Genomic DNA, 72,089 nt, shown 5'->3' with positions numbered 1-72,089 from the left:
TGATTTTTGGATTTTGCAGCAAAGATTTTGGTGGAATGAATGGTGGGTGCTATGTTGCATTACCAATACAGTGGAACCCCCCCACAAGTCACCCCATTTTGCAAACTACACCCCTCAGGGAATTCATCTAGGGGTATAGTGTACATTTCAAACCCCCAGGGGTTTCATCAATTTTGGTACAACTGGGCAGTGAAAATGAAAAAAATACATTTTTTTACACAAAAATGTACTTCTGGCTCAAAATTTTTCATTTTCACAAGGAATGAAGGAGACAAAGCACCCCAAAATCTGTGCCCCCATTTCTCCAGAGTACGGCAATGCCTCACATGTGACCAAAAAATACCAGTTGGGTGCATGGCAGGACTCAGAAGGGAAGGAGTGATTTTTGGATTTTGCAGCTCAGATTCTGGTGGAATGAATGGTGGGTGCTATGTGGCATTAGCAAGACCCCCGAAGCACGGTGAAATGATGAACCTAATAATCCATAGATGTGTGGTATATTTTAAAGCACTCCTTTATACATAGGCCGGGTTTGTCGGGGCAAGTTTCACAGTGGAAAATAGTTTCCTTTCTTATTCCCTTTTTATAACAAACTTTGCACCTTTTTTGTGTCCTGCCCTTTCTTGCAGTGGAGGGGATTTCGTTGGGAAAATGCTGCCCTGGTACAATACGGGGGCCAGTACTAGAAGTACTGGGGCCCTCTGCCTGCTGATTCCCAAATGTTAGGCTCTTTATGACTTCCTCTTGAAAGTGCATAAATGTCCCCCTCTGGCCGGTAGAACGGAATAGCACGTAAGCGTTATACAGTGCCATCTGGATGATATACACGGCCAGCTTCTTGTACCAGATATTTGTTTTCCGCAGGGCACTGTACGGCTTTAGTACCTGATCTGAAAGATCCACTCCGCCCATGTACTTATTGTAATCTAGGATACAATTTGGTTTGGAGGTGTGGGTACTGGTACCTCGTACAGGGATGGAGGTGGTACTGTCTCCATGAATTGTTGTCAGTATAAGGACATCCCTCTTGTCCTTATATTTGACCAACAACATATTTTCGGTGCATATTCCCCTGCTTTCACCCCTTCTCATTACTTGGGCAATGTGCGTTTTGGGGAGGCCTCTTTGGTTCTTGCGCACAGTACCGCAAGCTGCTGTACCTCTTGAACCAAGGGCCTTAAACAGGGGGATGCTGGTGTAAAAGTTATCCACATAGAGGTGATAACCCTTATCCAGGAAGGGGTGCATTAAATCCCAGACAATTTTTCCACTAACACCTACGAGGGAGGGGGGGCATTCTGGTGGTTCAATTCTTGAATCCTTCCCTTCATATACCCTAAACTTGTGGGTGTACCCTGTGGTGCTTTCACACAGCTTATACATTTTTATGCCATACCTTGCCCTCTTACTGGGAAGGTACTGGCGGAATTTAACCCTTCCTTTAAAATGTATAAGGGACTCGTCGATACTAATACATTTATCAGGGATGTATAGCTCTGCAAATTTGGCACTGAAATGATCAATGACCGGCCTGACTTTGAATAGCCTGTCAAAGGTGGGATCATCTCTGGGTGGGCACTGTGCATTATCGGTGTAATGTATAAATTTATGGATTGCCTCAAAACGAGCCCGGGGCATGGCCATACGGTGAAATGGGGTGCTGTACAGAACATCTGTACTCCAATATTGCCTAATTTGTGGCTTTTTTACTATGCCCATATGTAACACCAGACCCCAAAACGTCATCATCTCTACTGCATCTACAGGGGTCCACCTAGCAAATGATGACGTGGGGTTTTGAGCAATAAACTGCTGGGCATATAAATTAGTTTGGTCCACCATTAAATTTATAAAATCATCAGAGAAAAATAATTTGAAAAAGTCAATTTCTCTGAGACCTGTTGAATCAAATTGGATTCCTGGGATGGCCAAAAACTCAGGAACCTGGGGCTCAAAATTGTCTGGTGGTGGGGTCCATACGAGATCAATTATTGGGGGGGGGGTCTCAGCTGCTCTACGGGGGCGTCTTTGAGGGGGTCCCTCATCATCAGAGGAGGAAGAGGAGCTTAAGACAAATCCTTCAAATTCCCCGCTTGCCTCACTGGCTGTGTCAGAGTCAGATGCAAGCATGGCATATGCCTCCTCCACCGAATACATTCTCCTGGATGACTGGGACGACATTTGGGATGACATTTGGGATGCCATTTATATTTTTGTGTTACTGGTAGTGAAATGTTTCAACACGTGTATAGTGTAGGGGGGGGTACAAACTTTATTTCAACCCAGGGGGTATGTAGTGTGTATTGTGTATGTAGTGCAGAAAAAAAAAATACAAAAAAAAAAAAATTGAAGGGTTCAAAAAAAAAAAAATGGAAGGGGTTAAAAAAAAAAAAATGGAAGGGGTTAAAAAAAAAAAAATGGAAGGGGTTAAAAAAAAAAAAAAAGGTCCTGCGCCAAAAATTGAGCACAGATGTTGGTCAGTAACGTCCGTCACTGAACAGCGCTCAAAGGCAACAGGAATTTGATCAAAAAAAAAAAAAAATAGATCAACCCTGTGCCGAAAAAGCTGATCAGTGATGTACGTCACTGATCAGTGCACAGTGGCCACAGGACACACACAAAATCACAGTGTGTGTAAAAAAAAAATGTAAAAAAGACCCCACAGCACTCACAAAAAATAAAAAAAGGTGATCAGTGATGCGACACTGATTACCAGTGAGGGGCAGCAGGTGCACAACCTTTGGTGGTACTGACAGGTATATATAAAAAAAAAAAACCTCTGTACCCCCAAAAAGTTGCTGATCACCTCAGATATAGTGATCAGCACAAAAAGGCGGGGGCAGCCGACACAAAATTTAGCACTCTATCACTATCTCTCTCTATCTCTCACTATCTATCACTCTATGACACTGCAGCAGTTATATAAAAAATATATAGCACAATCTGTCACTATCTCTCTATCTCTCTCTCTCTATCTCTCTCTATCTATCTATAGCTCTATCACACTGCAGCAGCACAAAATATAGCACTAGGCCTCTCTATCTCTCTCTATCTCTCTCTATCTCTTTCAGTTATATAAAAAATATATAGCACAATCTGTCACTATCTCTCTCTCTATCTCTCTCTCTCTATCTCTCTCTATCACACTGCAGCAGCACAAAATATAGCACTAGGCCTCTCTATCTCTCTCTATCTCTCTCTATCTCTTTCAGTTATATAAAAAATATATAGCACAATCTGTCACTATCTCTCTCTCTATCTCTCTCTCTCTATCTCTCTCTATCTATAGCTCTATCACACTGCAGCAGCACAAAATATAGCACTAGGCCTCTCTATCTCTCTCTATCTCTCTCTATCTCTCTCTCTCTAACTCTCTTTAACTCTCTATCTATCTAATAAATCGCAGCAGCACAAGATGCAGCACAAGATGCAGCACAGGATGTCACAAAATGTCACAATATCAATGATCAATGATCAGGTAAGGGTTCTGGTCAGTATAGGCGGCAGGTGGGGCACGGTGACCGCACTGCACGCTTTTCCAGACCGGAATGGCGTCTGCAGTGCAGTCACCGTTAGTTTAAACCCCCCTCCACGGCTGTGATTGGTCCGTCGGTCCGACGGACCAATCACGGCCTTTGGGGGCGGGCGGGGTGAGGTGGGGTGACACCAGTGTCACCCTTACACCCCGCGGTGATTGGTGCTGTACTTTACAGCACCAATCACCTCCGATCCCGTGTCACCGGCGAACGTTATTCGCCGGTGACACAGGAAAACGCTGTGAATGGCTGTTCACACTGAACAGCCAATCACAGCGATCGGCGACGGGGGGGCGGCATCGCAGCCCCCCCTGGGCATGCAGGGACATGTCTGCTGTCAGGGACAGCAGACATCGTCCCTCTGTCACTGCGTCTCTAGACGCAGTGACAGTTTTAAGCCATGACGTATATATACGTCAACGGTCGGGAAGTACTTCCCGGCCATGACGTATATATACGTCAATTGTCGTGAAGGGGTTAAGCTGCGTACACACGGTGCAATGTATTGCTCAGTGTCCCGTTTTCATCAGCGACCAGAGATTTATCACCCACAACACACACAAATCACTGGCAATATGGTCGCTCAGCGACCATATTGCCAGTGATATGTGCTTAATATCGCTGCATGTGTACACAGCTAAAGTCTACAGTTCATATTTTGTTTGTTGTCATTTGTATTCTTATGACAGTGAATGGCTATGTACCTATTTGTGTGGGAAAATGTGTGACCGTGTACGTATAATTTACTAAGTAGTTGTATTTGTGTAATTCAGAATTCTTAGTACTTGTGTATTATCACGGGTCCCATCGGGTCCCATCGTATACCACTAATTTAGGTATACGATGGGATGCGATGGGACCCGATTTTAGGGTTTTAAGAGCAGACTGTACAATTTTAATATCGCGTCGCATCGCATGCCATTACAATGGCATGCGATGCGATGCAACGCGATCAGACCCGATTTTACATTGTACAGCCACCCTGAAGGGTGATTACTATGTTAAATGCACCCCCAGACCCGATTTTTAATTGTACAGCCACCCTGATGGGTGATAACTATGTTAAATGCACCCCCATTGTTAACGCCACCCTCACTATCAACGCCAACCCAAAGAGTGGTGAGCGCAGCGAGCCCGCGAGGGGTGGCGGTACACGTCCTCCGACTTTTTCATACCCTCACGATCCACGTCAGTGAGGAGTTGATTTTAGATAGTGTGGCGAGCACAGCGAGCCACCGAGCCCGAAGCGTGGCGAGTGCACGCGGATTACTTCACATGTATTCCGCTTCACATGTATTCCGCGTCCCCTCGCGGGGCTCGCTGCACTTGCAACGCTTCGGGTTCAGTGGCTCGCTGCGCTCACCACACTATCTAAAACCAACTCCACGCCAACGTGGATAGTGGGGGTATGAAAAGGTCGGAGGACGCGTACTGCCGCCCCTTATGGTGTGTGGTGTAATGGCATCACAGTGTGAGGTGTAATGGGCAGCACGGTCTGAGGTGTGAGGGGTAATGGGCATCACAGTGTGAGGTGCAACATGTAATGGACATTACGGTGTGTGGCGTAATGTGTATTGAACATTACGGTGTGTGGCATAATGTGTAGTGGGCATTACGGTGTGAGGCAAAACATGTAATAGGCATTATAGCATGTGGTATACTATGTAAAGGGTGTGTGGCATGTAAAAGGCATTACGGTGTAAATGTTTTAAGATTGTGTCATATTCTGTAATGGTCATTACGGTGTGTTCCATAATGTGTAACGGGTATTACGGTGTGATCCATAGGCCCTTATTCAGATCTGATTGCAGTACAAATTTGTTCTCAAAATGTGAAAAACCATGGGCCTTATTCTAGTCTGTGCGGACGGAGCCGAATATGCGGCCAGGACCGTGCGTCCTAAACCCCGCCTTTCGTACGGATCGCTCACTCCGTCCGAATGAGGTAAGAAGCTGTCCGAACGGACCGCAAGTGTATTTCTCATGAATACACCTCCTCCATCTCAGGGAACCTCCCCCATCATTCGAAGGTCGCAGAGTGGTCAGGCAGCTCCCGCAACCTCAGACCACACGGGCATTTCTCAGTGCAAAAGCAGGGATCTGGGCGGGCAGCTGACATCCGGCAATGTCATATGTCCGCCCCCTACACGTGCGTCGCGACTGCATTACCATACAGACGCCCAGCGTTTTCATGGGAACGCCCATGAAAAGCGGGGTGTAAACATATGGTAATGAGCCCAAACAGCCCTTCACGCCCCTCTCCACCCCCTGTTCGTAGTGTACACATTTCATGCGGAATTTGGACGTGCGTCCCGTTCGCACATGCGCAGAGACGCCTCTGCACATGCGCAGACACAAAACATCGGCGGACCGACCGCACGCGGACATTACCGCACCAACCAGAATAAGGGCCTATGTGCACTGCAGGTGGGCATATGTAACATGTATAGAGAGCGTTAGATTTGTGTGAGTTATTTTGTTTCTGTGCAGGGTAAATACTCGCTGCATTATTTTTACACTGCAATTTAGATTTCAGTTTCAACGCACTCCATCCAAATTGAACTCTCTCTGCACATGTTACATCTTCCCCACCTTTTTATTAGCTCATTACTAATTGGTTTTATTTAGAAAGCAAACAGATAGGAGGAAGGGACAGCATATGACAGACAGGTAAAAGTGGTTACCAAAGGCAAAAATTATCTAGATGTGCTATGAATCCCACCACAGAAATAACAGAAGTGATGCCTATTAGGTTCATAGGAATCATGAAAAAAAAGTATTTCCTATATCAGATCATTGTGAGAAACAAATGCAGAGGTAAAAAAACTGGAGAGAGGGGAGGGTGTGAGGTCATCGTAACTGTGGGCAGGGCCTCCTTATTACACGCATACTGATAGGCCACAAGGTAATGAAACTAATCAGAAGGTTTTATTGTTGTTTACCATTTATTACACTTCTAAACTGGTGTGATCAAGTTGTGGTTGTAAAGTTATAATACACGAGTGTGATGTCATCAGTTTGGTGTTTTATATGGATATTTGCATATTGAAAGAAAGAATGTGCACCCATTTGTAATTATAATACATATTAGTCCTCACCTTATCATATTATGTAACCTGATAAAACTTTGGGCTTTTATATGGTCAAATGATTTCATGGTGGCTTTTAAGGAGTTAATTTACTAAGTGGCAGGTTCCGACCGTGTTTAGGGAGGGGTTTAGCTTTACTTGGGGGGGGAGCAGAAAATCCGTAGCCACACCACATCCATTATTCAATGCAGTGGCCAAATCCGGATGCTGATTGATGCTCACCCAGCCGGTGTGGGGACCTGGTGAGCCCAGTGGCGGGAGGCAGCCTGAGCCACGGGAGCTGCTCCTAACTGGCCTGGCAGCGGGACAGGTGAGCGCAGCGGGTGGAGGCGGCGGAAGGGAACGGGAGGCAGCAAGAGGAAGCGGACAGGAGGATGGCGCCGTGTAAGCTGCTGCTGCCCACCCGGCACTATCCTCCCTGCCTCAATCCAACATCTTTTCATGTTGGATTGAGATTGCAAGAAACATGGCTTGTTTCTGTCAAAAGCAGGTGGATTTACGGCTCTTCCGACAATCCACCTGTTTTTCGGCAGGTCAGAACATTCTGACCTGCCCCCCCCCCCCCCCCCCCCCCAAAAAAAAACCAGGATACGGCACATATTGTCTACAGCAACTAGGTCGACAAGCATTAGGTCAATATGGGTCTAGGTCGACATGGGTCAGTGTCGACATAGATCTAGGTCGACATGGGTTTATGTCGACATGACATTTGGTCGACACAAGCATTAGGTCCACATGGGCAAGGTCGACAGTCAAAATGTCGACATGGGGTTTTTCACTGTTTTTTGAGCCGACATGTGCCAACAGGCTGTATTTCATGCCCTACCATCCACTAGGGTGTGGTGGGAGAATAAAACAGTGTACCTGAAGCATTGCGAGCACAGCAAGCAACGCGGACCATTTTACAATGTGTCGACATTCGGGTAATACAAAAAAGTTAAAAAAACCATGTCGACACATTGACTGTCGACCTTGCCCATGTCGACTTATTGCTTTTGTCGACCTAATGACCTGTCTAAACCCATGTCGACCTAGACCCATGTCGGCCTTGCTGCATGTCTACCTAGTGGTGTCAACCTAATGCTTGTCGACCTAGTTGCTGTACAAAGTATGATCCACACCCAAAAAAACAGCTAGTACTGAATAGGTCGGAACCCCTTCCAAAGGATGCCGGCCTGACTTCGCCGTATAACCGGCATGAAGATGTCTCAGATGGCCCTCGATGTGGGAGAACATCAATGGCAAAGCCTAGTTTTTTAAGGTGAGGGGACACAGAGCATAACTCCGCCACCGCAGACCGACACCTGGAAGCACCGCCCCCGAGTTCGGATAGGCTCACGGGCAATTCAGTAAAAAATAATAGATGACTATAGCTAAAACTAACGATGGTTAGCCATCAAATAGTTTAATAGTATCTGGTTGCAAAATCGCAATCGAAGGCAACGATCGATGGCGACTGCAACGCTGGCCATACCTCAGCCATTGGCTGCTCACAGGGCGGATCCCGGAGTGCACCTACTGCAATTGGCTCATCCACACGTCCGTTCCGTGTGAGAGAGACCGGCCCCACGCGCGTCATCTGCCACTGTTCCAACTTTCTTCCCCCGGCCCCAACCTTCCTGTCAATGGCAGGGCAGCGTCACAGCGTATCTCCACATGGTGCACGCTCACGTCATTCCGCCTCCTGGTCCCGCTCACCGCGCCACTTTATTAGACGGAAGGAGTAGGAGCAGTTCCACGGTTTGAGCGGCTTTTTAAGCTGTAGCTACGCGTGTCACCCAGTCTCTGCCGCGTGGTAGCAGGCAGGTTAGGTGTCTTGACTCTTCTGTGAAGAGCACATGGCTGCCCCTGGATACGATGAGCTGTAAGTTGGTGGTGGACCTGAGCGGGCGACTGTCACCGGGGAGGAGGGAACCGTGGGGACCCCGTTAAAAGGCGGGGCGGCGGCTGCACATCTCGGTGTACAAGAGTACAAGCATGCAGTGTAATGGCGGTGGCAGGCGGGTGTATCAGACATTTTTCCATGGCACCCCAAAGACCAAAAGTTTCTTCTTGAGAAATTTAGAAAAAAAATATAAAATTAAGTAATTTTGTGTTTGTGTCACCCTAAGTTAAATTTTATGGTGAGGGACAGGATTCACTTCTATTTGTCCACGTATTTAATAATTGAAAGCCACAAGCACTGGTTTTGCCTATTTCACTGTACAAAAATAATTTGAATTGGTCCTGAACTACCACCCCCAGGGCACCCCTGCAAGCACTCTGCGGCACCCCAAGGTGCCACAGCGCACAGTTTAGGAACCACGGGTATAAATCATTCTAAATGCTATTCACCCTAACATATCCTGTATAGGAAACTGTTCCACATCTTTTATGAAGCCTTCGTAAATGGATTTCTATGGTACCACTCAGACACCTGTCTGTAACCTGTACTGCTGCCATGTCGGACATGTTTATGGTGTCTTTACCAAATTAACTATGAAAGCAATGACTGCATGAGATTTGGATAATATACACTGTAAAGTAAAGGTTCTGCAGTAACGGAAAAGCTTCAGGTAATAGAACTACTTTTTACTTTTGACTATTCCCACCATTTACTAAGGCAAATAGACACACTTCTCTCCCTCTGCCAGTGGTGTGTTAGTAGCAAGAACACAGTGCGATTATAACCACATGCGATTGCGTCTTGAACTTTAAAGCGCATGCGATAATCGCAATGTGTATGGGCACCTTAAGTTGATTTATGTTTAGATCTTAATCAGGCTCTTATTTGCACTTGACTGCTGTCAGCTGGAGCACTGATAGTCTTAAGGCCTCCATACACTAGGGCGACTTGTCGCCCCCGACTTCCCCCTGAGCTTCCCCGGCTGCTCCCCGGGGGAGTTTGATTAGATTGGCACTTGATGTGCCATTTTTTACATGTGATAAATCGTCTCGATTTATCACATGTAAAAAACCCGGGGGGGGGGGGGGGGGCTACAGAGGTGGGAGCAGGGGGGGCTGGGGACGCTGCGGGGGACACGTCTGTGTCCCCCGCTGCGGGGGACACAGACGCTGCGGGGGACACAGGCGGCATAGAGCCGGGCAGGGGGAGCCGGCGGGAGCTGTCAGTGCTAGAAAAAAAAAAGCTTATACAATGAATGGGCAGCCTGTGATTGGCTGAGCGCTCTCTCAGCCAATTGCTGACTGGCTGAGAGAGCACTTAGCCAATCACAGGCCGCCCATGCATTGTATGGGCTTTTTTTTTTTTATTCAAAACTGACAGCTCCCGCCGGCTCCCCCTGCCCGGCTCTATGCCGCCTGTGTCCCCCGCAGCGTCCCCAGCCCCCCCTGCTCCCTCTACCGCCTCGCCGCCCCACTAGGTCCCAAGTCAGGTGGTCGGACGTGCAGCAGGTCTGACCACCCGACGCAGATCCGATGCGCACGGGACCGCGCATCGGATCTGAGGGGACATCAAAACTAGCCGATTTTGGTCCGATTTCGGCCAGATCCGACTGATCTGGCTGAAATCTGACCAAAATCGGCTAGTGTATGGGGGCCTTTACATGCCCTGATGTTTGGTAAAGTTTGAGCACACTACAGAACAATGACTAATGTTACAATGCGTAATGATGAGATTAACCTGAAAATAGCTGGAATTACCGGCAGACTGCAAGTGGTGAGAAAGGTCTATCTGAGCGCTGATGTATATAAATTATTATGCTATACATATGTTCTGTAATGTACTAACTGATTTATGTTTACATTTTTTTTCAGGCCTACATGTCCCGGCAAGGAATGGACTTAAAATAAACACGCTATGGTAATTCTTATTTATTTACATGTCTAAGGCCCTTAGTACATCTTGCGTTCCTATGAGGGATTTTTAGTTCAACCCTGCAAAGTTATCTTTAATGTCTTGCATGCATTGATGGAATCTCACCAGGAAACAAGTCTTCCTATATGTAATGACCTTGGAAAACTGAATTGTAACTACTGATTATTTCAGACAAAGGGGCCCATCGATTATTTGCGTCTAAACACCCATTTTCAGGGATTAGCTGCAAATCGCCCCCCCCCCCCCCCCCCCCCCCCGCCCAGATTGCATTGCAAATGCCATTGTATGGTAAATGGGGTCCCAAAAACCTGGTGCCTACCTTTAAACACACCTAGACCAATGAAATGATGTGAAGTCTGGAAATTAAAAACCATAGATTTAGCGTTATTTAGGCATGCAAAACAAGTTGTGGTTTATAGGCCTATATAATGGCCTGATTTATAAAACTGTTTAAAATAAGTGTGGTTTGGCATTAGAATGCTACTCTTAAAATGGATTTTCTGTTCATGCCAGTGTTCACCTGGAACTTTCAGAATACCATTCTCTACTGACTAGAAACATCTAGCTGTAATCTACCTTTTTGAGACATTGACTTGCGCAGTGATGAGAGTAACCTGAAAATAGCTGGAATTACCGTCAGACTGCAAGTGGTGATTTGGTCTATCTGAGCGCACTCAGGAATCTTCTCCTTTCCTCCTATCTCACTGGTCCTATACTAGGGCAAAGGTCTAATATATGGCAGTGTAGTGAGCTGGGGAACACTTAATGAAATGTGATGTCTAAATGTGTTTTTTGACTGTTTCCTTAGGTCTGACACCATATTTTTTTTGTTTTTAATCAAAATTGTGCTTTGTGAAACAAGTTTATATGGCTTCTATTCTAGGACTACCTTAAGAGCAATGCCCCATACACTACACAATATGTAGCACTGTCTATATCAATAATGGTATCTGCAGTGCCTCAAACACTGAACGATATTGTTCAGTGTTGTCACTGGGACCCTGGTCAAACACTGCATAATATCCTCATATTTGGCTGAATGTTTACTGACAGTAGTGGTTAACAATCCATGGGAGGGTGCATAGTTAATGATATAGTGGGTACACACTTAAGGATATTCGCGATGACCTTGTTGATAATATAATCATGTATGCAAATTGTATAGTGTGTACAGGGCTTAATATATCTTTCTATGTCATATATTGCCCCTTGCTGTCTGCATGACTACATGCACATAATGGGCCTTATTCTAGTTCACTTTCTGACAAAATGCTTCTTAGATGGACAAAACCATGTGCACTGCTGGTGGGGCAGATGTTACTTGTGCAGAGAGAATTAGATTTGGGTGGGGTTTTACTTCAAAGTGAGATCTATATTGCAGTGTAAAAATAAAGCAGCCAGTATTTACCCTGCACAGAAACAAAATAACTCACCCAAATCTAATTCTCTCTGCACATTTTACATCTAAGCAGGATTTTGTCAAAGAGTGGACTAGAATAAGGCCCAATGTCCCTCATGGCCGCCTTCAGATAAAACATGTGCTTCACAATGTAAAGGTGCCAGGGGCTTATGATTCCATCATATTGTGCGTTTCAGGGGGGCACTGCTGTATGTATGTATGTAAAGCTATCTAGATACGGCATTGACTATTGGATACAAGCTCTGGAAAGTTTCAGTTTCCTCCTAATGCTTACATTTTCAAAGGGTTGTCCATGTATTAGTGTTTGTACCTCCTAATATAGATTGTAAGCTCCACTGAGGCAGGGACAGATGTGAATGTTCAACTATACTCTACAACACTGCCGAATATGTGTGCGCTATATAAATAACTGGTAATCAATGGATATCACCTCCCTCAAGTTAGCTGCTCTTAATATACGATTAAGGTGTGTACTCGCTTGTACAATTTAGACTATGTATACAATTTAGACTATATAGTGCAGATCTGCACTATATAGTCTATGCTGCCAAGACTTTCTGGCTGCGATATGGGAGCGCAAGGGTTAAAACCCATACAATCTGCATGCGATCCAGATGATATTTTGACTATGGTCAAAATCTCATGCACATTGTACAAGTGTGTACACACCATAAGTCTTGCAGTATTTGCTGTTTCATGAGGAGATTCAGGATATAGGAAGTGCCGTCAGGTGCGAGAACTGACGAAAAGGCTTTCCTCCTGTCACCACTACCTCACACCCCTGCAGCATGTTCTGTGCTAGACCCTTTACTCAATACCTGATTTTTTTTTTTTTTTTTTTAGATGTTGAGAATCACCAAGAGACCATGTAGATGGTGGCTATTCGGGTAAGCATGCTCAACGGGAAGTTGTGTTTGGAGTGCCCATGATGCTTTGTTATCCCTGTCTGACATGTCATTCATGAGGACACATTCAATAACTGAGGCCGCAAATATTGATATTCTGCTCTACAGGAGCAAAACTTCTATATGTCGACAGTGCCTGGGTCACCCGCTATTGGCCAATAGGCAGTAGGCCAACCAATGAAAAAAGGTCGACATGAGTTAATTTATTACTTCACAATCTAATAGGCATAGGGGTAAAATAGAAGTGTGCCGAGCTCCGCAAAGTATCGCGCCGAAGGCATGGCTAGCACAGCCGTACATTAAAACGGTTTCCATAGAGACCAATAAGGGGAAAAAAAACCTTTGAAATTGTTTTAATGTCTACCTTTTTTTGTTTGTCGACCAAAACCATGTCGGCCTATTGACTGTCTACCACTAGTGGATGACCTATTGGCTGTCTATCTAATTATCCACACCCTTTCCTTTACAGGCACAGCCACATCCCAATAACAGCAGGCGGGACATAGCGGCTACGTTGACCGGTGTTTATGCCTAGGACAATCATTCCTGCTGAGACTATGGTGGCTGTTGTATGCTTGGCAATCCTCTGTAGCTGCTGGCTACCCGCAATGGGGGACTGAGTGGAGAGGGTAAGCTGCATGCTAGGTTTCCTTTTCTACCTGTGTGTGGGGGGTTATGTCTCTGTACATATCGCACATGGTGGTTTACACAAGTAGCATGCAGTATGATGGCGGCAGCAGGAGAGAGCCCTAGGTACAGTTCAGTCAAAGGATGGTATCTGTGTAAAACATTCTAAATGCAATTAACCCTGATATAGCCTGTATAGGAAATTGTTCACATCTTCTTATATGAAGGCTATGTAAATTGACTCCTATAGTAAGCTTTGGTAGTGCTCAGCCATCTGTCCTACTTGCATTGTAACTAGTGTGGAAATATCTGACATTTTTATGGTGTCTTTACCATGACTCAAGTAACTATGCAGGTGGCTACAGAAGCCATGACTACATGTCAGACTCTGATATCCACTTAAGCTGATATAAGTTCACAATCACTGCACGTTTCCTGATGCTTGAGTGGTCTGCACACTGCGGAACAATGCGGAGTGATGAGATTAACCTGAACATAGCTGGAATTACCAGCAGACTGCAGGTGGCGAGAATGGTCTGTCTGAACGCTGATTATATAGTTTGTTATGCTATGGAGGTTCTGTAATGTACTAACTGATTTCTGTTCATTTCTTTTTTTTCCCAAGCCAACATGTGAAGGAATGGGCTTAAAATAAACAAGCTATGGTAATTCTTTATTTTCATGTTTTAGGCCTTTAGTACATCTTGCATTCTTTCAAGGGATTTTTAGTTCAACACTGAGTTATCTGTAATGTTTTGCATGCACTGTTGGAATCTCACCTGGAAACAAGTGTTTCAACATGAGATAACGGAATTGTAACAACTTATTTCCGACAAATTCTGTTGCCACTTTTGAGCTCTAGACCTATGAAATGATGAAGTCTGGAATTTTAAAACCACAGCTTTAGCAGTATTTACCCTTTGAGTGCCAACGTTGCAGCGAGATGTGCAAAATATCCGCTTAAAAATGCCAGTGACAGTCGAGGAATATGAATCACTTTAGTTATTGCTGGCAATTGATCTGATGTTAATTAATTGACGCTTAGTTCAATATTTTGACCTCCCCAAAAAGTTGCTGTGAGCAATGCTGCTATTTATAGTGGATATTTTGCACCTCACAAATGTTCACACTCAAAGGTTTAAGGCATGAAAAACAAGTATTTAGGCCTGATTCATAGTGCTCCAAAATAAGTGATTTGCCATTAGACTGCTACTGTTAAAATGGACTTTCTATTCATGCCAGTGTTAACCTGGATCTTTCAGAATACCGTTCTCTACTGGCTAGTAACTAGCTGTAATCTACCTGTTTGAGATAACGACTTGCGCAGTGATGAGAGTAACCTGAAAAATAGCTGGAATTACCGTCAGACGCCAAGTGGTGATTTGGTCTATCTGAGCGCACTCAGGAATCTTCTCCTTTCCTCCTATCTCACTGGTCCTATACTGTAATGTCATTTAGGACTATAAGGCTTTGAACATCAAGGGCAATGCCCCATACACTATATATGTGGTACTACAGATATCGTTGATACCGACAGTGCTTCAAACACTGAACAGTGTCTTTCAGTAGCATCTCTAGGACCACCGCCAAACATGCAGTCATTGAGCGATAGTCAGATTTAACTGCATGTTAAAACAATATGGGTAATTGTTAACAATACATGGGAGCGTGCATAGTTAATGATATAGTGGGTACACACTACACACTAAACAATATGCACAATGACATCAACTATATCCTTATGCATATAGTTTTTTTTCGCAAATCGTATGGGGCTTAAAGCTGGCCATACACTTAAGAGATTTCTCAAAGGGAGAAGTCTACTGCTCTCCAGGCAGCAGGATCGCTTGTGATCCAGTAAGTGCTGTCCGATGCTCTCTGATCCAGCAGATTCTTTGTGCAGCACCGTGCAATCTAGGGGCTCCGATTTAAGCACATGGAACGTGGGATCTAAAACACGTGCATTTGCCCGATATCACAAGACTTCTCAGAACAATGCGTCAGAGGACAAAATCATATACTTGTATGGCTAGCTCCTAGATGTATCACATTCTGATACATCCTGCCCCTTGCACATCTGCATTTATTAATGCTGTATGCATGATCACTTGGGTATAATGTCATTCATAGCCGCTATCAGCCCCCCTCAGTTCTCGCATCTGTCACCACTACCCCGCCCCCTGCAGCATGTTCTGTACTAGATCTTTTACTTAATACCTGCCTCTGTTTTACAGGTGTTGAGAATTGGGTGGGTTGTGCTGTCCTGAAAATCAGTGTCCAAGTAGATGGTGGCTTGTCAGGTAAGCATGCTCAACAGTAAGTTGTGTTTGGAGTGCCCATGATGCTTTGTTATCCCTGTCTGACATGTCATTCATGAGGACATATTCAATAACTGAGGCCTCCAACACTGATATTATTATTATTATATATATATATATATATATATATTTATGTGTATGTAACAGAGTAAAGGTGCTCACACACTTTTGGTTAGAATCGCGTCTAGTTCAAATCGCACAGTGTTTATTTTGCCTTGCGATGCATGCTCCTGTGTAGTCCATATCTCCATGCTAAATAGTATGTATAGATGGGTATTTTCGTACTACATCACATCGCACCCCGTGTAGGGAATGGCATGCTGTACTGTATGTACTTTACATATTGTAGTCTAGTTTAAATCTTATGTATTAAATAGCACTGTGTATAAAAGGCAAATAGCACCTAGAACTACCTCACGGAGTGAGGGCAGCATGGTCTCTGTAGTAAATGGAACTTTTCCCTATTTAACAAATGAATAGCACCGGAGTATAAAACTTACCCAGCGCTTGCATAGAATCCCAAGTCTACCTGACATGGTTGAGCATGTGTTTACTGTCCTGTTTCGGTAACATTCTCTATCACCTTTTAGATGAGCTGCCCCTGTCCTGGACTGGACATGCCGTTTTGCATGGAATGTGAAGACTTCACTACAATTCCTCCCTTTTCCTGCATCACTGTTACCAACTTATTCTCAGAATCATTCACAGCAGAAATCGTTTTAATGCAGAGTGACAAATATTGACATATAGTTGTAATTAAATAACTTTTATATTAAATTACTGTTTTGTTTTCTGACAGACATTCTACACAAATCTTTACGCACTGCAAAAATGTTTCAGAACCAACCTACTATCACTTTAAACTGGTCACATAAATTACATATCTTTTGTGGCCAGTTATAACCGGTTCAAATTGAAGATTGAAGGCAGCCACAGAACCTTTTGTTTCATAGGTGTCCCAATGTTATGGGATAGAAGGGCAAGCCTAGTCACTAATAGTGCTTTCAGATATGTGATTTGGGTATTGGCTAGGTGTAGTAAGCTGGCAGATTCCTGTGTGTTTTGAGCAGTTTCATGGACCTAGGGCTTAGTCCCACTCAGGTACTTTGCATCCAAACATAGAGGTCTCCGGTTGATGCATGTTCAGGGGCAGAACCCCAGGATTTCCATGTAGGTGTCATATGGCGAGAGAGAACCGTTGCTCACATTAACCCCTGGTGCCCAGTGGTGCATTGCTGGCTGGAAAATGTATTTTTTATTTATAATAAATTTGTTAAGCAAATGGATTTTACCAGATTGCGCCCAAACATTGGAAAAACAATGATGATTTAGGAAATGGTTTAATCTCAATTTGCTCCCATACTTTTCTGCATTTTTGTCCCCACCGGAGAGATCGGACAGAAATCTTTAGGTGTGTGTGTCTATACTAGACTATATCCACAATAATATTGTTAAAGATATTTTTGTGCATATTAAAAAAACCTCATATACGGTGTATGCACCTTAATGCTGGATACACTGGGCGATATTTACTTAATGATCTGGAGGATATTGCATACAGATCATCTAGTGTGTAAATTCAATATAATTAATGATGAGCACGGCTGTGGGTGGTTAACACCTGTCTGCACCTGTACTGGAGCTTACTCTGGAGATCTTGTCAGTGACTGCATGTACAGGGCAGGTGATGTATCTGACCAATATCATGAACATCTCATGTATAATCTGTCAATGTAAGCACACTTAAAAAAATGTCCCCAAAGGTGAATGAAGTTAATCAGCATCCTAAGTAGTAGTACAACTACATAAAGTTGTGACGTTAGATGAGCCGCTATCTAATAACATAAGGAACATTAAATAATCTACCAGCAGGTAGATGATGCGATTCATGCTGAATTATTATTTTTCAGTTATTTATATAGGGCACACATATTCTGCAGCGCTTTGCAGAAAATATTCAGTCCCTGCCCCAGCGGAGCTTACAATCTATATTTCCTACCACATGTACATGCACACACAGACATTCTAGGCTTAATTTTGCTTGTAGCCAATTAACTTACCAGTATACTTTTTGATTGTGGTAGGAACCCACACAAGGACAGGGAGAAAATACAAACTCCGCAGTTAGGGTTGTGGTGGGGATTGTACACTTGACCTCAGTGCTGCGAGGCGCTAATGCTAACATTACGCTTTCTGAATTGCGTCATCGTGTTCCTACCACCAATTGCACAATGCCTGTAATATTGGTAGTGGGGACATGACCACAATGACGCAGTCGTAAGTGCCATACCACCTGTACAGTCTCCTATAATGAGTCCCTCTCCCTATCCACATCATGCTCACTGGCCCCACCCCCTGCATGCAGGGACTTTGAGAATCACAAGTCCCAGAATGCAGGTCATTATTAGGTTTTCTGGGCCTTTATTTACAGTTTCTTATTGTCCCATATATCTTGTAGTCCTACAACAAAAACAATACCCAAATAGAAACAAACACAAATAAAGTAGAACTTTATTACCTTTTATTGAGCACGTAGGATTGGTCCTCTTCTCCAGTAGAAATTCAATGGCTTCCTAAAATCAATGTAGATTGCATCCTCTTCAATCCAAATTAGGCAACCATGGGGTTAAAAATAATTAGATAGTGCAGCGAGCCACCGTGCCTGAAGCGTGGCGAGCGGACGTGTATTACTTTACATGTATTCTGCATCCCCTCGCGGGGCTTGCTGCGCTCGCCACGCGTCGTGCTTGCCACATTATCTAAAAATCAACCATACGCCTACGTGGATAGTGGGGGGTATGAAAAGGTCGGAGGACGCGTACCCCGGGCTCGCCGTGCTTCGGGTTGGCGTTGATCCTGGGGGTGGCGTTGACTATGGGGGGCCATTTAACATTGTAAGGACCCATCAGGGTGCTTGTACAATCAAAAATCGTATACGATCGCATCGATATGCGATGTGATATTTTATTGTACAATATTGCATACCTTATTTAGCACAATGGTATACAATGCGATGGGCGCAGTGCTAGGAAACAAGTACCAAAAAGTGCAAAATAACCCGAACCAGCAGACAGAGGAGCTGCTTGTTTGCACAAGCAGCACCTCCCCAACAATGAGGGGAGTACCACTGACGTTGGTCAATGGAACTCTCCTCAGGCTATCAAAAAGGTAGCTCCACACCTAATAGGCTGTTCCGTGTCTCCATAGGTGTGCATGTTAAGAATTTAACAGGTGCTTCTATGGCTGGTTCCCACAATATGGGGGAAGTCTTAACACAGGTGTCTATGGTGGGAACAGGAAAATCAGGCTGACTGCAAAATCATTTGGGGTCAACCACAAAGGTGTCCCCAATTGACTGCGGTCAGCCTGATTTGCCCCCCCAGGGACCCAGTTGACCTACCAGGATGTTAATATGACAGCCATAGGAGCTTGTATAAAAAGCTGTGGCACTCCAACGCTGGCTGTTGGAGCCGGTGCTGATTATAAAAATCCGGGGGACCTTTACACCTTTTTTTTTTTTTTTTTTGTGTGTGTCTCATTGTATTTTTATAAACAGGACCTGCCATAGCCCAGTGCTGGTTTATGAAATACAGAGGGACCCTATACATTTTTCCCCCTGTATTTTTAGAATCAGCACTGACTTATAGAGCCCAGGTCCAGTTATGCTTAGTAGGGGGGACCTCACGCCGTTTAAAAAAAATAAATGATACCTGTTTCTTTATTTTGCATATGACTGATCCGTACAATGCTTCATTGGCTGGCCATGTTTGGCTGCCAGCAGCAAAATTTGAATATCACCCTCGGAAAATGCAAATTACTGATCAGTCGAAACAGCCAATCTTAGTAAATTTCCTTCTTAGAATTCACACTGAGCTGAATTAGAGAAGTAGGATTAGTGACTGAGGGAATGCATGATGAGTGAGATGCCCAGCAATGTGGGAATGATGCACAAGGGCCAGCTACAAAATTTTGGGGCCCATTTATAATGTAATATTTGCAGCTTATTCCTCGAAAACACCTTTTTTCTGGCTTTAGCAAATATTAAGTATTCCCCAAAAGGAAGAGGGAGGGACTGCAGCAGGAGTCTCTGATCCCTTCTGCCTGCAGCTGCATTCCCATTGTTTTTATGGGGCATGCAATGCTGACAATGTATCACTATCAGGCAGCGCCGGAGCTACCGCCCTCTTAAGGGCCCTACATACGCAGAGATGTGTGCCAGAGATACATAACAGGAGATTCAGCACAAGAGATTTCACTTGTGTGGCTCATTTCAGACAATGAGCCGCATACAGGCCCTTATTCTGATTCGGTCGGTACGGCCCGCGTGCGGCCGTACCGCCGATGTTTGGACTCTGCACATGCGCAGAGGTCAATCTGCGCATGTGCAGCCCCCTTCGCCGCAGACGTATTTCGTCCGCCGCAAAGGGGGCGTATAGGGGCGTGAGAGGCTTCATGCCCTCATTTCCCTATGTGTACGCCCCGCGTTTCATGGGCGTTCCCATGCAAACGCGGGGCGTATGCATGGTAATGAGGGCATGACGCCCTCATTACCATGACATGGGGGCGGAAAGCTGACGTCGCCGGATGTCAGCTTTCAGCCCCCATACAAGCTACCACACGGACGATTGTCCGTGTGGTCTCAGCTTGCGGGAGCTGCCGCGGCGTGCGGCCCTGCCTTCGATGGTCGACGACCATCGAATGCAGGGGGCAGCTCCCACCATGGTGGAGGCGTACGCCTCCACCATTTTTGTGCGGATCGCCAGCCGTCCGTGTACGGACGGCCGTGGCGATCCGTCTGGTGGGCGGCCCTTGGTTTGTGCGGCCGGAGCCCCGTGTGCGGCTCTGACCGCACCAACCAGAATAAGGGCCACAGAGAGATTTGTGACAGATTCAAATTGGGAGATTCAGCATGGGAGATTTCAAATCTGTCACGACTGTCACAGCCGCACATGCCATCAAACTGCACTGTGTATATGTGTATATATATATATATATATATATATATATATATATATATATATATACACACTATATATATATATATATATATATATATATATATATATAGGTACTTATGTAGTATCTGGGCTGCCGATTTTGTGATTGTATGCCTTACCTTAAGGCATACAATCAGATGCGATGCGATGCGATTCGATACGATTTTGCATAGGATTCAATGTTAAGAAGGTCCTGTTCATTTCCCCACTATCCAAGTGGGCATAGAGTTGATTTTATATAGCGTGGCGAGCGCAGCGAGCCACCGAGCCCGAAGCGTGGCGAGCGAAGCGAGCCCCGCGAGGGGACGCATATTTCTTAAAAAGTATTGTGTGTCCCCTCGCGGGGCTCGCTACGCTCGCCACGCTTCGGGCTCGGTGGCTCGCTACGCTCGCCACAGGTTTATATCCAACTCCATGCCCACTTGGATAGTGGGGAAAGGAAAAGGACCCCTTTTTCCCATTGAATTCTATGTTAAAATGGACTCAGACCATTTTAACATTGAATCCTATGGAAAAATCTTGACCATCGCATCGCATACGATTTGGTCGCATGCGATGCGATACGATGCGATGCGATCCGATCCGATTTCTAAATCGGCAGCCCAGATACTACATAAGTACCTATATATATATATATATATATATACATACATATACACACACTATATATATATATATATATATATATATATATATATATATATATACACTATATATTGTGTGTGTATATGTGTGTATATATATATATATACATAATGAAACAATAGTTGGTGGTAGTGTCCCCCATAAAAAGTTTTAATCGTTGGTGGTATAGTGTGGCATCCCCCTCTCCCCTCTTCCGTTGGTGGCACAGTGTAAAAGAATATAGTATATACTTACCAACTCCGGTGTCTTCCAGCGTCGCGTCCTCTCACTGCAGCTTCCATCTGACTGCAGAGGGCAGGCGCGGCACCCGGCAGGTCCAGGAAGCGTCTCTTCTGCTGGCCTCCGGCAGCGATTCTTCTAGGTCGGCGGCAGCGGGGCTTCCAGGCGGCGGCAGCAGGGCTTCCAGGCAGCGGGGCTTCATCTGGGCAGCGTGCTCCGGCATGACAGTCGCTCAGATGGCCCTGCTCATCCCCACGCCACACATGCGGGAGATGAGCAGGAGCTTCTGAGCGACTGTTATGAATTGACTGACCGGGCCATTCTGAATCTTGTGCAGATTCAGAACGGCGGGGGCGCGCATGTAAATCGCTGTGTTGGCTATATACACAGCGATTTACATGCATTTTCAGGCATTTTCTGAGCAATTTAGTAAAATCGCTCAGAAAATGCCTGAAAATTGTGCTGTGTGTGGGGGCCTTTAGACAGCGGGGTCGAGATTGGGTCAGCACTAATTGCGCATGGGCAAATCCCCTGGCGCCCAGCTGAGCGCATTGCAAGTATGGTCTCCTTTCAGAGCCCCTGTCCCTGCATGTGCAGGGAGATACATACTATCAATAGGATAGCATATTACAATGCAATCCTGGGTGGTAGTATTCCACCCATATTGCATTCTATGTGCAATCCTAATTAAATGGGCGATACTTGTGTATTATCACGGCGCCCATCGCATACCATAAGGCATACGATGGTATGCGATGCGATACAATGTTAGCAGATGTTATACAATTTCAAATTGTATACCATCGAATGGTATGCCATTGTATGGCATATACAATGGTATGGCATATACAATATAAGATTTTAAATTGTATAAGCACCCTAATGGGTGTTTTCAATGTTAAATGTGCCCCCTATAAGATAAAAAATAATTGTATAAGCACTGTAATAGGTGCTTACAATGTTAAAATCACCCCCACGCCACCCGTGCTATCAACGCCAACCCAAAGCGTGGCGAGCCTGCGAGGGGCGGCGGTACGCGTCCTCCAACCTTTTCTTACCCCCACTATCCACGTCGGCGTGGAGTTGACTTTATATAGTGTGGCGAGCCACCGAGCCCGAAGTGTGGCGAGCGGACGCAGAATACATGTGAAGTAATGCGTGGCGTTGATAGTGGCAGTGGCGTGGGGGTGCATTTAACATTGTAAGCACCTATTAAGGTGCTTATACAATTAAAGATTGTATATACAATTTAAAATCTCATTGCATTGTATGCCATATACAATGGTATACAATTTTAAACGGAATACATTGCCATACAACTGAATATCGTGGGCGCCGTGATAATACACAAGTACCAAATGGGCCCCTTTATGAGAAAGCCCATAACGTATGCACAGGTAACAATGTAATATAACAAAGGTTGCAGCACAGAGATGAGTCAGTATTGTGTAGGATGTAGCATATGCTGTACCATAGGATGATAGTGTAGTGTAAAATGTTGCATTATTTATTTACAGTTTCTTATACAGCACAGCAAATTCCATTGTGCTTTACAATTGTGATCAAACAAACTGGGTAGTACAAACCGAGTGCGTAAGGAGGGCCCTGCTTATACCCCTACCATCATTGTGAGGTATAGGGGGAAATTTACTAAAGGAAATTTGTAAAAAAATAGGTGTATTTGTATCCAGAAATACACTTATTTTTGACATTTACTATCCCGAAAATATGGCAATTCGTAGTCGTATTGATGTGCTATCAATACGAATACGAATTGCCGTATTTTCGGGATAGTAAATGTCAAAAATAAGTGTATTTCTGGATACAAATACACCTATTTTTTACAAATTTCCTTTAGTAAATTTCCCCCATAGTGTTGTGTGACATGGCTGTTTAGTTTAGAGTGTTGCACAGTAAAAGTGTGTAGTGCATTTTGGAACGCACTGAAAATTACTGTGAATTTTTGTTTTATAAAATAAGGAGACATCGGTTCTGTAGTTACTTAGAAACAGTAGTTTCGCAGTACAGCCCTTCAGTTTCGTTTTTACCATAATCCGTTTTCCCACAGTTGATTGTATTTTGTTACCACATCAAGCATCTCTCTGCATCCCATTATATGCAATGCAAAGTGGACACCACATCTATGTCATAAGAGGTTTAAGCATGCATCGCTAATTCGAGACTTTGATAATCTGGCAATTCTTAAACGAATTGGCATCTGTATCATTCGCATTGCACGTGTGAGGGGAATTGGCAACTGAAATTAAACGCAATTCAGAAGACGCTTGACTGACATGGAGGCGGGATTTGGGGGAAGGAATCATTGAGTTTTCTCGGTGTGTCTGGAAAAAATGCAGGTGTGCCCAGGCGATTTAACAGTGGATAACTGACATCAGCGATGACCACTTCCAGCCCGTCTCAGTTGCCGACCTACTCACATTTGTTAAGTCTCTGGTGTTCTGGGATTTACGTTTGGATCTGCCAACGGGTAGCTATCTGTCATGCATTCGCAAATTTGCACGGGGTGTTTTCTTCTGTCAGGGCCTCTATATTATAATATAAGGGGCCAGATGCACTAAGCTTCAAAAGTGATAAAATGGATAGTGAAGAACAGCCAGCCAATCAGCTCCTGCCTGACATTTTTTAAACACAGTCTGTGACATGGCAGGTAGGAGCTGATTGGCTGGCTGCTTATCGCTCTCCATTTTATCACTTTTGAAGCTAAATGCATCTGGTCCTGGGTGTCATCTTAGTTAGGGAAAGACAGCACAACAATCTTGGTGTGGCTAATTTGTTCTTAAAAAATGGAGAGTTTAGCAAAAGAACATGAAATAAAAAATGATTTCCCATAACAATCTAATTGAAAGCAAAGTCATTTGTTCCCAAGGTCCCAGAAACTGTATCAAATGGCGTAAGGAGTGTGGTGTATCCGCATGTTTTGTAAGTACATCCTATTCGTCTCTACTTCTCACTGCCAGCATTCATCTCCACTGCTCCCATGCCAGACGCCCACTCTCCTGCTGCTTCATATAACATTTCTCACAAGTCCTAAACCATGTAACCAGCCTCCTTCACATCTATAATTCCGTATTACCATACAGTGGCATCACCCAAAATGGGACTACACATGTGAAAGCGGGCATGGCTTCATATACACTGTGCAATGCCCCCATGGTGTATGTATTTATTTGGTACATGTGTAGTTTCATGGTGGCAAGGAAATCGCATGCGATGGTACTTGTGTAGTTTCAAGTTGCCCCTACCCTCGGATCACATCGCACACAAATCGCATGCGATGCGATTAAGCAACCCCCCCCCCCCACTATCCACGTCACCCCGAAGCGTGGCGAGCATATGCGTCCTCCCGACCTGTTCATACCACCACTATCCACGTCGGCGTGGAGTTGACTTTATAAAGTGTGGTGAGCCACCAAGCCTGAAGCGTAGTGAGTCCCACGAGGGGATGTGGAATACATGTCAAGTAATCCGCGGCCCCTCACGGGGCTCATTGCGCTTGTCACGCTTTGGGGTGACGTGGATAGTGGGGGTGTGCTAAATTGAATAGCATGCAATTTGATTGCGATGCGATCAGCGGGCAGGGGCAACTTAAAACTACACATGTACCATCGCATAGCACGCGATCACATGCGATGCAATTTCCCTGCCGCCGTGAAACTACACAAGTTCCATTTATTTATTAACAGTTCCGTTGTTTATGACATTTAGGGGTGACCTGCTGGGGACCTGTCTAGTGCTCAGGGAGCTGGGTAGCCCTGTGCCTCTCCTGGCACAGTGTGAATTACATACACAAGCTCTATGACACCATAAATAGAGTAGCTCTGCTATTTTGGTGTCACCCCCTTGGGTGGTGTCACTGTGCACCCCATCCCCAATGACGCCACTGGTACAAAATAGTATGCATGTCCAGCAGCTGCTTTATATCACATGTTTTATCACAGAAATATGGCAAAATTGCTTTACATAAAAAAGTGCTCAATTAACCCCTTGAGTGGTGAGTTTTGCTAGGGCAGGACAAACCCACCACAGCAACTGCAGCAAGGTGCCCAGACCAACTCCACACACGCCGGTCGGAAAGAAGCTGCTGGGCGGGCAGCCAAGCAATCCGGGGCGCACTGTGGACAGCAGAACAGGACCTTGGCATCAGCAGCTTCCTAGAAAGCAGCATCCTAGTGTTGCACTTGTGAGATCAGCCAAACGGTCACATAGCTGTGAGACAGCAGATTGACACAGCAGTATGCGAGGTCTCTGAATTTATGGGGGCCTTGGGACGGCCAACCCTATCGCCCCTTCCTCAAACCGGCCCTGTATCTATTTGACGTGACTGGTCGATTTGAATTCTACATAGTATAAAAAGTTATCTGTCAATTATGTGGAGTTAAAAACAGTACCCAGCATTATAATTAGACTATTATTAATTAAAATCTAATAATAACTTTGTTATAAACAATCTAATATACACACCTTTTAACCCAATTGTGTATACATAGATATGGTTGCCCTGATGAAGCGATAGCGGAACGTACGTCGGCGCACAGTCTGCGTGCGGCGTCTTCCACAGCACTCCCTCCGTGTGAGGGTTGAGATCAAATCATTATTTCCAGCGTCTAGATACAAATGCTCTTGTTATGTAGGGTACACACCAGGACGACCCGCTCACGATGCACATCGTGAGCGGGTCGTCAGCGGCTCGTCCGACCCGCTCACGGTGACGCGGGGGGGCACGACCCGCTCACGATGTGCACCGTGAGCGGGTCCGATCCGATGGCGACCCGCACCTGGCTGTATGGTCGTCATTGAGATCCTACCTGCAGCAGGTAGGATCTCAATAACGACCAACCCGCGGGACCGCGCATCGGATCGGTATCGGTCCACACCAGGACAGAAAAGGGCCCAATCAGCACACAATCTACATCCAATTGGTCGGAATTGGATCTAGATTGAGGGGATCGGGCCCTAGTCCTGGTGTGTACCCAGCATTAGAGCAGCCTGCCTTATCTCCAAGCTTAATGTGATACTTATCTATGCATACCGCAATTAGCCTGATACCTTATAGAGTAAAAATTGTGCCACGCTGTGTCAGTAGTAGGAAGCAGTGCGCACTGCAGACTCACAGAATAACAGCCTGCAATCACCAATAATTGAATGTAGGAGGATAATGTGTGTTTTTTTGCAGAGCCAGTTTTTAGTCGGTAAATACGGGTGACCTCACCATATGATATAAGTGCATATTGCAGACTTATGTAGGAGTGATAGCCTACAACTAATTATTACTAATACTGACTGAGCCTGGATATCTGTCCAAAGATTCTGACATTGCATGAATAAATCTGACCAACCATCAAATCAGTTCTGCATATAATAGCACTCCACAGGCACATGGTTGCCGGAATATTATATGAATGCACCAAACACACTGACCTGGCCACCCTTACTCATTTGGTAATAATAAGGTTATATCAGTAAGACGCCAATAGCACTGTATCTTTATTTTGCATATCAAATGACACAAAGGAAATCTATCCAATTATTGTATGAACTTTGTATGAGTATCAAACACGAAGTGCCAGTTTGCATGGAGAGCAAAAATTAGTAGAGACATATGGGCAGAGATTAATGCTGGGTACACACCAGGACGACTAGGGCCTGATCCACTCAATCTCGATCCAATTCCGACCAATTGGATGTAGATTGTGTGCTGATTGGGCCCTTTTCTGTCCTGATGTGGACCGATACCGATCCGATGCGCGGTCCCGCGGGTCGTCGGTCGTTATTGAGATCCTACCTGCTGCAGGTAGGATCTCAATGACGGCCATACAGCCGGGTGCGGGTCGCCATCGGATCGGACCCGTTCACGGTGCACATCGTGAGTGGGTCGTGCCCCCCCCCGCGTCACCGTGAGCGGGTCGGACGAGCCACTGACGACCCGCTCACGATGTGCATCGTCGTAGTGGTGTGTACCCTACATTACTCGTATTTGTATCCAACCAATTAGCTGAGAAGCATTTAATGTGAAAAAACTTGGATACCAATAAAAGACGGTGACCATTCAGAATTTAAGATTGGCAGATTTAGTGCAGGAAGCGCACACACACAGCTTTTTAACAATTCATGGTGTTTGTTTTCACTTATATGTTTGTATGTGTGTTCTTATACTCCGCATTTTAATTAAACCCAAATAAAGGTTATATTTTAGGATTGGTAGAATTCTTTGTGGTGCACTACAAAGTGACAAGCTTTTCTTTTCCTGATAAATGTATACATAGATAGCACTTTACATTGTATTATATGTTGTAAAGTATTAATGATTATATTTAATATTTCCGGCTGAGTATTATCTAATTTTGGACTTTATATTGTGTTCTCCTTTCCCGTTTATTTTTTGTACTATTTTTCTACTTCTTTCTCCCTTTTATGATAGCCCTTAATAGAAATGAATAAAGTAAAAAAAAAACAAGGGTAGTAGAAAATGTAGCACAGGAAAGCAGTCTTAAATAGACACAGACTTGCTCCTGAGGAAGCCGGAGGTACATGATCCGGGGAAACGCGTTGAGCTGTTTATTTCATACCCGCTGACACCATCCAGTCAACTTTTGTGACCTGTCCATCTCCCAACGACGTCCCTCCAAATATCTGGATCCATCTCTTGTGGGATATCTGCATTGTTCCTAACATTTCAGCAAAGAGGAAAATCATCCAAATGGAAAGCTTGAGCCCTTGAAGTTATAGGGCTAACCAAGAACTGCTGAGTCACCTGATTCTGGATACAATATAAACCAGAAAGATTTGGATGGTAACATGAATTCAATGTCAGCCTTTACATACTGGAAATTTTCATGAAAAAATTACGCCCAATTATCCCTGTGATATAACTTTTAATTGAGCACATTGACTTTATGTTCAACGATTCATCTCATTACCATTTATTAATTTAGTATTTTTATTGTTTATTTTTAATAATAAATTTGTATATTATTTTTTGAGAACCGTCTTGTCTAATCATTGGTACAGCCAGGGCTGGCACATCTTTATATTATTCAAATAGACACAGGTTTAGCACTGGCTCAGAACAGATGTGCAGTACAGGAGGAAGCCAGATGAAGCCTGAAAACCAATAGGATGAAGTCTGCAACTACAGTCATCGGAAATAATAAATCAGAGAAATTATTCTATATAGAAGTGAGGTCTCCAAAATCAGAAATCTGAGGTTCAGCCTCCCCAATCCTCTTGTAAACCCTCTGAAGGCCATGGTGGAGAAGTAAGATATCCAAATGCAAGTCTCCAATTCTGTTAGCAACCCTCTGGGTAGAGGCACAGATAACCTTGAGGGTCTGTGGAAGAGGAGGGATGTAGGCACTGTCAGCATCAGTGGAGGAGGAAAGTAAAAGGGAAGCCTATAGCCATTACTATGGAATACACAAAAGACGTGGCACTGGGTAAGACACCAGGCAGGCCTTAACTCTTATAAAACAATACATCTTCCCTTTTTGAATAATCTGGATTTTCAGGAGGGTCAGGCTACATATCCATTCACTATATGGCTAGCAGGCGGACTTAACACTATTGGATATTTGGTTGACAGAACCTTGCATAGACCTTTAACATTTTCTGATGCGGTAGAAAAACACCACTGCTTAACAGGTGGCTCCCTGGCCTTCCTGCAAGCTAAACATTATATCACATCAGTAGTTTGTCACTTCTCAGAGAAGGACTGGACCAACCCCATAGATACTTTCTTATTACAACCTCCTTTAGAAAAAAAAAAGCGGTACTTATGTAGTAACTGGGCTGCCGATTTTGAAATCGGGTCCATCGCATCGCATCTCACCCGACCATATCGCATGCGATGCGATGCGATGGACCCGATTTTTCCATAGGATTCAATGTTAAAATGGACTGAGTCCATTTTAACATAGAATTCAATGGGAAAAGGGGTCCTTTTCATACCCCTACTATCCAAGTGGGCATGGAGTTGGATATAAACCTGTGGCGAGCGTAGCGAGCCACCGAGCCCGAAGCGTGGCGAGCGTAGCGAGCCCCGCGAGGGGACACAGAATACCGTCCCCTCGCGGGGCTCGCTTCGCTCGCCACGCTTCGGGCTCGGTGGCTCGCTACGCTCGCCACAGGTTTATATCCAACTCCATGCCCACTTGGATAGTAGGGGTATGAAAAGGACCCCTTTTTCCCATTGAATTCCATGTTAAAATGGACTCAGTCCATTTTAACATTGAATCCTATGGAAAAATCGGGTCATCGCATCGCATCGCATCGCATGGTCGTATGCGATGCGATGCGATATCGCATCGCATCGCATCTGATTGTATGCCTTAACTTAAGGCATACAATCAAAAAATCGGCAGCCCAGATACTACATAAGTACCAAAAAAGCCATTTCCCGATATTACCTACACTTTAGAACCATTCTAGATTATTACACATCGAAACAGGGAATGGCACAATGGCTCACCAAGTTTACAAATCTTGAGACTGAAGACCTAGTTAAGGCCCTGATTAACTCTTACAAGACTCTGCCTTCTTCCTCTTACGTGGAAATGTTCCTAAATATCTACCATAGAGTATATCTTTCACCACATAGAAGCTTCCTAATGGGACGTGCAAACTGCAGTGCATGTTATAGATGTGGTGATTTAGATACAGATATCTCTATCCTTGCTTCTGGACCTGCCCAATGGTTAGAAACTTTTGGCTCCAGGTCAAGAGATATGCAGATACTCATTTACTGAATTATACCCCTGTTACGGCTGAATGGGCGATTCTGGGCATAATCTCCCCAGATTTAAGAGTTAGCAAGCAAAGGCGGCATACGATTACTACTAGCAATAAGTGCGGCAGCACAAAAAAAAAAAAAACATTTTACAGGAATGGACATCCAAATCTCCCCTGACATTCCCATTGTTCAAATATAAGCTATTCATCTCTTCAGGATGGATTGGGTCGAGACTACCCTGAAGCAAGAATCAAAGGTTGAGAAGTTTTTCTCCATGTGGGAGAGCTACATAAATACCCTATCCCCGGAGGTGAGACAACAAATACATAAAAGCATGAAAGATACTTCTTGGGGTCTGCTGCGAACTACAGCAGAAGATCACCCTATAGTCACTGAATAGCCTGGAATCGGGGGGGGGGGGGGGGGGGGGGGGGAGATGGAGATCAGAGAGTAGGAGAGAGCACTTTTCTTTTTCTTTCTTTTCTTATGTTTTGCTATTGTTAGTTTCCATATGTTGATTTTATTCTATACCTGAACGGAAATGTACGCTAATACAATACATCTTGTTATACCAATTATATCTCATGATAAAGACAGAATTATGTGATTCATTTATGCTATTGTATATATTAACATAATCAAGAGAGACAGAGAAAGGTTATGTCATTCTTTATTTCAAAATATCGATGTACTTTACTTTATTGCATATTTGTACAATGTGTTATTATCTCTTAACATTCAATATATTTTCAAAGCAAGTGTACATTTTTTGTATGTTTTTGTAAGTGCTTAATAAAAACATTTTGTGAAAAAAAAAAAAAAAGCCACCGGAAAGGAGGTAACCCCATGGAAGAATGAACATATAGCTCCTGCCCAATCGCTGCAGCGTATCCAGATGTACCTATAACTATAGTGTACAGTCGTGGATGCGTAATAAATCACCAGAATGAAAGCAAAACATGTGACTTAAGCCCAGGATGAAGAGTGGCAGGCGAGTGACCAAGCACACAGGTGTGGTATGGGACTCCCGATAGTCGGGATCCCGACAGTCATTATCCCGACGTCGGGATCCCGACTGCCCGGAGTCAGACAGCATGGCGAGCGCAAAAAAGCCCCTTGCGGGCTCGCCACGATGGGGGCACGCAGCAAGCCACCTGTTCTATTCTCCCTCTATGGGGGTCGTGGACCCCCACGAGGGAAAATAGCGGGTGGCCATCGGGCACCCGGCTGTCGGCATTTTGACAGTCGGGATCCCGTCGTCGGGTAAATGACTGTCGGATCCCGACTGTCGGGAACCCGTCCGGCACCCAAGCACACATCTACACTAGGCAGAAGCCAGGGGGTGTGAAATAGCCCAGCATGGAAAGGCAAGGCAGATAGCATTAGGGGACGGAGAGGTCAGGGAGCTCACTCAACCAAAACAGCCAAGATGCAGAGATTACCAACATTGTAAAGTGATGGTGTGGCATGAGAGCACCGCAATTTAGCACAAACTATGCCATTCACTTGGGAAGTGGCCATGGCAGCTCCTGAACTTAAGTCTTGAATAGTTTTCTACATGAAATTCAGGAGCCTCCCCAAATTCCCAAGTCCAAACACTTAAATTCACTGCTTGTGCGCAAACACCAATAAAACCAAGGAGATGGTAATAGATTTTAGGCAAATTTGTGGTAGGCCAATACTTCCCATATTTATGGAGGGTACGCCTATTGAGGAGGTGGAGTTTTTTTAAATTCTTAGGTCTGTATATTTCTGGTGATTTAACCTGGTCTCTAAATTGCACTACTATGATTAAGAAGGCCCAACAACGCCTCTTCTTTTTAAGAAGACTTAAGGCTGTATGTTCTGAGACAAATACGCTAATTAGATTTTATCAGGGAATCGTGTTTTAACGTACGGGATTGTAGTATGGTTTGGGAACTGTACTGTGGCAGAGCAGGCCGCGTTAGACCGAGTGATAAAAACTGCAAGTAAAATTATTGGGGTGTCTTTACCGTGCACCCGTGATTTGTATAATAACAGAGTGCTAAAGAAAGCAAATCGGATCTTAGCAGATCCCAGTCATCCAAATTATGGGGTTTTTGATATTTTGCCATCGAAAAAATGGTTCCGCAGTGTCCCGCCACTTACAAAGCGCATGCTAAACAGCTTTTTTCCAACTGCTGTTCGCATGCTAAATGACAAAAAAATAAATGGGAAATGTTCTTTTATTGTTTCTAGTGCAGGTACTTGTGTGAAATTTTTGTTGACAGTGCATTGATTGCAGTGTATTGTTAATAACAAATAAAGTAGTCTATTCTATAACAGCTGGGTACACTTAGAACTGGCAATTTACTGAGCTGGACTGATTAACTTTAGTTTAATGAGAACAAGTCATGGTAGCCAGACCTCCAGTCTACTGTTCTAATGGGATAAAAGGTATTTCTATCATCTATGCATAGGTTAGGTGATAGACTTGACTGAACTCACATTCAAGCATCGCCAATGATTAAATCTTCAGTGAACCATGCATAGAACATTGACTAGCAATTTTATGTTTCCTTATGCTTAGTATATTTCTAATGTGTTCTATATGTTTAGTGTGGATTTCAGTATGTTTGCTGCTTCTCTTATATGGCCCCAAGCCTCCACTTTCAAACAGACCCATGAACAGGAGTGGACTGGCCAAAATGAGGTCTGTTTTGTTATTTAATATATAATTATTGGGCATGGATTGCTAAAGATACAGACGGCCAAGACAACTTTTCAAAGAAGTCCCATACAGGAAATGTACAAGCAAAAAGTCATGTTTTCATGCCTCTGTGAAGGTGTTGTTGTTTTTTTTGGGGCTCAGGCCCACATCTAGGCCCTTATTCAGATCTGATCGCAGTACAATGTTGTTCTCAAAATGGGCAAAACCATGTGCACTGCAGGTGGGGCAGATGTAACATGTGCAGAGAGATTTAAATTTGGGTAGGGTGTGTTGAAACTTAAATTGCAGTGTAAAAATAATGCAGCCAGTATTTACCCTGCACAGAAACAAAATAACTCACCCAAATCTAACTCTCTATAGATGTTACATCTGCCCCACCTGCAGTGCACATGGTTTTGCCCAAATTTGTACTGCGATTAGATCTGAATAAGGGCCATAGGGCCTGATTCAGAGTTAGTTGCTGACGTGAAAATTCACAATCTTCTTGATTATTGATTGACTGTGTATGCATATGGATTGTAGCAGGCATGTGACCACCTGGCAATGAATAAGAAACCCCTGGATATAAGCATGTAACACCTGTCAATGCAGGCTAGAATTTAGGGGTAATTCAGACTTAGGGGTAATTCAGACTTGATCGCACAGCTGCGAATTCGCAGCAGCCTGCAATCAATTTAGCCACCTGCTCCAGTGAAATCCTGCCTTGCAAATGAATGTGCTTGATGTGCGAATGGATGTATACGTGTGCATCCCACATGCCCACTCCCTGTCAATCACCTCGCAAATTGCCAGTGAACAGCACTAGTTGCAGGAGTTCATCGCAGAATGGCCTCGTGCATGCGTACTGTGAACCATACGCATGCGCAGTGTATCGATAATTGTCTGCTGTGTACGATCAGGTCTCAATTGGGCCCTTAGGCAGCAAAATCAGACACATACAGGAATAAAGTGATGTTATAACAAGTGTATCTTCATGAGTTGCACAGGGTCTGTGGCTGGGTGACATCAGGAAAAGATACTAAAAGGAATGACAGCTGCATAAATGGAATGCCAACAGATGGGAGCAAATTAAACTTTTATGTATATTTCATAAAGTCTTACACATATGCACTATACATTCAGCGCACATTTTGCTAAGACAATTACATATATACAGTATTACATAAAGAATGACCTGTAATGACTGCCGCTTACTATACATCCCTAACCATAATTGGCATTAAAAAAGCTCAAATGTGCCAAATAACCCTCTGAGTGCCAAGTGAATTTGTCAAAATAGGTGTGAAAATTGCCAAGCAAACAGTTATATCATTATAACCTGTAATGTTTCCCTTTGAATTTATATAACAAATGTGAGCAATCCTGGTATTTTTAACGGATATTTTAACCCCTTCCCGACATTTGACGTACATTTACGTCATGGCCGGGATGTACTTCCCGACACATGGCATAAATGTACGTCATGGCTTTAAACTGTCACCGCGTCTATAGACGCGGTGACAGTTTAAACATGTCTGCTGTCCCTGACAGCAGACATGTCCCTGCATGCCCAGGGGGGGCTGCGATGCCGCCCCCCCGTCGGCGATCGCTGTGATTGGCTGTTCAGTGTGAACAGCCATTCACAGCGTTTTCCTGTGTACCGGCGAATAACGTTCGCCGGTGACACAGGGATCGGTGATGATTGGTGCTGTAAAGTACAGCACCAATCACCACGGGGTGTAAGGGTGACACTGGTGTCACCCCACCCGCCCCCAAAGGCCGTGATTGGTTCATCGGACCGACGAACCAATCACAGCCATGGAGGGTGATTTAAACTAACGGTGACTGCACTGCAGACGCCATTCCGGTCTGGAATTGCGTGCAGTGAGGTCACCGTGCCTATCTGCCGCGATATACTGACCTGATCCTTGCAAAATACTTACCTGATCACTGCTTGTAGCGTTCCTGGATCTTGTTACTTCTTGTGACTTCCTGTGTTGTGCTGTGCTGTGTTGTGCTGCTGCAGTGTGATAGATTTATAGATAGAGAGAGAGAGATAGAGAGAGATAGAGAGAGCTAGTGACAGAGAGTGCTATATTTTGTGCTGCTGCAGTGTGATAGAGTTATAGATAGAGAGATAGAGAGAGATAGAGAGATAGTGACAGATTGTGCTATATATTTTTTATATATATACAGCTGTACTGCGTGTGCAACTGACTGCTGCCCCCCCCTTTTGTGCTGATCAGTATAAATTAACTGATCAGCAACTTTTTGGGGGCGCAGGTTTTTTTTTTATATATATACACCTGTCAGTGCTGCTGCTGCAGTGTCATAGAGTGATAGATAGTGAGAGATAGAGAGATAGAGATAGTGATAGAAAGTGCTATATTTTGTGTCTGCTGCCCCCCTTTTGTGCACCCCCAGCAACTTTTTGGGGGTGCGGGGGTTATTTTTTATATATATAACTGTCAGTGCTGCTGCTGCAGTGTCATAGAGTGATAGATAGAGACAGATAGAGAGAGATAGTGACAGAGAGTGATAGAGAGTGCTATATTTTGTGTCTGCTGCCCCCCTTTTGTGCACCCCCAGCAACTTTTTGGGGGTGCAGGGGTTATTTTTTATATATATAACTGTCAGTGCTGCTGCTGCAGTGTCATAGAGTGATAGATAGTGAGAGATAGAGAGAGATAGAGAGAGATAGAGAGAGATAGTGACAGAGAGTGATAGAGAGTGCTATATTTTGTGTCTGCTGCCCCCCCCTTTTGTGCTGATCACTATATCTGAGGTGATCAGCAACTTTTTGGGGGTGCAGAGGTTTTTTTTTTTTATATATACCTGTCAGTTGCTGCCAGTTGCACTGTCAGTTGCACCAAAGGTTGTGCACCTGCTGCCCCTCACTGGTAATCAGTGTCGCATCACTGATCACCTTTTTTTTTTTTTTTGAGGGTGCTGTGGGGTCTTTTTTAAATTTTTTTTTTTTTTTATCAAATTCCTGTTGCCTTTGAGCGCTGTTCAGTGACGGACGTTACTGACCAACATCTGTGCTCAATTTTTGGCGCAGGACCTTTTTTTTTTTTTTCTGCACTACATACACACTACACACTACATACTACATTGAAATAAAGTTTGTACCCCCCCTACACTATACACGTGTTGAAACATTTCACTACCAGAAACACAAAAATAAAAATGGCATCCCAAATGTCATCCCAAATGTCATCCCAGTCATCCAGAAGAATGTATTCAGCGGAGGAGGCATATGCCATGCTTGCCTCTGACTCTGACACAGCCAGTGAGGCAAGCGGGGAATTTGAAGGATTCATCTTAAGCTCCTCTTCCTCCTCTAGTGATGAGGGACCCCCTCAAAGATGCCCCCGTAGAGCAGCTGAGACCCCCCCCCAATAATTGATCTCGTATGGACCCCACCACCAGACAATTTTGAGCCCCAGGTTCCTGAGTTTTTGGCCATCCCAGGAATCCAATTTGATTCCACAGGTCTCAGAGAAATTGACTTTTTCAAATTATTTTTCTCTGATGATTTTATAAATTTAATGGTGGACCAAACTAATTTATATGCCCAGCAGTTTATTGCTCAAAACCCCACGTCATCATTTGCTAGGTGGACCCCTGTAGATGCAGTAGAGATGATGACGTTTTGGGGTCTGGTTTTTCATATGGGCATAGTAAAAAAGCCAGAAATTAGGCAATATTGGAGTACAGATGTTCTGTACAGCACCCCACTTTACCGTATGGCCATGACCCGGACTCGTTTTGAGTTAATCCTTAAATTTTTGCATTACAACGATAATGCACAGTGCCCACCCAGAGATGATCCCACCTTTGACCGGCTATTCAAAGTCAGGCCGGTCATTGATCATTTCAGTGCCAAATTTGAAGAGATGTACATCCCAGATAAATTCATTTGCATAGACGAGTCCCATTATACATTTTAAAGGAAGGGTTAAATTCCGCCAGTACCTTCCCAGTAAGAGGGCAAGGTATGGCATAAAAATGTATAAGCTGTGTGAAAGCACCTCAGGGTACACTCACAGGTTTAGGGTATATGAAGGGAAGGATTCAAGAATTGAACCGCCAGAATGCCCCCCCTCCCTCGTAGGTGTTAGTGGAAAAATTGTCTGGGATTTAGTGCACCCCTTCCTGGATAAAGGTTATCACCTCTATGTGGATAACTTTTACACTAGCATCCCCCTGTTTAAGGCCCTTGGTTCAAGAGGTACAGCAGCTTGCGGTACTGTGCGCAAGAACCAAAGAGGCCTCCCAAAAACGCACATTGCCCAAGTAATGAGAAGGGGTGAAAGCAGGGGAATATGCACCGAAAATATGTTGTTGGTCAAATATAAGGACAAGAGGGATGTCCTTATACTGACAACAATTCACGGAGACAGTACCACCTCCGTCCCTGTACGAGGTACCAGTACCCACACCTCAAAACCTAATTGTATCCTGGATTACAATAGGTACATGGGCGGAGTGGATCTTTCAGATCAGGTACTGAAGCCGTACAGTGCCCTGCGGAAAACAAAAATCTGGTACAAGAAGCTGGCCGTGTATATCATCCAGATGGCACTGTATAACGCTTACGTGCTATTCCGTTCTACCAGCCAGAGGGGGACATTTATGCACTTTCAAGAGGAAGTCATAAAGGGCCTAATATTTGGGAACCAGCAGGCAGAGGGCCCCAGTACTTCTAGTACTGGCCCCCGTATTGTACCAGGGCAGCATTTTCCTGATGAAATCCCCTCCACTGGAAAAAAGGGCAGGACACAAAAAAGGTGCAAAGTTTGCTATAAAAAGGGAATAAGAAAGCAAACTATTTTCCAGTGTGACACTTGCCCCGACAAACCCGGCCTATGTATAAAGGAGTGTTTTAAAATATACCACACATCTATGGATTATTAGGTTCATAATTTCACCGTGCTTCGGGGGTCTTGCTAATGCCACATAGCACCCACCATTCATTCCACCAGAATCTGAGCCGCAAAATCCAAAAATCACTCCTTCCCTTCTGAGTCCTGCCATGCACCCAACTGGTATTTTTTGGTCACATGTGAGGCATTGCCGTACTCGGGAGAAATTGGGGCACAGATTTTGGGGTGCTTTTTCTCCTTCATACCTTCTGAAAATGAAAAATTTTGAGCCAGAACTGCATTTTTGTGTAAAAAAATGTAATTTTTCATTTTCACTGCCCAGTTGTATCAAAATTGGTGAAACCCCTGGGGGTTTGAAATGTACACTATACCCCTAGATGAATTCCCCGAGGGGTGTAGTTTGCAAAATGGGGTCACTTGTGGGGGGGTTCCACTGTATTGGTGCTTTGGGGGTCTTGCTAATGCGACATAGCACCCACCAACATTCCACCAGAATCTGTGCTGCAAAATCCAAATATCACTCCTTCCCTTCTGAGTCCTGCCACTTTTTGGTCACACATGAGGCATTGCCGTACTCGGGAGAAATTGGGGCACAGATTTTGGGGTGCTTTTTCTCCTTCATACCTTCTGAAAATGAAAAATTTTGAGCCAGAACTGCATTTTTGTGTAAAAAAATTTAATTTTTCATTTTCACTGCCCAGTTGTATCAAAATTGGTGAAACCCCTGGGGGTTTGAAATGTACACTATACCCCTAGATGAATTCCCTGAGGGGTGTAGTTTGCACAATGGGGTCACTTGTGGGGGGGTTCCACTGTATTGGTGCTTTGGGGGTCTTGCTAATGCGACATAGCACCCACCAACATTCCACCAGAATCTGAGCTGCAAAATCCAAAAATCACTCCTTCCCTTCTGAGTCCTGCCATGCACCCAAATGGTATTTTTTGGTCACATATGAGGCATTACCGTACTCGGGAGAAATTGGGGCACAGATTTTGGGGTGCTTTGTCTCCTTCATTCCTTGTGAAAATGAAAAATTTTGAGCCAGAACTGCATTTTTGTGTAAAAAATGTAATTTTTAATTTGCACAGCCCAGTTGTACCACAATTGGTGAAACCCCTGGGGGTTTGAAATGTACACTATACCCCTAGATGAATTCCCTGAGGGGTGTAGTTTGCAAAATGGGGTCACTTGTGGGGGGGTTCCACTGTATTGGTGCTTGGGGGGTCTTGCTAATGCGACATAGCACCCACCAACATTCCACCAGAATCTGAGCTGCAAAATCCAAAAATCACTCCTTCCCTTCTGAGTCCTGCCATGCACCCAAATGGTATTTTTTGGTCACATGTGAGGCATTGCCGTACTCGGGAGAAATTGGGGCACAGATTTTGGGGTGCTTTGTCTCCTTCATTCCTTGTGAAAATGAAAAATTTTGAGCCAGAACTGCATTTTTGTGTAAAAAATTTAATTTTTCATTTTCACTGCCCAGTTGTACCACAATTGGTGAAACCCCTGGGGGTTTGAAATGTACACTATACCCCTAGATGAATTCTCTGAGGGGTGTAGTTTGAAAAATGGGGTCACTTGTGGGGGGGTTCCACTGTATTGGTGCTTGGGGGGTCTTGCTAATGCGACATAGCACCCACCAACATTCCACCAGAATCTGAGCTGCAAAATCCAAAAATCACTCCTTCCCTTCTGAGTCCTGCCATGCACCCAAATGGTATTTTTTGGTCACATGTGAGGCATTGCCGTACTCGGGAGAAATTGGGGCACAGATTTTGGGGTGCTTTGTCTCCTTCATTCCTTGTGAAAATGAAAAATTTTGAGCCAGAACTGCATTTTTGTGTAAAAAATGTAATTTTTCATTTGCACAGCCCAGTTGTATCAAAATTGGTGAAACCCCTGGGGGTTTGAAATGTACACTATACCCCTAGATGAATTCCCTGAGGGGTGTAGTTTGCAAAATGGGGTCACTTGTGCGGGGGGTTCCACTGTATTGGTGCTTGGGGGGTCTTGCTAATGCGACATAGCACCCACCAACATTCCACCAGAATCTGAGCTGCAAAATCCAAAAATCACTCCTTCCCTTCTGAGTCCTGCCATGCACCCAAATGGTATTTTTTGGTCACATGTGAGGCATTGCCGTACTCGGGAGAAATTGGGGCACAGATTTTGGGGTGCTTTGTCTCCTTCATTCCTTGTGAAAATGAAAAATTTTGAGCCAGAACTGCATTTTTGTGTAAAAAATTTAATTTTTCATTTTCACTGCCCAGTTGTACCACAATTGGTGAAACCCCTGGGGGTTTGAAATGTACACTATACCCCTAGATGAATTCCCTGAGGGGTGTAGTTTGCAAAATGGGGTCACTTGTGGGGGGGTTCCACTGTATTGGTGCTTGGGGGGTCTTGCTAATGCGACATAGCACCCACCAACATTCCACCAGAATCTGAGCTGCAAAATCCAAAAATCACTCCTTCCCTTCTGAGTCCTGCCATGCACCCAAATGGTATTTTTTGGTCACATGTGAGGCATTGCCGTACTCGGGAGAAATTGGGGCACAGATTTTGGGGTGCTTTGTCTCCTTCATTCCTTGTGAAAATGAAAAATTTTGAGCCAGAACTGCATTTTTGTGTAAAAAATGTAATTTTTCATTTGCACTGCCCAGTTGTATCAAAATTGGTGAAACCCCTGGGGGTTTGAAATGTACACTATACCCCTAGATGAATTCCCTGAGGGGTGTAGTTTGCAAAATGGGGTCACTTGTGGGGGGGTTCCACTGTATTGGTGCTTGGGGGGTCTTGCTAATGCGACATAGCACCCACCAACATTCCACCAGAATCTGAGCTGCAAAATCCAAAAATCACTCCTTCCCTTCTGAGTCCTGCCATGCACCCAAATGGTATTTTTTGGTCACATGTGAGGCATTGCCGTACTCGGGAGAAATTGGGGCACAGATTTTGGGGTGCTTTGTCTCCTTCATTCCTTGTGAAAATGAAAAATTTTGAGCCAGAACTGCATTTTTGTGTAAAAAATTTAATTTTTCATTTTCACTGCCCTGTTGTACCACAATTGGTGAAACCCCTGGGGGTTTGAAATGTACACTATACCCCTAGATGAATTCCCTGAGGGGTGTAGTTTGCAAAATGGGGTCACTTGTGGGGGGGTTCCTAAATTTTAGCATCTTATGGTGCCTAGAAACCTACATGGTGCCTAAAAAATAATCTCATAAAAAGGAGGCTCCAAAATCAAGTAGGTGCTCCTTCTATTATGAAGCCTGTGGTTTGGTCAACGTGCACACTAGGGCCACATATAGGATATTTATGAAAACAAAAGAATTAGGGGAATCAATTTTTAGTCACATTTCTCTAGTAAAATCTACTGTGTTCCTTAGAAAAATGTATTAAAATTGAAAATTTGCTAAAAAAAATGAAATTTTGAAATTTCACCTACACTTTGTTTTAATTCCTGTGAAACACCTAAAGGGTTAACAAACTTCCAAAATGCTGTTTTGAATATTGTGAGGGGTGCAGTTTTTGAAATGGCATCATTTATGGGGGTGTCTCACATACAAGTCCCTCAAAGTCACATCAGAACTGAACTGGTCCCTAAAAAAATCAGTGTTTGAAATTTTCTTGAAAATTTGAAAATTTGCTATTGATATTGTAAGCCTCCTAGTGTCCAAAAAAATTAAAAGGAGTTGAAATAATGATGGAAACATAAAGTAGACATATGGTCTATGTTAGTTATTAACTATTTTGAGTGGTATGATTATTTGTTTTACAAGCAGAAAATGTAACATTTTGCAAATTGCTAAATTTTCCATTTTTTTACGACATTTTGGTATTTTTCACAAAAAAACACAGACTGTATTGACCCAAATTTACCACTAATTTGAAGTACAATGTGTCACGAGAAAACAATCTCAAAATCACAAAAGCACAAAAGCAAAAAAAAGTTATCCCCACTTAAGTGATACATGTCAGATTTGAAAAAAAGGGCTCTGTCAGGAAGGCAAAAACATGCTGTGTCAGGAAGGGGTTAAACATCTGTTACAAAGATGCTGGCACTCAAAGGGTTAAAGACCGTGGGGCAAATGTAATATGAGAATCTGAAAGCGAGAGATTTTTGGAGAGATTTCCCCTTGTTTTTTATCAAAACGGCAATCAATTATATGGCAAAACCTACCTGTTTTTTTTTTTGTGTAAATGATTGCCGCTTTAATAAAATGGGAAAACGCTCCCAAAATCTCTCACTTTCTGATTTTCACACCCTATTACATTTGGCCACCAATAATAAACAAGTCACATAGGGGGTTATTCTAGTCCATTCTTTCTGACAAAATCCTTCTTAGATGGACAAAACCATGTGCACTGCGGGTGGGGCAGATGTAACTTGTGCAGAGAGAATTAGATTTGGGTGGGGTTTTTCTTCAAAGTGAGTTGAAGTGTAAAATCATGCAGTCAGTATTTTCCCTGCACAGAAACAAGTAACTCACCCAAATCTAATTCTCTCTGCACATGTTACATCTGCCCCCCTGCAGTGCACATGGTTTTGTCCATCTAAGAAGGATTTTGTCAGAAAGAATGAACTCGAATAAACCCCATAGTCCCTGATTCTGAATCATTCGGTCCTTCGCACGTTCACACGCAAGGGGACCGATGTTTGTGTCCTGTGCATGTGCTTAATCAGTTATTCGCATGTACCGGACTGCTGTGCGAGTGCCCTCGCCGATCTGCACTGTAAATGGCGTTGTGCCGTGGTGTGCCAGGGGCGAGCGGCGTATGTCACATGACGTCAGCTGCCCGCCCTGTCTTGGGCCGGAAGCCCGCAAATATAAGTCAGTCTCCACTAACTTATATATGCGAGAGCTGGAGAAATCATTCAGAGACCATCAAATGATTTTTCCGGCTGTGGGCACATGCGACAGGGTTGCAAGGGGAAATGGTGGTGGTGGTGGGGGGGGGGGGGGGTAATCACCAGGCAGCTTCCATATGTGCTCGCCTATAACGCTACTCTAATATACTCAAGTCTCATAATGCAGAATGATGGCTGGTTACAATGGAATGACAGCCATTGTATTCACCATCCCTAAGCAAAATTGCCATTAAATCAGCTCTTACAGTATGTGCCATGTAAAGACCCGGTTTCACTAAGATCCCCTAAGTGCGCATGGTCATCCCTATCCATATGCGAGCGACTATACCTCTAATCCAGGGGTGTCCAAACTTTTTGCGACGAGGGCCAGATTTGGTGAAGTGTTACTGTGTGGGGGCCGACTATTCAGCCTGACATTCTTTGAATCATTGATCACATCAGAATGGTCCCCCACTCTGCCCCCATTCACTCTATGTCCCCCAGCCTGCCCCTTCACTGTATTTCCCCCAGCGTGCCCCCATTCACTGTATGTCCCCCAGTCTGCCCCTCCTTCACTGTATGTCCCCCATTCACTGTATGTTCCCCACTCTGCACCCATTCACTCTGTCCACCAGCCTGCCCCCCTTCTCTTAATGCCCATCAGTGCCTCCATTCATTATATGTCCCCAAGCCTGACCCTCCTTCACTGTATGACTCCCATTCACTGTATGACCCCCATTCACTATGTACCCCACTCTGCCCCCATTCACTGTATGTCCCCCAGCCTGCCCCTACTCCCCCTTCTCTGAATGGCTATCACTGCCTCCATTCACTGTATGTCCCCCAGCCTGACCCTCCTTCACTGTATGTCCCCCACTCTGCCTTCTCTGTATGTTTCCCAGCCCCTTGTGTGAGCCAGAGGAAGGAGAGGCAAAGCAGGCACTGCAAGGACAGGAGATGCTTGGGCTCCCGCTGCTGCCCTCCTCCGCTCTGCATGTTATGGGAGCAAGCTTCCCCCCTCCCCACACACTGCTGTCACTGTGATTGTGGAGTAGGGTGATATACGATTGCAGCAGCAGGGGTAGGACGCCAAACACATCTGACTGTGGCGGCCGGCACCTCTTCACTGCAGCAGACAGCAAGGTAAAGACGCGCTCGCTGGGCCCCACCTTTAGTGTCCTGTGCTTTAGTGTCCTGTGCTGTGCTTCCCACATCTGATGCTCTGCCCGCTTCCAGCTGGAGGCTGCGGGCCACTTGAAATGACAGCAGGGGCCGCAATTGGCCCCGGGGCCTGACTTTGGACATGCCTGCTCTAATCCAATAAACTTCTGACATGCTGACAGCACACACACTCCCCTAAAAGGCTTAGACACCTCTGTGTTTATTCTGGCATGTCTGCGTGTTTTTTTTTATTTTTTAGAATTTTTGATTTCTCCACTTTGTGCAGTCTGTACAGAGCCCAAGACTTACTCTGTGTCTGTGAAAGAAACAGTCTGATAGGGCCAGAACTGACATCACACATCTTCCCTTCAAACGCCTGCATTTTTCCTAACACAGAAAACGTCCGGTGGTTACCACCCCCAGACGTCGGCTTCCTGTCAATAAACTTGCGAACGGCTAACAAAGAAAAAAGTAGCAGACTGTCATCACTGGATGGCAATAGGCACGCACATTGTGACCAAGATGCATGCGCCATCTACCAATAATCACCCACTGTCCGAATTTGCACAGCAGAGATTGGGTCTGAATCGGGCCCATGGTTTTTTTCATTTGAGAAACATTTGTCTTTTGCAATCAATTCTAAATCAGGCCCATACTAGGCAACGGGCACAAAATATGTATATATGAAGTTTTTTTATTTGTATTTAAAGAGAAAGTGCACTTCTCTCCCTGGTTGTCTAAGAGCTCTATGTGGCCTGCCAGGTCTCCCTGACCACCTACCATGGCTAGGAGACCTTAATTGCTCATTTCTGAAGCTCAGATTAGGGCTAGAGGTGGTGAGCTGGGTTCCCTGGAAGTTCATTTTAAAGGGAACTTTTTTTCACATCCCAGACAAGCAGAGAGTCTCTGGGGTGACTAACACCCCAGGTGGGAATAGGCTTCAAGACAATTGCCTTCATCTTGCAATTACCAGGAATGTAACAAACCCATTCCCGCTCTCCACCTGTCCTAGGGTAAGCCCAGAATCTCCAAGCTCAGCCAGATACTCTGCAGGGCCTGGTCCTGGTCCGAAACCAGTGGGAGTCCATTGGCAAACGCAGGATTTTTAGAGGGGGTTTCCAAATATAATCTAAAATCTAGCGCTCTGCATTGGAGTAAGCACAGGAGTCTGGGGAGCGGTAACAACCCAGAAAATTGGTATTTTTATACACAGGATACTGAATGGAATACAGTATTAATATTTATCAGTACAGATGGCCTATATTATTTATAGGCTGTTTCAAACATTGAAATAAAATAAGTGGTCAGGAAAAGGTTAAACATAACATAATGAATAAATACACAAACATAATGGAGCCATTACTGCACTTTCTAAGCTCACAATCTCCCAATTCATGGTGAGGATCCTGTCTCTTCTTCCTGGTAACTACTCTCTGGTCCATTGCGATGTTTGAGGGCTCAGATCCACACATACAGTAAATGTGGTAGAAGAATCTGGTACACTAGGCATTTGCAGCAGCTCGGCTCTGTCCCTTACACTGTGATGTGGTGGCATCTCTATTGATCATACGGTACTTGTTTCCTAGCACGGTCACAATCGTAAGGATCGTGTACCTTTAAGTTAAGGTACACGATCCATACGATGGACCCGATTTCCTTTGAAATCAGGTCCATTTGGCCGGCTAGGACAAAATATCGGGGGCATCGCGTCGGTCGGGACCGTTAACAATGGTCCCGACGCGACCGACGCGATGCCCCCGATTTCCCCATAGACTTCAATGTTAAAAAATATTTTAACATTGAAATCGTGTCGGGAAAGGTAAAATATCGGGGGCATCGCGTCGGTCGGGACCATTAACAATGGTCCCGACGCGATGCCCCCGATTTTTCCATAGGCTTCAATGTTAAAATATTTTTTAACATTGAAATAGTGAAAAAATGTGAAAAATGTGAAATGGGCCAATATGACCCATTTCCCATTATAGATGTCCCCGTCGTCACCCCACGATAGACGCCAACCCGAAGCGTGGCGAGCGCAGCGAGCCCGCGAGGGGCGGCGGTGCGCGTCCTCCGACCTTTTCATTCCCCTATTATCCACGTCGGCGTGGAGTTGAGAATAGAATAGTGTGGCGAGCGCAGCGAGCCATCGAGCCCGAAGCGTGTCGAGCGCAGCGAGCCCCGCGAGGGGACGCGTATAACTTCACAGGTATACGCGTCCGCTCGCCACGCTTCGGGCTCGGTGGCTCGCTGCGCTCGCCACACTATTCTATTCTCAACTCCACGCCGACGTGGATAGTAGGGGAATGAAAAGGTCGGAGGACGCGCACCGCCGCCGCTCGCCACGCTTCGGGTTGGCGTATATCGTGGGGTGGGTTGTACGCCGTTAAATTTGGGGGGGTTGGGAATATTTTACATTGAATCCAATGTAAAATCGGGTCCCAGGGACCCGATTTACATTTCATTAAAAAAAAAAATCGGGTCCAAAATCGGTGTAAATCGGTGTGGCCGTGCTAGGAAACAAGTACCGATCATACTATAATGTCATAATTTAACCCCCCCCCTCGCGTTTGCCTGTGGGGTCATCTGATGCCAGTCAGGAGGTGTGGCAACTGTTACCGCAGCACGCAGTAAAACAAGTGCTGGTGGCAGAAGCATGAACAAAACATGGATACAGGTGCCACAGATAAGGAAACCATTGGTGACAGCAACATACCCGCCCACTGCATAGTGAATGGAGTCAGTAACAAGTGGTTACTGGCAGTAAGATGGAATCTCTTATTTGCAAGGTCCCGTGAGACCCAAAATCAGTCTGTGATTGCTTGGCGGCTGCAGCGAGGGCCTGTTCCAGTCAGAGGCAAATCTAGCAATTATTTTTTCATAAGAAAGGCATATTTACATACTCTACCGGAATATTTTTCTGGTAGTCCCCCACAAACTCAGAAAAGTTGGTGGATCGCCATAATCCCACCCACATCTTTATAAAGAGTGCAGGTTAGGAAGGGAAAACTGTGAATCAAGGTTCCGTATGGAGGTAACTGGGCTAAAATCATGCAAATTGCATCTTTAAATTCCCTGCCCTTTCCCCATGGACCTGCAATTCACAGCATTTTCCTGTGATGTAGAGAGGGGAATAATTCCCATCTGAGGGGGATCAAATCTAATGTATAGTTTTATATCAGCTAATCTCCATCCCTATGGATCAATACCGGCTGCGGAATCCCGAACAAGAGCCAGGCCTAGGCAAACTTTTGGAATGCCTAATGGGCACTCCGAGCCTAGAGCTGGCTCCTCAGATTGCCAGCAGGCAGCAGTGGCTGGGTTTGCAGGAAGTTGCCAGTCTGAAGAGACTTCCCCACTCCCTGCTCTGCTGAGCTGGCAATTGCCTCATTTTTGCTGATTGCTTTTTCCCATGTCAGGCTCTTCACTGCCAATTCTATAGACTACTGCAATCAGGTACTGCTGGCCCTGCCAATTCAATCCCTATCAAGCTGAGTTAAGTCCTGAGCTGGCACAGATCCTCCAGCCCTTAATACTTTACAACTGCTATGAACAATACACAAGTTGTGTGTGATCAGAAGTGCACTCGTCTCACCTAACCTGGATTAATTCCCTGTCCTAATGGGCAATGCTGGTTCGGTGACAGGAGGAATGAGGTGTCATGATGTTTCATCACCAAGAACAGGAACAAATACGATGCTGGAAAGTCCTGCCTTAGCACAGCAGCTCACTGTCACTGATCAAACAAGACCAGAAGAAACTAGAGGACTCTATAGGCCCATACACACTACAAGATTATCTTTCCAATCTGGCCGGTTGGAATGAAAATCTGGAAATTTCTGGCAACAAATTACAATTGCTCCCAAATGCTGGAAATGGACAAAAGCAGTCATCTGCATAAAGGCTCATACACAAGAAGATATTGGCATCAATCTCGTTCAGAAAGGGGCTTCTGAACGAGATTGATGACAATATCTTCTAGTTTGTATGCCTAATATCTTTAACAATGTGCAATATATTGCTCAGCAGTCATATTGCTCAGTGTCCCGTTTTCATCGCAATGACACACTGCTGGAAGAAGAGGCAGGGGAAGTCGCTGGTCGGAGGAGCGTGCTCCTCCAACTAGTAGTAGTACGTTTATTTATATGGCGCCGCAAAGTGTCCGCAGCGCCGTACATAGCAAATAAAAAACAAATTACACAGTAACGTACAGGGTGTGTTGAAAAATACAGTATAAATAGGGGTATAGCTGGTAGAACTAAAATCAGCATCAGTTCAGAAGTAGGTGTCAAAATTGTCGAGGAGACTGAAGATGAAGTAGAAGAAGGGAAGAACAGGGCGGGAGCACTAGTGAGGTAAAGAGGTAGGGTGAGTACGTGAGGAAGGAGGACCCTACTCATAAGAGTTAACATACTAAAAATAGGTGGGTGGACGAACGAAAAACAATAGGATAAATAGGATAGCGACCACTCACATCGGGATCGTGCACCCGGCGATTTATCACACTCCGGTGCACACTCCAATCGCTGGCAATGTAGTCATTCAGCGACCAGATTGCCAGCAATTTTTGGCCGTGTGTACGCACCTCTGTATGTTTTGTACTAGATTGCATCACATCTAGATCACATCACAGGAGTATTGCTAGAACAGCATGCAATTTGACCTAAATGCAATGCAATCTAGTACAAAGTACTGCCTGCACATACTTTTTGTACTTTGCAATATGCAATGCGTGGACGACATATAGGGCCTTATTTTAGTTCATTCTTTCTGTCAAAATCCTTCTTAGATGGACAAAACCATGTGCACTGCAGGGGGGCAGATGTAACATGTGCAGAGAGAATTAGATTTGGGTGAGTAATTTTGTTTCTGTGCAGGGAAAATACTGACTGCTTTATTTTTACACTGCAATATAGATCTCACTTTGAAGTAAAACCCCACCCATATCTAATTCTCTCTGCACATGTTACATCTGCCCCACCTGCAGTGCACATGGTTTTGCCCATCTAAGAAGGATTTTGTCAGAAAGAATGAACCAAAATAAGGCCCATAGAAACAAGATACGATGTGAACGGCATGCATTTCACCATGTTTTAACCAACCACAGAACCCGTGCAATCCACAAATATCCCAGTTTACAATTTACATGTATAGTATGGTAACTTGTATATGTGGTGGTAGGGAGTAAAGGCCCCCATACATTAGGCCGACTTGTCCTTAAGACAAGTCGGACCCAACTCTCCTGTGAGCCGCCTGGGAGCTCCCCGGGAGACTCACACACAATTTGGCACTTGATGAGCCAAATTTGACATGTGATAAATCGCTTGCGATTTATCACATGTCGGGGCGCAGGGGGCGGGCGGTGCTCTCATCAGGGGGAGCAGTGGGGCGGGCAGCGGGTCCCTGAGCGCCGGGGAGTGCTGACCTGGCCGGGCGGTGATGTTCATATATATCAGCAGCGCTGCGGGAGGGGACGTGGTGGCAAATGCTGCTGGCTGACCTGGCCGAGCATGTGATAACAAATAGCAGCAGCGGGGACGGGACGCGCAGTGGCGGCTATTCGATTTTTAAAATACCTGTCAAATGACCGGCCGTTCTTTGATTGGCTGAGAGCTGCTGCTATGTTATCACATGCCCGGCCAGGTCAGCCAGCAGCACTCGCCGCACCCGGCACCACGTCCCCTCCCGACTCCCGCAGCGCTGCTGATGTATATGAACATCACCGCCCGGCCAGGTCAGCACTCTCCGGCGCTCAGGGACCCGCTGCCCGCTCCACTGCTCCTCCGGTGTCTGCATGCATATGCCTGTCAGGTGGGCAGGCATATGCATACAGGGAGGTCGGACGTGATCGTATGTACTGACCGTCCGACCTCCCTGATCCGGTCCGATGCGCACGGGACCGCGCATCGGATCGGATATCACACACCTGCGATTTTGGGCCGATTTCACCCGATTATCGGCACAAAGTGCCGAAATCGGATGAAATCGTCCCAAAATCGGATAGTGTATGGGGGCCTTAAGACTGTAAGCTCCACTGGGACAGGGACTGATGTAATGTTCAAATATTCTCTGTAAAGCGCTGCGGAATATGCAGAGTTTGATGTCTGGTCCGGCGGTTTTGTCCTGGTCTGGTTTTTACCCATACTCAACAAAATCTGTTAATAAATAAACTTGGTAAGCCTATGTATGTAGATAGCTAGATATAGCTATATATTATGTAGAAAAGGAGTCACTCAAAAACATTAAAATAAAACATATTGTATGGGAAGCACAATTTTGACCAGGGACAGGTTCAGGAATCCGGTCACGTCCTATTTAATGAGCGGTGAGGCACTGGATACTCATACACAGCGCACACACAGGTAGCCGCTAGTAGGAAGCGTTTTGACAGCTATTTGTTGCTAGGTGACTCAAGAATCGTTTAGAAAAAAATAAAAAAAAGATGACCCTCATACACATTATAACTCGTAATTCCGGGTAATGGCGCCTGGCTTCGCCGTATTACCGACCTCAGCCGCCTACATCGTCCGTCCATTCCTTCCCCCTCAGTCATTGGCTGCCTACAGGGCGGACCCGAAGTGTACCCCCTACTATTGGTTCATCCTCACGTACGTTTCGTGCAGCAGCCAGCGGGAGCAGAGAGGAGTGAGAGAGACCCGCCCCACGCCCCTCCCCTACCACATTCCTTCCCTCCCTTCCCCCAACCTTCCTCCTCCGTGGCGGGGCAGCGACACTCGTCATTGGTGCACGCCCCACGTCATTCCGCCGCCTCGTCCCGCCCACCGCGCCACCCCATTGGGCGGGTGGAGCCGCCCCACAGCGGGAGTGGTCAGGCAAGCTGTCGATCTCCGCCTGTAGCCACGCCCGCCATCCCGTCTCCGCCGCGCGGCAGCAGGCAGGTTAGGTTGTTTCTCGTCATCCGAGGCTTGTGTGAAGCGCCCACGGCTGCCCCCGGACACGATGAGCGGTAAGAGATGGTGGTGGATAGGGGGGGCGGAAAGGCCCGGGCGTCATTCACCGGGGAGGAGGGGTCCATGAAGATCTGTGTGATCGGTAGGCCGATCCCGGTAAGGTGTGGGGGCTGGTGTTACCGGAGGACACCATGGGGTGGTGGGGGTGTTGGACAGTGAAATCCGCCCTCACTTCTCTTCGCCCCTGCCCCGCAGCAGCCCGGAGGTGGTGGTGGTGGGGATCCCCTCCCTCCTGTCTCTCCTCCTCTCCCGCCCTTTTCTCTCTCTCTCCCCTCTGTGGGTGGGGTGGGAATCTGTAGTTGCCCCCTTCCCCACCGAACACCCCCTCCCCATCAGCCCGGCCTGTGAGCGGGGCCGCTCCCCCGGGGTTACCCCCCCCTTGCGGCCTCCTCTCCCGGAAGTGCGACTTCCCGTGCCCGCCATGTTGTGTGGCGGCCGTGCAGCAGTAATCATGTCTCTGTGTGTCCCGCAGATCAGGAACACACGTCCGACGACGCACCGACATCCAAGCAGGAGAGCCGTTCAGGAGGAGGCGGATTCCTGCAGAAGGGGCAGGTATGTGTGCACCCACCCCCCACACACACAGGTCCCCGGCTGCCCTCTCAGGGAGGGAGGGAGCGAGCTGCTGTCCTCTATGTGGCCGGCCGCCGCTTCTGCTGCCAGCCCACCCCCTGTTTCTGACTGCCCACTGAGGGCAGGCTCCAGAATGCCGCACGCCCTGCCCTGGGACTCCCCTGACACGCTGCTTTGTTTACAAGTTGGCACCCTCCAATAGCCCCGTGCACTGCCAGCCTTTCGGGCACTAAGAGGGTACATACATGTTCTCCCACAGACTGCTCATGCCATGTACACATGTTACCTTACCTGTGGTCTGTGTCTCGACTGCAGAGGCTGTCAGGGGAACATGTGACTGCTGCTCTGTTCTTGCTGTGACCTAGTGCTGATTAATGGAATAAAATAGTGATTTGTTTAAAAGGGTGTGTGTGTATATGTATGTATGTATGTATGTATGTATATATATATATATATATATAGCAAAACAGGGGATCCGGCACAGCCACTTGAGGATACAGCTTCAGCGGGTGCTCATACAGCAAACAGCAACTTATACTCCACAGAGGTACCGCACTCCAGCCGTTTTCAAAACGATTTTGTCTACAATAAAATCGTTTTGAAAACGGCTGGAGTGCGGTACCTCTGTGGAGTATATGTATGTATATATATATATATATATATATATATATATATATATTCTCATTTGTTTACTCAGGCTTTTGGAATGGTTCTATCCTGGTTAATTTTGTTTAAAATGTTAAATTGATTTTTACAGACTGACAGTGTAACTAGTAGTAGTACGTTTTATTTATAAGGCGCCACAAAGTGTCCGCAGCGCCGTACATAGCAAACAAAAAAAAACAAATTACAAGGTAACGTACAGGGTGTGTAGAAAGATACAGTATAAATAGGGGTATAGCTGGTAGAACTAAAATCAGCATCAGTTCAGAAGTAGGTGTCAAAATAGTCAAGGAGACCGAAGATGAAGTAGAGGAAGGGAAGAACAGGACAGTAGCACAGGTGAGGTAATGAGGTAGGGTGAGTACGTGAGGAAGGAGGGCCCTGCTCATAAGAGTTAACATACTAAAAATAGGTGGGTGGACGAACGAAATACAATAGGATAAGTAGGAACGGAGGGGAACGGAGGCAGGATAGGAGGATCAAAAGAGGTTAGGAGGAGGGATAGGCTAGTCGAAAAAAGTGGGTTTTGAGGGAGCGCTTGAAGGAGGTAAGGGAATCAGATAGCCTGATGGGTGTCGGGAGGTTGTTCCAGTGCAGGGGGGCAGCGCGAGAGAAATCTTGGACACGGGAGTGGGAGGAGGTGATTAGGTGAGAGGTCAGTCGGCGGTCAGCGATGGAGCGAAGAGGACGGGAGGGAGTGTGGATAGAGATCAGTGAAGAGAGGTAGGGAGCTGTGGAGGAGGAGAGAGCCTTGTAGGTGGTGGTGAGGAGTTTAAAGAGAACTCGGAAAGGAATGGGGAGCCAGTGAAGAGATAAACAGAGGGGGGAGGCGGAGGTAGAGCGGCGGGAGAGGAAGATGAGCCTAGCAGCAGCGTTAAGAATGGATTGGAGAGGTGCGAGGCGGGTGAGAGGTAGCCCAGAGAGAAGGATGTTGCAGTAGTCAAGGCGGGAGATGACAAGAGTGTAACTTAAGGTGCCCATACACTGAGGCGATTTGGTCCAATTTTGGCCGATTGCGACCAGTCGGACCAAATCGTTCCTCCCTGACATGCCGTCGGGTCCGATACGCTGTCCCGTGCGTATCGGAGCCGACCAGGTGGCGGGGACGCATGCGATCCATCACAACGGACGTGAATATACTTGAATGCAAATAAGAAGCCCTGAACCTGAAATACAATCTGTGTTCTACACAAGGATAGCTAATGTACTCCATATATTGGGACTCTAAATATTTGGCCTCAATCAGGCATGTCCAAAATGTGGCCCTCCAGCTGTGAAACTACACATCCCAGCATGCCTTGCCATAGTTTTAGCATTGGTAAAGAATAGATCCCCTTCAGTTTTGTTTACAGGATGTGACATTCAGTGAAGGCGGAAGTTGTTAGATGCCCTCACATCATTTTGTATTTTATCTGTAATTCTTGTAGGTGTAGGTTATTTATTTTTATTTTAGCTGCATTGTACCCTCACTGGCTTGCACCGCTCGCCACAGATTGTACCCTCACGGGCTTGCACCGCTCGCCACAGATTTATATCCCCCCTCCAGGTATACATGGACCCTGTGCATGATGGGAATATTGGCAAAGCAGAAGTGGAAATAGACGCTACATTTTAAGCATTCCCTAATAGCAAAACTGTTGCAACTCATGATGGGACTTGTAGTTTCACAACAGCCGGAGGGCCATAGTTTGGACATGTCTGGCCTAAATCATGTTTTTAATCCTATACTGCGGATATATAGACATACAAAAGGAGTATTGTCAGTTTTTGGTTTCGCAATGAGGCCAGTGATGTATGATAACAATGTCTTTATTATAAATAAGGGACTCCATTATAAGTTGACAACCTATGATGATGTAGGTTAATTATTGCTTATTATTCCTTATTGCACACAGGATTTGCATCCTGCCACCATTATCCTGTTTACAGCAATTACACATATATGAATGTGGACATTTTTTTTTTTTTTTTTTACTTTACTCATGTTTAAAACCGCTGCTGTTCTAATGGGAAGTCCAAAATTATACTTTCTGACTGCTTTTCATGCCCCCTCTGTACTGTCAGAACACCCATTTATCTTCATTCAATGATAACATAGTTTGTACAGATCCAGACCTTCCAGCTTCACACCTTTAATTAGGTACAAAAGGGCTCTGCTTCCGAGCCTTCCAATTTGGCATTTCTGTTTCCAGTTAAAAGGGATGTTCAAGAGAAGTGCATTTTGTACCTGATTAAAGGGGTTATGATTGAGGTTCTGCAGATAACGGGCCAGGAGCATAGGGCAGTGGTTCCTTGTCCAGACTAATGCTGCCCATACCTAAGCGATGCGCTATGTGCATTTTGGACTAGATGGCATCTAGTCCAAACAGTATGGGCTGCACATACTTTTTGTTCCTCGCGATGTGAATGTAGCACCGTGTGTGGGCACCTTAAGATCTCACTAGTACTGTTCATTCTAGCACCGACCATCTTTGAAAACCCATGCAGTTCCTCTTCCCTGCCTGGGGTGTCGCTGTCTGCTTTAGAGCCTCTAGCACAATGTGGTCTGTAGATCAGCACTGATATGCAAACCAGACCACAGCAGACAGTGACACTCCAGGCAGGGAAGTGGAACTGCATGGGTTTTCAAAGATGTGGCGGGTGCTAGAGTGAACACTACACTAGCTGTAAGTGGAGGCCATAATCAGGAGAGTTTGTTCTCTGAATGATCAACAGCATCTTTTTAAAGTCCAGTTTTTCAAAAATGTTCAATAATGGGACATTGCATGATGGGTGAGGGGGTTATGTAATGAGCAGGCGGCACAACTAGCTGACATGTGATATTAGTCGTTCAAGAGAAAATTGTTCCGTTACTTCATCTACTTGTTAACATAATAGTGCATGGTAAATTCCTGTTCTCTCTGAAGCACATTGCGGTGTGTTAGAATGTGAACTGATATTTTTGCCTTCTGTTTGGTTAAGTGTCAAATGCACTTCTAGCACCAATATGTGAAGAGGATTCTCTTATCTAGTTGGAGGCAGTAGTAGATCCTCCGGCAGTATGCTGTTATGTGTTTGCCAAGACCTAAATTGCCAGCTATTGCACTTTCTGTCCCCAGTACTGTAAACGATGGACTGACAAAATGCAGCATGACATCCCCCATAGGTTGGTCCTTTCGCTTCCATGAGTTGAAGGCAATATTGGGAAAAGTACCACATACAGCTCTATAGCCAATTGTTAGCAATTGCCATAAGGGTAGAGCCATACGTCGTGTTCTCTGTAATGTTTCCTGTACACTGATAGAGTGCTAGTACTGCACAAAGAATACAGTACACATTGCTTATAAATAGTCTGAGCATTCTTTCTAAAACTCTACTTTTTACTAAGCAAAGCACATGAAAGATGTAAGATCATGCTAAAAGCGTGGGCACTGGAATAAGTGATTACTTAAGTCACTTGTCTAACTGTTCTGATCTGTCAGGCATGCACAGGTAACAAAGGGTCTGATTCAGTGAAGTACGCTCATGCACAACATAACTGCAGGTATCAGCAATTGAAGCTGCCGCACAGAAATACACTCCGTAGAGTAATCGCAGCTGTGTACACATTCGCAGCCTATCCACAAGAACAAAGGATGCACAGGCACTATGTTTGCGTACATGATTGCAGCTGATGAGCTGTCAGATACAAGACCCATAAGTTTTCCCAACCGCTACCTGTTACCTCCCCCAAACAGTGCTTTCCTGTCAATCACCCTGTAATTATATCCTCGCTGTGAGCGCGATAGCAGATTTACCTTGGCACATGCGCAGTCTGACAATTATTCCGTCCATCTCTGAATACGGCAGGTTGTTTGGGAAAAACCATGTAAATTGTAACCAATAAGTCTTTGATAAAACTGTTCAGTTTGACGGAATTTTTAGATTGAAATGATACTAATATCCATAAATAATAATAAAGTGCCTGACCTATTTTACAAAGAAACCTTTGTACAGGTTGTGGGTTAACAAGCACACCACATTTACTATGGGGCCACTGTAATACTGAACTACAGCAGAATTTATCCTTTGTGGCTGAAGATATTCCTTCAGTTTAGTCCCTGTAATATGCCCGTTTAGTTCTGGGAGTCAGAAGCAGTCATCCGTTGTTTGTTGGTAAATATTTGTTGATGTTTAGTTTTAACATGGAGTTATTGCTTGTATCATTACTGCACTGTATCCTGCATGTCTAACAGATTCCAATCCTTTCTGTACCTTGCTTCAGTCTTTTAGTGCTCTGACATCCATACATATTTTCCCGCTTGTCCACAGACATTCCATTTACACTCACCAGTGATGCAGAGGCACAGCAGACAAGAACAGCTCTTTATTGTATGTTACTCTAGGAAACAAAGTAAAAGGTTTACTGTGGCCCTTGGTGCTCTGTACAGAGGGATTGGGGTGTACCACATGCCAGTTTATACATGTTAGCGAAATCTATGAATAAATGTAAGCACAGGGATCAGCATTGCTTCTTCACATCGCTTTGGTATTGAGGCTCCCATGTAAAGTTTGTATGTTCTTTCCACACTCAGAATATAGTGTGCTCTGTATATTTATTTATTACCAGTTTCTTATATAGCGCCACATATTCCGCAGCGCTTTACAGAGAATATTTTGAACATTCATATCAGTCCCTGCCCCAGTGGAGCTTACAATCTATATTCCCTACCACTTGTGTAGTTTCACGGCGGCAGCCTACGCTGATAATGTAGCATAAGCTGCCGCCGTGAAACTACACAAGTACCAACAATAGTAATAAAATAGGCAATCATAAATGAAGTGGCATGGGTATTATACTTGGTAATCAATTAACACATTATAACATGCGTCAATATTTAATTGTAGTATAAATCAGGTACTTAAGATCCTGTATTTTGGGGTCCCAGAACTATAACACTTAAACACTTGGGAGGCTCGAGTAGACATTAGAAAAACATTATCAACCGACTTTTAATAACATTTGCGCTGTCTTGTGATGTAGGCCTAATGTGTATATTTGTGGGGTTTATGTGTTTTACTATATGTAGAATAAACACACATTTACGTAAAGATTTTTGTCTTCCAGGATTCACAGCCGTCCCCTTTGGCTTTATTGGCTGCCACGTGTAGTAGAATTGAGCCTCCAGAAAATGGAAATGGTGGTGGCCAGCAGCAAGAACTGGATTTGAGTACTGCTCAAATTGCACAGACAGCCAATGGCTGGCAGATCATATCAACCTCTGCCCCTACATCAAAGGACCAATCTGGTGGAGATGCCTCTTCAAAGAACCGTGCGATAGCCCCTGGACAGTATGTTGTGACAACTGCCCCAAATATGCAAAATCAGCAGGTGCTGGCCAGTCTTCAGGGTGTAATGCCTAATATTCAGTATCAAGTTATACCGCAATTCCAAACGATGGATGGGCAGCAGTTGCAATTTACCACCGCACCTACTCAGGTTAATGTCCAACAGGATGCCAATGGGCAGCTGCAGATCGTCCCAGCTACCAATCAACAGATCATTACCACTAATCGTGCTGGTGCACAAAACATACTTGCTGCCATGCCCAACCTTCTTCAGCAGTCTATGCCGATTCAGGGAATGGGTCTAGCCAACAATGTCCTATCAGGGCAGACCCAGTACTTGACCAATGTCCTTAATGGTAATATCACACTTCTCCCTGTGAATGCATCTTCTCTGACCCCTACATCTCAGTCGGTGACTCTGAGCAGTGGTTCTCAAGAGAATAACTCTCAGCCTGTTACTTCAGGGGTTACTATTAGTTCCTCACATCTGGCAACTTCACATGGTAACACCGGCACCTATTTTACAAATGCCAACAGTCTCTCCAACAGCACTACTGTTAGTAGCGTGAATCTCATGAATTGCAGCAGTGGGAGTAATACATCTGGGACCAATGTCCAAGTTCAGACTTCTCAGAGATCTAGCGGCCAGCTGACTTTGGTTGACAGCATGCAGCATGGCCAACAAAAGGAAAACGACCAATCCCAGCAGCAGCAGCAGATTCTCATTCAGCCCCAGATTGTTCAAGGTGGCCAGACTATCCAGACTCTACAAGGCCAAACCTTCAGCACACAAGCCATCTCTCAAGATGCCCTACAAAATCTTCAGTTTCAAACTTTGCCCAACACTGGTCCAATCATTATCCGTACACCCACAGTGGGACCTAATGGGCAGGTCACTTGGCAAACGATCCAGTTGCAGAATCTGCAGGTTCATAATCCTCAAACTCAAACAATCACCCTTGCACCCATGCAGGGGATGTCTCTGGGGCAATCGGGCAGCACTACCACCCTCACCTCTATGCCAGCTGGCACAGTAACACTCAATGCTGCTCAACTTTCATCCATGTCAGGCCTCCAGACTATTAACCTTGGTTCCTTGGGAGCATCTGGTATTCAAGTACACCAGCTTCAAGGGGTTCCTCTAACAATAACGAATGCATCCGGTAAGTCTGGTACTAGACCTTCTTCTGTGGTTCCAATGTATTTATTTACTCTTATAAATGTGCACTGAAAACAAGGGACACTTTCATTTAATATTATAAGATGATAATTTGTGTAAGTAAAGTGGGATTGATGTGGACCTGTCACTAAGGACCCTCTGACAAACGGGGGTATTTAATCCCGGACGCTATTTCCACCAGCCATCAGTATTCAATCTTGGCCGGGACTTGCCTTCTATAGATTCACCCCCTTATGGAGGCGTATCTGTATTGCGGGAAACGGCCGCTGGGTTGTTCAAACTATCTGCCCCCGATTTTTAACCGAAGCCGGAACTTTCCCACTCGGATTCTGCCAATCGGAAGTAATGACCGGACATTGAATATGTCGAATGACATTCAACCTAATGATGTCTGAAACAGCTGCTATTTCTACCCTACGGAAATAGCGTCCACAGGTTGTACCAATTTGTGACCAATGTTTCAACCTGGCGTCTCGAGTATTCTCTATGTAGCTACAATGTGACAGGTGCATTATTTAGTGGTAAAGTGCACTACTGGTGTCTGTTTCTCTGTCACAACAAGCGCCTTCAGGTTCTATGGTGTATGAGGACACATCCCATAGATCTTGCTCAAAACTCTCCATATATAAATATTGGTAGCTAGTTAAAGTGATCTCTTTAGTCCCTTAATACTGTAGTAAAAGGACTTCTTCAAAACTTATCATAAATGTATGTTGCTGTCCCATGTCTTCATATCCTGACTTGATCATACAACTGGAAATTGTTTTGCTTTCATGAATTAGTTTGTTAGATCTATTTCATCCCAAAAGGCTCAGATCAAAATAAGTCGCAGAAAGCAAAATCCTCACAAAACAAATAAATTAAGACCAGAGAATATCTGCAATATGTGGTTATTGTACCTTAAGTGCAATAATACTGAACAGTGCCTTCAGCTGCCAGACTGTAGTCACCCCATAGATTGTTTCCTTGTGTTGTTGTAGCAGCAGCACTGGTTTTACTGGTTCTGTATACTGAAAGGATGCCATTACACAATGTTTATCTTCATAGAGTTTACAGTAATGCTACCCATACACTTGTGCGATTGGGTTTGATTTCCCTTGAAGCTCACCTTTCAATAAATCCCATCAAAACTTTTTTGGGTGTATAATTGTGAATACAATTATGCGACTTATCGAATGCCCCTTGTGATAAAAAAGGCACCAGGTGTTCGAACAGATCTGTGCACAGTGGGTGGAAGAGGAGTGGTCAGGAAGTGAGCAGTTAGAAAGGTCGAATGCGCACAAAACAGCATTCGACCGCATGTACAATTCGGTAAATATATGCAGGACATAAGAAGATCTTGAGACTTGACTGGCGTTCCCACACATCGCGTCATATGGTACACAAAAAATTTGCATACAATCATTCGATTTACCAAACAGATGTGGTTGAAATCGAATGATTGCATGCTATATCTCACTAGTGTATGGGCAGCGTTAGCTAACTTTTATATAAAGTATTATTTAAGCCATGCTATTAGCTTTTAAAAAAGTAAGTAAGATTTATAAAGTAATAGTTTTTTACAAATAACTTTAAAACAGTTGTAACTTGGAGCAGTGTAATGAGAGGTTATTAAATAAACTTTTTATATGTCAAGGTCCATGCACACTGGCTGATTTTGCCCAGCATGTATGCACAGCGATGATCACTATCACTGATGGGGGTAAAGCCGCTCGGTGCATACACACTGAACGGCATTCCCCCTGCCCGGGGCTGTCAGCGGGAGGGCGGGCGGCTTTGCATAGTGCAGTGCTATGGAAAGCCACTCATCTGCTGGTAATACTAGCAGATGAACGGCTTGGCAATGATACGGAAGTGTGCTTCGCCAGGCTGTACACTGGGTTTTCAGCTCAAAATCGCCCAGTGTGTATGTGCTTTAAGATTTAATGCAGTTTATATATCTTCACCCACAGATCATTAGTACTTTATTATGGCTCTGACTGATATGTCACCTGAATCGTACTATTTTATTTATTGGCAGTTATTTATATAGCACACACAGATTCTGCAGTGCTTTACAGAGAATAGTTAACATAGTAATTAAGGCCATTGAGTTCAACCTATCTAACTTGTAACTACTGACTTGAGTAAGTCATATCTAAAGGATTCCCTTAGTGGCCAAAAATGTATTCAGTTTTGATTTAAATTCATTAACAGTATTTGCTGTAACCACCCCACCGGCAATGAGATCCAGAATTTTACTGCTCTAATGGTGAAGAATCCTCATCTTAATTCAGTTCAGAATTTATTTTCCTCGAGCCTCAGAAAGCATTTACATCAGTCCCTGCCCCAATGGAGCTTACAATTATTTATTTGATTTATTTACAGTTTCTTATATAGTGCAGCAGATTCCGTTGCGCTTTACAATTACCCTCTATATTCCCTACCACATGTATATGCACACAGATATTCTAGGGTTAATTTTGTTGGGAGCCAATTAACCTTCCAGTATATTTTTGAAATGTGGGAGGAAACCCACGCAAGCACAGGGAGAATATACAAACTCCACACAGTTAGGGCCATGGTGGAAATCTAACCTATGACCTCAGTGCTGTGATGTGAGTAATGCTAGCTATTACACCGTCCGTGCTGCTCCTATAAAGATGCAAACATTAAAATCTGTAAAAACATACACATTTACCCAAACTACCTTGGTGCTGGTTTTAGCGTTTATTTCTACTAATATTTGGATTTTATTCCATTTGCTAAAATTGTATACTAGATTATTTTGAAGGTGCTTTTAACCTACTGTTCTGCAGTTTTTCTTTTTTTCTTATTGGTTTTGAGGTATTTCATTTTATGGCCATCCATGTCTGATCTATTCAGACATCTATTCCCCATCGGGAAGTTTTACTTAATTTTAGACCTTCTAACATTGCAACTTGACATTTTTAGGTCATTAGGTTTTGAAGAGCCATGATAAAGATTTATTAAAATGTAGTTGCACATTTTTGTTCTGAAGGGGCCTACACATGGGGTGACTATGCTGAGTTGCTGATTGATCTGCCAGGGCCAGTGTTCTCCCGTGAGAGCACTGGCCCTGACTGGCGATCTGACTAGCGATTTTATATGGCCGAGCATAGTTATCCCTATGGCCCCTACACACACAGAGCAATGAAAATGGGCTGAAATCGCCCCATGTGTAGGCCCCAAAAACCTGTCTACCACTACTGCTTCTAATTCATAGAAAATAAGGTGTTTACTTTTATTGCAAGCCTTTTAAAATAGGTGTGCTTTCAGCCCTGCTATTTAACTATATTTGATGCCTCTTTGTAAGAATTCTATGTACTTTTGTGTGTGGTGCAAGTATTTTGCCTCCAGACACTTTTGTTTTGCTCCTAACTAAAGCTGACAATACACTAATGCGATGTGTCGGAATTGGGTGGAACCGGGCAAATCGGGCCAAGAAATTGGCAAATTGCCTCTAAAGCTTGTCCTGTGCGCATTAGATCAGAGCCCTTAGATGGCAAGTGCTGCACTATAGATCTATCTAATCCAGCAACACTTGCTGGGGTCGCATACGGTGTATCGTATGTGATCCTGCTGCCCGGGGAGCTGCCGGTCGGTTCAAGGGGGAATCTGCTGCACAGTAGTGTATTGGGGAGTTTAGCGTGATTTGTTTCTGCTACAATTTAAATAAACTAAAAGGTCAAACCAAAAAGTATATTCACAGTGACCAATTTGGTCTTGTGTGATTCTTACAGCAAAGTAGAATGAAGGATTTTAAAAGCAATGGTTTTGGGGTTATATATGACTTTACAGCTTGAATCAATATGTGGTTTTTTTTTTTTAATATAGGAGATGGAAGTGGCCATTTGAGTATTCATACAACTGGCGGTGATGGTCTACATGAAGATCATTCAGCCATGGAGGAGGGTGAGACCAGCCCAGACCCACAGCCACAACCTGGACGGAGAATGCGCAGGGAGGCCTGCACGTGCCCATATTGCAAAGATAGTGAAGGAAGGTATGTATTCATAAGTAGAAGGTTTATGTTGTCAAAAATTCAGAATTGGTGATGGTTTCCGAATCCATATGCAGGATTCCCGATCTCATGTCATTGTGCGACTTTTCAGTGTTCCGTTAACTGTTTTGGTCCGAACACCGAGGAATTTTAGCAGTAACTCAGTGAGTTGGTAGAAACTAGCTGACACCTGTGTGTATTTCTGTGGGCAGTGACAGCAGTCTTGTGGTGCTAATCTCAGCATTCATTTAATGGTTTCATTTCAGTAAAGCCAGTTTCCAGCCTGCATATAGAGCTTCTGTAGATGTATACAGGCTATTATATGCTGTCACTGAACAATAGTCACAATAGGCAATCTGATGAATGTAGCAGTCCTCAGACACATGTAGATGTATATAAATAGCATGGTTTATCCACTGATGAGTAGCTAACATCTTGTGCTATTATTGCATGGTTTCTGTGTTGACTGTTTATGTTCCTCTTAGGAGTACAGGGGACCCAGGGAAAAAGAAGCAACACATTTGTCACATCCCTGGCTGTGGCAAAGTGTATGGAAAAACCTCCCATCTGCGAGCTCACTTGCGCTGGCACACAGGAGAAAGGCCCTTTATCTGTACCTGGGTGTTCTGCGGAAAGCGTTTTACACGGAGCGACGAGCTGCAGAGGCACAAACGTACCCACACTGGTGAGTTCACAACATTAGGCTTAAATAGCTATTTATGTTAGTGGTTCATAGACTTCTTGCATGACTCTATTCCTGCATGAAGAGGCATTGGCAGCAGGGGATGATTGCTTATCAGTGGTAACTGGGATAGGAGGAGGTGGGGCTGCAGTCAGCAGCAGGGGATGATCACTTATCAGTGGTGTCTGTTAAAGTAGGAGCCGGAGCTGCAGTAATACCAGGCTGTTGGGCGATTGTGGGATTGCTTATCACAGTCAGTGACTCTGAGAGAGAAGTGTGGTTATCTGTGTGCCGCGGTGTCTACTGCAGCAGCATGACTTCCGAGTGGGTGGTATTGTGAGATACTGCCAACCTGTGATCGCAGCTACCGGAGGACATGTGCGTTGGAGCAGACATTACACTCGATGAACTGGTACTACTGATCAGAGTACTGACTCCACCTACAAGTCTCCTCTACTACAAGTGTTGAGGGTTCAGTGTCCTCCGTTAGCCGGGATCTCCCGATACCGCCACCCGGAAGTTGCGCTACTGCAGTAGAGGACACGGCACACAGCAGGCAGACCTTTGGTGTACACAGGCCACTGATAAACAGCAGACACCGATGAGAGACGGACCCAGAAGGGTACAGGTTAGAAGGTGTACTACTGGAAGATGCCAGTCTCCTGTGAAATTATTATTTTCCCACTGTATTCCTTTGGAACACATCACCCACACCTACGTTATACCAGCTACCGTTTTTTATAACCCCACTTTGTGTTGGTTGCATTGCCTGTTTGTGAGTTTTCTTCACCATACTGTGTCACATAATTTGCGGCTACACTAGCTGCACCAACACCAGTATATAGTTTATTCACCTTTGTTAGTATTGCACACTATCTCCGACTTCCTTAATGCAGGGAAATAGACTGGGGATACCCATGTCATAAAGTGCTGTTATCTGGGTCCTGCAGATTAGCGTCAACACTGTGCTTTGCAGCCACATTATAATGCTCATAACAAAGCGCAGGTCTCTCCCCCCCCCCTCATACCCCAATTTACTTATGTTTGTAATCCCCTCCATCTGCTGTATTTAGCAGGACCCTGGCACTTGCATACATTCAGGACTTGTGACTTTCCCTATATGCGCTGCTCTGCTATATTCATGGCCATAAGCAGACTTATAAGGAGGGCGTTCTTGGTTCAAACCCTTTTGCAAGCTTCCACCTACTAAAGAATGTTTAGAACAGCAGGTATAATAAATCCATTATGAACACAAATTGCTCATTACATACAAGCCTGACCATCTTTAGCACATGGAGGTAAAGCATGAGTCCTTACACCAGGCATTCCCAACCACGGTCCTCAAGGCACACCAACTGCAGGTTTTAGTGATATCCAGGCTTCAGCACAGATGGTTTAATCACAATCCCTCAGGTACTAATTAAATCACCTGTGCTCAAGCCTGGATATCTACAAAACCTGCACTATTGGTGTGCCATGAGGACCGTGGTTGGGAATGCCTGCCTTACACAGTACTCTAAGCCACAGAAGTATGATGCTTTAAAGTAGGGTTTCTCAACTCCAGTCCTCAATTACTACCAGTAAGGTCAGGTTTTCTGGATTTCTTTAAGAACAAACAGATGAGTTAATCTGGTCTGCTGGGTAATTATCCCATCAGCTTCCAGAAGAAATTCTCAAAGCATGACTTGGGAAAGGGTTAAGGCTAAGAACTACTGCTTTAAACGATCCTGTTAACCAGTTTATACAGTGCAAGTTCATCTATGTATGTAGTCCATTGACTACACCAGAGGTTCTCAAACTCGGTCCTCAGGACACCCCACAGTTCGCGTTTTCCAGGTCATTCGACAGGTGCATTCATTACTCATTGACACATTGTAAATGGTCCACAGGTGGAGCTAATTATTTCACTGGTTCTGTTAGGAGACCTACAAAACATGCACTGTGTGGGGTCCTGAGGGCCGAGTTTGAGAACCTGTGGGCTACACCAAAGTAAATCTAAAGAAATAAGACCAATACAGTTTGAGAAGTTTCTGAAAGGAATATTTATTTTGGTCTGTATACACCACCTGTCTATCACTAAGGATGACCGTAATGGTGATCTCATTGTATAACGCTTTGGAAATGAACATGTTCTTAAATGTTTAGTTGTGTCTCATTTAAAAATAAAAAGCTTTTCGCCTGTTCTGTTTAGTGAATGACTGAAACTTAACAAACCTCTGTCTGCTCTAGGCGAGAAGAAATTTATGTGTCCTGAATGTCCAAAGCGCTTTATGAGAAGTGATCACTTATCCAAGCACATAAAGACCCATCAGAATAAGAAAATTCAGACCGGACCCATCACCATGACCACCGTGCCAATGGAAGCTGGGACTGGCTCCGATGGCAGCACCGCATCCACCCCTACCCCCCAGGCACTCATCACCACCAACATGGTGGCCATGGAAGCAATATCTCCCGAAGGCATCGCTCGGCTGGCAAGCAGCGGCATCAACGTCATGCAAGTGGCAGACCTGCAGGCCATCAATATCAGCGGCAATGGCTTCTGAGAGCCATTGTTCAGGCAGGACTGTAAATAATTGGGGAGGGGGAAGTGTTTGGGTATAGGGGTTGCTAGTAAAGCTTAATGATGGGTCCAAAAAGATATACATGGAGTTTGTCAAACTGCTATATTCATATGGAGGTTTGTGCCAATATGTCTTCCCGGCCTCACTGCGGGAATCTCATGCTCTGTAATCATATATTTTATTTTAATTATTATTATTTTTTTTAAATCTCTTTGTTTAAGCATATATTACAGCTATCTACTGGGCTTCCTATTTGGGAGGAATCAATGTATTTGTTTAATGGAATACTTCCAATTATTTAAGCATTGAACCGTTTGTGTCAGGGTGGACTAAAATGCTTTACCCATTTTATATAAAGCTTAATAATATCCTCCTCCATGTCTGAGGATTTGTGGCCACTGTAAAGCCTCAGTCTGTTGGGGTGACGGCTGTAAAGACATTTGCCAGGACTTATCATTTTTTTTTTTTTTTAATATAAATATATATAATAAATATTTCTATTTTTCTTATTTTTTTGAAACACAAAGGATAAAAACCTATGGTACACCAGTAGCCATCAAGCCTTGATCGTTCTTATCAATACAATACATTTTTAACAAGAGATACTATATATAGAGAGAGAATATTAAAAACATTGAAGAAAAACAAAAATGCCAAAAAAAAAGTGTAATGTAATAAGTGCTTAGACCAAAACTTACTCTGGTCCCTCTACCTATAGCCTTATCTTGTTAGTTTCGCTTTCATCTGGATCTGTTGTATTTACATTGAAGTCTGGCATTTTGTGGTATTGCTTGTAGATATTTTTTTTTTTCTATCCTCCTTCCATCTCTATAGAGAGATTGATTAACTCTGTCTCCTGGAACAACAGAGCATTGCAACTACAATTGCCTGTATCTGGTTTAACAGTACCGCAGGCCCAGATCACTTGAACAACCTATCCATATGTATCTGTGCTAAGAATTATATTAATGTGGATAAAAATAGGTTACCAAATGAACTCTGCTGCAAAACGTATCAGACATTTTTATAGGCCGGAGATATGTTGACTGCTTGATCTGCTAATGGATCCTATTTTGTCTGGGGGGGGAGGGGGGGTGGTTTACAATCCTGGATCACGACTGTCTGTCCGTCTCAACAGCCATGATCCTGGCCTGTTTGTGTTTTTGCTCGACAGCGTATCAGCAGGCGGGATTCAATGTCCCGCCTGCTAATCGGCAAAAAGGGGGCGTGAAACGTTGATATCCGGCCGTGAGCTAGACAATCCACGACCATTCTTGGCAGAACTGGCCTGACCAGCTTTTAGAGTCAGGCTTGTTCTACTGAGCAGCCTCTATAATGTCGGGGAAGACAACATTGAATAGACACCTGCTGCTATTTCCCCCCGTTGGAAATGGCGGCGGAGGATTGCATTCCCCCACCCTGTCCCCCCCCAGTCTGAATGGAAGAAAATGTTACTGAGCAGTGGTGACAACTACTTGTTAATGTGAAGGGACTGACCGTGTGCTGCAGTCCGAAACCAATTTGTTTTTGTGCGTACTGAAGCACAATGTTTCTGGCAGGGCTCATGACCAGCACATGTACGCAAAAACCGACATCTAGGGTCTGCATCAGCCGCAGTCCGTAGAAGGCTCTCTGCTACTTGCAGGCTAGACTGGCAGTCCAGGAGGAGAGAAACACCTTGTCCTGGGACTCTAGCTTTTCATTAGCCAGTACCAATGCTAAATCTCACTAGAGTTGGCAGCTGCAAGCCCCTAGGTTAAATCACCACTGTTATTGAGCAATAAATACCTTACTGACAGCTTTGCACATCCTCCGTAAGCTTTGGAGATCTGCTGCAGTGTACTTATGTTCTAACTGACTGGAGAGAGCACAGATTACACTCTGCTGCTGTTACTACAGTGTACTAGGGATAATGTTACTGAATGGTCTTATGTTGTGAACTATAGTTCCTGATGTTGAATGTTTTAGATTGGCATAATGAGTAGTAACCCTTTGTTTGTTGACGCATCTTCCCACTCCCCTTTGGTTCATTAAGTTGTCACTGTCAGCAGTTTTATCATCAGAACTCCTGTAAATGTACATATCTTATCATTTTGAAAATTGTACTTGGTGACGTTTCCACCAGCATATTTTTATATATTCATAGCCTACAAATAAGAGATGTATTTTTATACAACTGTTGTCTACCATCATCTGCTTTTCATTCTGCGTTTTGGTTTCAGAAAGTACAAAGACTTACTGGTGTAATTAGGGCATACTACAAAGATGAATGTGACGGTATAAGATCGGTGTAACTTGCTGTCACTTATGCAGTGGGTGTAGTGTCTGGCAATAGTAGTTTTGTCATTTTTGCCATTTTTTGTTCAGTCTGCCGAGATACATCTTTGGGTGCCTCGTTTTTGGGCAGTAGAATTCAATTGTCTGTTTCTAAGTAATCCAAGATTTTTCTGTTTTATTTTCTGAATGACTGTGCCTTAAGCTATAGATATGTGGCTAAACCATATTACCGCAGAGTTTGAGTATTTTATGGCTTGAACAGATTATCAAAGCTATGCATTAATGGCAGAAACACATCGGATAAGTATTCACCGTAAAACTTGAATTTGATTACTAGTGATTCTTTTGGGCATGAGTATTCCCCCCTGCTATTGGTCATCTTCCCCTATCGTACTTTATTTTCAGCATTGAAACCTCTGAAATTACATGTAGATGTTTATTTTCCCTATGGAATATTTGACTTCAAAAGACAAAAGTAATCCATATAATTTAACAACTGCACGTGATATCATATCAAGACTCCACCTTCGCTTCAACCAGCCCCATGCCTTGGAAGACCAATTCGTTTTGTTGTGTTAATCCAGGTTCCTTTCAAAACAGCTACGAAAGTGTTTCATGAGTCATTGGGGCACACACGCACACACACACACCCTACCCTCATTTCGTATTGTTTGCTTCCTTTTTGACTTGACATTAAATTATTAAACATGGATAAAATGGGACAATAAATACTTATAATGGGCTCTTTGTACACGCTATAATGTAGTCCCTACTGTTTGTTTTTTAATGGTTGTGTTGCCTAGTTTAATGGCCTTTTCCCAGGGTTTATCGCTGTACCGGACAGGAAAGCAGCCCGATGGCACACAATTGTACAGTACAGCGTATATATAGATATATATCCAGTATATAAGAATCCAGTGTTTGGATTGTATGCAGTTAGGTGAATTAAGCGATCGTGCCAAGCAATCTGACCTGTTCTTTTACATTGAGGTTTCTGGGATAGTTGCTTATAAATAAACTTGCCATAATATAACTTTTATTTTGTGACATCTATTATATACAGGTTCTGTGGTTGGTTGAAATGCTGGATTCTAGCCAGCCACTGAACCTGTGTAAATCATAGATGTCCCGGATTAAATGGATGTTATAGCAAGCTGTCAGAGGTGAGTTCTGTGCTTGGAGAAAGTGCAGTATATAAATTAAACTTGCTTACTAAGGAAAGACCAAACCTTTCAGAGTGGATGGGGAGGATACTTGTCACTGTTCTAGAGAATCTCTTTGGTCTCCTTCATGCAACAGGTTGCATTGTTATGACCACAAACACTGACTGGAGGTGACTCAGGGGCTGCTTTTGGAGAAATTGCTCCACCTTCCATTCTTCAAAACTAGAATGCCAACCAAAATAAATTCTATCATGAACTTAAAGCTTTCTGTTGATAGAACAGAGCCTTCACTTGTAAGTTTTTTTTACTTTGTTATGATGTTTAGCATGTGTTATACATAGTGTCATTTTGACACAGTTTTCTCATGTTTGAGGAGGCTCAGAACCGGAAATAAAATGACCGTAGGGACATCGATGTGAAACCAGTGAGTGAGGAGTTTTCAAATGAATGTTCAATGTTGATAACTAAAGGGTTTCTATGTTGATGCCTTGTTTCTGCTTAAGAACCAGGTTTTGTTTAATGTCTTATTTGTAGTCCAGATAAAGCGATTTGTTTATATATTATATTGGCCTCCTCTCACATAATATGGTGTCGGAAGTAGATCTATCTATTTTAACAACCAGTGTTTTCCTGAGAGATTTACTAATTAAATCTGTATTTAAAATTAAATTCTAGAATTATACATATACATGAAATACCTAGAATTGGGATGCGTGGAAGGGAATCTAGTTGTATACTGATACTTGGCTTTTCATTGGGTTCCTAACTAAAATGGCCAACATCCCACGTTATGTTGATATATTTATTTATTTTTGTCTAACTTGCAATTCTTCCATTGATCTAACCCAGGTGTAATCAACCTGCGGCTCTCCAGCTGTTGTGAAACTACGAGTCCCAGCATGCCGTGCCACAGTATTGGCACTCCCTAATAGCAAAACTGGCAAGGCATGCTGGGACTTGTAGTTTCACAACAACCGGAGACCCAAAGGTTGCCTATGCCTGATCTAACCGCTCAGGTAGTACTGCTCACAGCTTGCATAGAAGACATTGTCCGTGTCTGAAAGACTCTTCTACGCATGCAGCTTCCCTGGCCTAAATTCTGTCCACTAATACACTAGATTTGCAGCTCTATCTTCCCTACAGTCCATTCCATGAAAATGAGCTCAATCCACGCTATTCCGATTACTACAGAGACTCCAAACTGCCATTCAAAACAACTGTTGCCATAGGCGTTCAGATTGCATGAGATTTGTTTAAATGTGTGTTGTACAGTTAGGGTGCTGTGACTTCTGCAGCTGTGCATCAGTCCAATTTCAACGCCTCTCCCAATGCACACTAATTCATTATGAAAAGGTAGCAATAGAGAACTCTGAACAATATATGTTCACTTCCTAAAATAGAGTTGCCATTGAGTAAAGGCACTTCCATGTTTAAATTCATTTTCAATATTTGCATTCAAGCTTTGATGGTAAATGTGGAATGTGCTGGCAGCATCTGATGCTGAAATCATAGATGGCGCTGGTTTTTACGGAGCTGACAAATTATTACAATTGTTTTTCTTGTCCAGTTTCTGCGTGTTTGTATTTTGGAGCGACCGTTCCTTGATTGTAAATTCTGCCCCTCACCCTATCAGTATAATATTCTACTTTGAACTGCACTCTTCTACAATCTCTGGGAACATTGAACAGTGCCTAAATCTCTAACACTGGCAATAACTAAAACATTAAAAATAGCCTTTTACCTTGTAGCGTTCTTTTTGATTATTATTTTTTAATTCCTGATATAATAATGTTGGAAGCATTTTAAAACATTCTTTTGTACAAAGATGACAATTACTGTAGTTTATTACTCATTTGTAAACCCAATTACACTTTTGTTTTTAATAAAGTCTCTAAGAGTTGTATCAAAATCGTGTCATTTTCATTAAAAAAAAAATATATTTTTCATTAATATTTCATTTGGGGCTAGGGCATAAAGGTTTTCCCAAGCTCAATGAGAATTTGGTTTTGATACATAAAACAGGGATTATTTATTTTTAAATAAATGCATTAAAAATCTTTTCTAAGGCGTTTGTCAGAATTTAGAAGATCTGATTAGGAGGCCATGGCGGACATCTCTGAAGATTACCCACAGACTTTTGAGATTTGTCCGAAAAAATAATTCCTAACAAAATATTGGGCCTAATGCAGAACAAATGGAAAAACAATCAGGTGGGGCGATTGTTAGGTGCAGAGATTGAAATTTGCCCATTGATTAGGACACCGGTTCCAAACGTCTTCCTCAAGGCAGCCCATATGGTCCAGATTTTAGGAATATTCAGTCTTGGTTGCAGGTGACTTAATTAGTCTCTCAGGCCATTTATTTTAGCCATGTTTGCTGAACCATGGATTTACTTTAAACCTGGACTGTTGGGGTGCCATGAGGACCATGTTTGGGCATATCTGGTTTAGGAGCTTTAATGGACAACTCCTTTTAACTTGTGTCTCCTTTATAAACATGCCATTGTCTCAACCATTATAAAGAAGATCAGCCCTTGTAGGCTACTGCCTTTTCTCTGTACTTTTGGAAAGACTTGCCTTCTTTTCCTCCCATTCCCTCTTCCACCTTCTTCAAGCTGGCATTTACGGACCAGGAACTGCCCCTACTAGGGTCAACTATGATTTTGCCGCTTAATCTAAAGGTGCCCATACACTAAGGGGGTTATTTTGGTTCACTCTCTGACAAATTCCTTCATAAGCCCCAGGGGGAGCCGCAGAGGTAATTAGCTGGTCGCAGGAGCAAGCTCCTGTGACCAGCGATTAGAATGGGGCAGAA

At 44.3% G+C, this 72,089-nt stretch overlaps 1 protein-coding gene, 1 long non-coding RNA gene and 5 other non-coding genes across 9 annotated transcripts; all 7 read left to right on the top strand.

The window, feature by feature from the left end:
- Positions 1-8,225: 8,225 nt before the first annotated feature.
- On the top strand, positions 8,226-16,488 carry LOC146057839 (uncharacterized). Of its 2 annotated transcripts, XR_014469791.1 has the most exons (8): positions 8,226-8,488; positions 8,978-9,179; positions 10,381-10,426; positions 12,705-12,748; positions 13,236-13,395; positions 14,019-14,058; positions 15,628-15,693; positions 16,302-16,488. It is a non-coding gene; the product is annotated as an uncharacterized LOC146057839 (long non-coding RNA). The 2 variants fall into 2 exon arrangements; XR_014469790.1 differs by lacking the exon at positions 8,978-9,179 and having other exon boundaries at positions 8,235-8,488.
- On the top strand, positions 10,231-10,303 carry LOC146061865 (small nucleolar RNA SNORD65). The gene has a single exon (XR_014471309.1). It is a non-coding gene; the product is annotated as a small nucleolar RNA SNORD65 (small nucleolar RNA).
- Positions 11,040-11,111, top strand: LOC146061866 (small nucleolar RNA SNORD65). Its single transcript, XR_014471310.1, has one exon. It is a non-coding gene; the product is annotated as a small nucleolar RNA SNORD65 (small nucleolar RNA).
- Positions 12,554-12,626, top strand: LOC146061832 (small nucleolar RNA SNORD49). The gene has a single exon (XR_014471280.1). It is a non-coding gene; the product is annotated as a small nucleolar RNA SNORD49 (small nucleolar RNA).
- LOC146061868 (small nucleolar RNA SNORD65) lies at positions 13,867-13,939 on the top strand. Its single transcript, XR_014471311.1, has one exon. It is a non-coding gene; the product is annotated as a small nucleolar RNA SNORD65 (small nucleolar RNA).
- On the top strand, positions 14,718-14,790 carry LOC146061869 (small nucleolar RNA SNORD65). The gene has a single exon (XR_014471312.1). It is a non-coding gene; the product is annotated as a small nucleolar RNA SNORD65 (small nucleolar RNA).
- A 34,182-nt stretch (positions 16,489-50,670) lies between the features above and the next one.
- Positions 50,671-70,875, top strand: SP1 (Sp1 transcription factor). 2 transcript variants are annotated; one of them, XM_083169585.1, is made up of 7 exons: positions 50,671-50,859; positions 51,336-51,418; positions 56,390-56,449; positions 57,186-58,569; positions 62,424-62,592; positions 63,075-63,274; positions 65,501-70,875. In XM_083169585.1, the coding sequence occupies exons 1-7, from the start codon at positions 50,853-50,855 to the stop codon at positions 65,815-65,817; spliced, it is 2,220 nt and encodes a 739-aa protein (XP_083025711.1). In that variant the 5' UTR covers positions 50,671-50,852; the 3' UTR covers positions 65,818-70,875. The 2 variants fall into 2 exon arrangements, with proteins under 2 accessions (XP_083025711.1, XP_083025712.1); XM_083169586.1 differs by lacking the exon at positions 56,390-56,449 and having other exon boundaries at positions 50,684-50,859.
- Positions 70,876-72,089: the final 1,214 nt, after the last annotated feature.

Source organism: Crinia signifera, chromosome 2, assembly GCF_055691185.1.
Source record: "Crinia signifera chromosome 2, ASM5569118v1, whole genome shotgun sequence".
NCBI classification, from domain to species: Eukaryota; Metazoa; Chordata; class Amphibia; order Anura; family Myobatrachidae; genus Crinia; species Crinia signifera.
Note: the sequence above shows the minus strand (reverse complement) of the source record. Positions and strands in the feature narration are given on the sequence as shown.

Bases quoted from the DNA above. Each gene is read 5' to 3' on its own strand.
- SP1 (XM_083169585.1), top strand. The intron at 51,419-56,389 runs GTATGTGTGCAC...GCTTGTCCACAG, and splicing joins GATTCCTGCAGAAGGGGCAG to ACATTCCATTTACACTCACC. The intron at 58,570-62,423 runs GTAAGTCTGGTA...TTTTTAATATAG, and splicing joins AACAATAACGAATGCATCCG to GAGATGGAAGTGGCCATTTG.